A 72089-nucleotide genomic window follows, 5' to 3' on the forward strand; every position below is an offset into this window, starting at 1 on the left:
TGTACCTCCTCTTTTTCCCCCTTAGATTTTTCTTTGCATGCGCTAGAAGGGGTGATTTGCCTTCGAGTTTGACTCTGGTAGGCATGCTAGTTTTTAATTGTTAACGACTCTTCTTCTTCGACTCGGGGTGAGCGAGTCGGAGCCGTTGCTTGGCGATAGCGGCACTTAGCCTTAGTCCCAGTTCGGGCGCGGTCGAACTGTCGGCCGTGATGATAGAAAACGCGGCCTTGTAGTTTGACCGGGACCGGACTTTACGTGTCCCCAATCATAGTTTGAGTTGGGAGTACTTACTTGAAGGGCGAGGGTGCCTAACCTGCGCCTCGATTCGTTGGGGGTTGGATTTTGCTGAGTTCAACGATGAAGGCGCTTGGTTCGAGTCCCGATTCGACTGTGGTTGAACTAGTTAGATTTGAGGACGAGGGCGTCTAGTCTTATGGTTCGAGCGAGGTCGAACTCGTTGGATTTGATGGCGAAAGCGCGTAGCCTGAATCTTGGTTCAACCGTAGTTGCACTTACTGGTGAAGGCGCATAGCCTTGATTTAATGGCGAAGGCGCATAGCCTGAGTCTTGGTTCAACCATAGTTGAACTCTGTTAATTTTGATGGCGAAGGCGCATAGCCTGAGTCCCAGTCCAACTGTTGTTGAACTTTATCAACTTTGATGGCGAAGGCGCATAGCCTGAGTCTTGGTTCAACCGTAGTTGAACTTTGTTAATTTTGATGGCAAAGGAGCATAGCCTGAGTCCCAGTTCAACTGTTGTTGAACTGTCAATTTTGATGGCGAAGGCGCATAGCCTGAGTCTTGGGTCAACCTTAGTTGAACTTACTGGCGAAGGCGCATAGCCTGAGTCCCAGTTCAACCGTTGTTGAACTGTCAATTTTGATGGCGAAGGCGCATAGCCCGAGTGCCTGAGTCCCAGTTCAACCGCTGTTGAACTGTCAATTTTGATGGCGAAGGCGCATAGCCCGAGTCCCAGTTCAACTGTTGTTGAACTTTGTCAATTTTGATGGTGAAGGCACATAGCCTGAGTCTTGGTTCAACCATAGTTGAACTTACTAGCGAAGGCGCATAGCCTGAGTCCCAGTTCAACCGTTGTTGAACTGTCAATTTTGATGGCGAAGGCACATAGCCTGAGTCCCAGTTCAACTGTTGTTGAACTTTGTCAATTTTGATGGCGAAGGCGCATAGCCTGAGTCTTGGTTCAACCGTAGTTGAACTTTGTTAATTTTGAAGGCGAAGGCGCATAGCCTGAGTCCCAATTCAACTGTTGCTGAACTGTCAATTTTGATGGTGAAGGCGCATAGCTTGAGTCTTGGGTCAACCATAGTTGACCTTACTGGCGAAGGCGCATAGCCTGAGTCCCAGTTCAACCGTTGTTGAACTTTGTCAATTTTAATGGCAAAGGCGCATAGCCTGGTCTTAGTTGTGGGTATTGAGTGCCGAAGCTCGGTTTTGTTTCGAGACCTTGAGCAGCTTATGCGTTGTCTTCCCAATCGGAGTATATAGGCTGTCTTGAGGAGACTCTTGGCTCGAGATATCTCCGTGCCGGTTTCTGGCCGGAGCTCGTATCAGGGATGCGGTAGATGCCTTACAGAGATTCTCCCTTAGGAGGGGCTTCTTCTTCTTTTTTACATTATCCAGGATCAGAGAGAGAGAGGACTTGGATCTTGATTTGAGATCTTCGAGTTCCCCTTGTCCGACATGCCGCTTTGGCTTGTTTGAGCTGGGTTGCTTTTGTTTTCCTTTTCTGGCGTTTCTTCCTTTTTGGTCCAGGGAAGAACTACGCGATTTTGCTAGAAAATCCCCACAGACGGTGCCAAATTGTTTGCTCAAAAGTCATCTTATACCTTATGAGTATAAAACAATATAAATAAATCACGGAAAAATCATAGCAAACCGTAATAATCCATTGGACCAAAGGAAAGAAACAAAAATAAGTACTCAGAGTTAGGAGGAGAAACATTAAGATTCTTTATTGATAATGTTGATTTGGCCTGCCTCTCCATGAAGAGGTTCAGAGCCTTACAATGGTGTTTTTCTCTCTCATAATATGGGTATCATTGTGTTTTTTCTCTTTCTCCCGGATAGTGACCGAGAAGAAGCCCCCTTTCTAGGGTTTCCTCTCTTGGTATTTATAGCTGTGAGCTTCGTGAGCTGGCAAAAAAATCTAACCAAACCAAACCAAACCAAACCAACAAATAAACTTATTTATCATATCATAGCATCATACTATATTATAAGTATGAAGCCCCAAAGTGAAAATTAAATTATTATATTACCCATTAAACATTGAGTGACACTTTTACCTTTCTCTTAAATACTATTTCTATAATATTTTTGTATGAAAAAGTAAACTTACATTACATTAAACAATAAATTTGTTCTACCTATTAAACATCCATATAATGTGGTTAGACGAAAAGTAACCAGTAATGAGAATTTGAGGAGCTGCAATTAATGGTACAAAACCATGTTGTGTGCCTTTTCGTTTCCCTCAAATTTATATCTCATCTTTCACTTATTGTTATTTCTTTCTTTGATGGAAAGACTATCTATCTCAAAAAATTTAGTAGAAAAAATTACCATATTGTAATATGAATGCCCCAAAATTCAGTGACAATATGTTGGACTGAAAAATGGTGTTTCCGGTGAAGATCGACATTTACAGAGGAACCCTAAAGGTGGCTGGCTAAGTTTGGTCGGGGCTAAGTTTAAGGTTGAGGTTTGGTCTGAAGAACCAAACTCTTTTATTCAATGTGTGGATAAATCTCATACTCGGTCCATTTGTTTGAATGGCCTAATTCACTTATGGGTCTCTATAATTGGGCCTTGTTATCTCTATACAATTGGACCCTATTCAACATTGAAGAGTGAAGTTTCTAGAAGAACATATTGTATAACTGTTATATTTATTTTTTATTTTTTGTATTTATATTCCTACGTTAGTTACAAATATACAAATAGAATAGTGACACATGTATAGGTGGTTATTTCTTAGATTCCTTTTAGCAACACATGCACTGTACACAGCAAATACACATCAATACAGAAAATTTTCTCAAGTCTTTTCTTTCAATTTCTACATGGTATCAGAGCAGGTTTAATCTGCTCAATACAATCGTTTTTCTTCTTCAAATCACCCAACCATGGGCACTCCTGTTGATCCTACTGAGGTCCTTCCTTCAGCTTCTACCACTTCTAATGCTACTACAGTTGCAACGTCTGTTGGAGCTGCAAAGTAGATTCAGCACACCATTACTATCTTCATCCCTCTGATTAACCAAGGATGAATCTCGTTTCCTCAGCCTTTGATGGAAGAGCTTATGGAGGATGGAGAAGGGCAGTGGTGATTGCTGTCTCAGCAAAGAACAAGTTGGGCTTCATTGATGGATCTTTGGCTATTCTTGAGGCAGATTCTAGACTCCAAAGAGCATGGGCTAGATGTAATGACATGGTTCTTTCTTGGTTGCTCAACTCCCTCTAAAAGGAAATAGCTGAAAGTGTCCTGTATTCCCAAAGTGCAAAGGACCTGTGGAGTGACCTAGAAGACAGATTTGGTCAGACAAATGGTGCCAAGCTATTTCAATTACAGAAAGAATTAAGTGATGTAACTCAAGGTAATTCCAGTATATCAAGTTATTTCACTAAGATAAAAAGTCTATGGGATGAGCTTGATACTCTCAACACTTTCTCTGCTTGTATCGGTGACTGTGATTGTGGTGCTAAGGCTAAGAGTTTGAAGGCTCATCAAGATGAGAGATTGTTGCAATTCTTAATGGGACTAAATGACACCTTCTTTGGGGTTAGAAGCAACATTTTGCTGTGTCACACCTCCTTTTTTACACACCTACCCCGAAGGATAACGTATAAGGGAGTTTTTCCATTTAAAGTGACATTATTCGAAATGGGATCATTTATTTATTTTTAGAGTCGCCACTTGGGAAAGGATTGGCTTTTGGTGTCCCAAGTCACCGGTTTAACTTAGATCCCAAATCGAGGAAAATTGTCGACTTCCCAATTGGAGTCTGCGAACCAGAAATTCTGAATAAGGAATTCTGTTGACCCGAGGGAAGGTGTTAGGCACCCCCGGATCCCGTGGTTCTAGCACGGTCGCTTAAATTATTATAAATGGATAAAATCTGATTTTTATACATGTTCAAACCTATAGTGTAATTTTAGAATCATGTTACCGCTTTTAGTTAAAAAAATTTAAAGAAAGTGAACGTCGTTTAAAAATGTATTTTTGGATCACGTCACATGAAATGCACCCGTATCCTCGATACATTCTTATTCGACATTTTGGGATTTGGATTTGGGTTGCATAAAATGCACACCCGTATTTAAGAAGGTAAAATTATTAAAGGCGCGCCTAAAGCGACTAACGAGTTATTATCTTTGCGGAGGGCCGTGAAATTCGCTAAACGGCACGCCCCGAATTCTAAGTATTTTAATAGAAACATTTAAAGAGGGCCCCGCAAGTTATGTGTTTCGTTTGGCGAGGCTCATCTCATTTTATTTAAAGGCCAACCTAAAGCAACTACGATTTTTCTATTTATTTTTTGTCTCTAAAAGGGCCTAATTAATTTACATTTATAAATTTGGGCCTCGAGCTCAAGTCCGAATTCAAACAAAAGGAGGGACCCTCTTAATTTGAACCCGCTACCTAACTTGAAAACCTAAATTCATATTGCAAATTAATTCCCATATCCCTAGTATAATTTTTAAAAGGGGTTTTAACTTCTAACAATTTTGGGCCTTCAAACTTGGCCCTATGTAGGTTTAATGCATGAACACTGCCCAGACGTGGACCTGATACCTCGAAAATTGGGCCATGACACTGTAGGCCCAATTCCATTTGGACTAAGGAATAACGGTTGAACAATTCCCAGCAACTCTCAAGTCCTCAATTAACATAGGAAGATTTAAGTATCTTGAAATTTTATATTTTAGCATACAAACTAGCTACTTGACTGTATTAAATGACAAAAGTGACTGAACAATATGGATGCCTACACATTATTCACATTCAGGAGCATGCTGATTTTTAATTGCGATCATCCAATTCCGGTTTATTTCTATAATTCTAAACTTGGACAGTTAAAACTGAAACAAATATTTAGATATCTCCTAGATCATCAATTGACATAAAGTTGTAAATTAAATGCTGAATTTACTTGTTTTGGAACTATTTTAATACAGGCATGGTGTATAAGCAAAAGCTCACTGATTAGGCGAACTACAGAGGCCTATAACTTGATTTCGCCCTATATCAATCCAAAGCTTAATCCTCAAACTAATTTAACAACCAAACTCATAATTCAAATCCCTATCATGCTAGACAGTACATAGTTCAATTACAAACCAATTTACAGTTCTACTATGTATTAATAATCGAATAATAGGAGAATAGAATACACATAAACATTTCTACATATCATTAGACCAAAATACAGCAACGTTTATATGATTCAAGCTTCCGCACAAGTTGATCACTCATTTGAGGCTAGACATGTACCTGGAATTGCAAAGGAGATAGAAAGGAAAAGGATCAGCAGCAGTACTGATTAAATGAGCAAGCAACAACCCAGAAATGAGTTCCAAAAGCCCAGGAAACAATATCAAAATCAATCTATGGAGGAATGACTCCAACAATCAACCAAGCAGACTTTGAACAGCCCAAATCTACTCAAAATTTCACCCAGGAATACTCAGATGATTTCAGCAACTAAATATTGAGCTAGACGATGTGAATCAGCAATTAACAATCAAAAATTAACCTAAGGTTTTCAATGGAACAGTAATTTTGGGATTTTTGAAAGTTTTTCTATTTTTTTTTGGTTGTTATGCAGAATTTAAGATCTAAAACAAGGTTTGTAGCACTATCCGACTTCAAATTTGAACCTCTTGGGATTTTAAAATTCAAATTTGGGATTTAGAGGTGCAGAAATGGATTTTGAGGGGGAAGATTAGAAGCTAGAAATTGTTGGGAATTTTCAGAGAGGTGCCAAACTTATCTTGCAAGGCAAGGGGTTGTTCTTTTATAGGCCAAGTTAAGGGAAGTTTCAGAAATTTCACTTTGCACCCTTACCCCCTCTTTTATTTTCAGTTTTAGCTTAGTTAGTCCCTGAAAGACTGACTTCTTACCCAAGCTAGATCACTAAATTCCTAAAATTCTAATTGGAACCCCATCTAGAATGTTCTAGGGGTTTCCAATTCAGTTATTTGCAGGATTCCCTATTTTGAATTACCCCAATTACCTTTTTCAATTCTGAAAATTACTAAACTCAACCAACCCCCTTTTACCTTGGTCCACTAACCCTAGTTAACTATCTAGGAGCTGGAATCAAACAGCTAATACCAAACAAATCCTAAGAATTGAACTAACATGGAAATTAATTCTAAAAATCAGTAATTAGCCATTAACGACAAGCAAACAAGATTGAAAACTAAAGCTACATTAACAGCACCAAGCATGGATTATTTAATTGAAACCAAACACAAAATCAAAAACAAAAAAGAAAGAACAGAACAAAATTAAACAAAAATAAAAATCAGAACAAGACAGAATCAACAAAACTACTCAAAACCCCGAAAATTCTAAATCATTTAATCATGACGGCGATTAATTAAGGAGGGAATAGCATATGTAAAGTAGAAAAAAAATCAAGAGAAAAAGAAAACTTACTGATGACAGGTTGAACAAAACAGGACTCCGATTTGAGGCCCAGAATGATGTGAACGTTTGTTTTTCACCAAGAACAAACGAGCACATTATTTCGTGCCTCGAATCAATCTCTGGGCTAAGGAATTTGCGAAGAACTCGAGCAAATCAGGATTCTAGGGTTCTGCCACTTCTACGATTTGAAATTCGAGGAGTTCTGGGGATGTTTAAAGGATTATGAATGGGGATTTGGAATGAGGGGAAGACGAGGGTTCAAGTATGTTAGTTTGGTGGCGGCGCTGCCGTGGGCGGCGGCGGCTAGGGATTCAAATATTCGAGGTGTTTGGGTGATGTTTGAAAGAAATAAATCGTGGATTCGAGATAAGGAGGTAGAGGGGTGTCACGACCCCAGTTCACCCTCCATGAACATGTCGTGATGGCACCTAGTTCCTACAACTAGGTAAGCCTATCAATGCGGAAATAACAACTTAACTTGCGAAATGGTTAAATAAGGCTAAACATATTAAAATAGTAAATGCATATAAGGCCGCTCGGCCTATACAACCCAAAAGAAATGCGGAAGTCTACAATTCAATCCCAAAACCCGAAAACTCACGGGAACCACGGGCTAACAGAAACATAGTACGTTGCTCTAACTCCAGAATATCTAAACAACTGAGAGAAAAGGAATAAACTAAATACTAAAGCTGGAACAGAATAGAGACTCCTGGTCTGCGGACGCGGCAGATATACCTCGAAGTCTCCGTGTATCTCCTCGCCTCAAGGATAGAGCGCCTGAGAAGAGGTACCTGGATCTGCACATGAAGAACATGCGCAGGAAGGGCATGAGTACACCACAGCGGTACTCAGTAAGTGCCAAGCCTAACCTCGGTCGGGTAGTGACGAGGAAGGTCAGGGCCCTACTGAGATAAAACATAATAAATAATAAGATAACGGAACAGTTTAAATAAAGTCTACAACGAGAATCTAAACCAGATAAATAAGGAAGAACAGTAGTAGAAAGCAAAGGTAACAATACAAGGAATACCGCTCTCAACAAGGAATAATAGCCGGGGATCTCTTAGTACCCCGAGGATCTCTTGGTATCCTCATCATAAACACTGGGCATCTCTTGGTATCCTCAACATATACACTAGGGATCTCTTGGTATCCCGAGGATCTCTTCGTATCCTCAATAATATGCCAGGGATCTCTTGGCATCCTGCACCCTCAGTCCAGAATATCTCAAGTACAGAGGGATCTCCCGGGAAGCTGTCCCGTAGTCCCAAATTAAACACACAACAACAACGATTCCTAAATCTCGGAACAATGCTATAAATCAGGACACGAAGTAGTAAATTATAGCCTAACATGCTTCACAGAGTACAAATAGCACAGTTAAAGCAAATAAGCAGGTAAGCCAGCTATACATGAGTCTCTAAGCTAGCACAGGTACAAACTTACAGTTAAGATGAACAAGTAACAGTAAATTCTAGCCCTACATACTTCACAAAATACAAACGAAGCAAATTTTAAGCAAGTAGGCAGGTAGGTCAACTAAACATGCTTCTCTAACTAACACAGACTATAATTGCAAGTAAAATAAAGCAAATAAGAAAGAAACTCAGTCTAAGTATTTGAAGTAAAGCCAGATTTTCAACAATTAGCTCAAGTACGCGCTCGTCACCTCACGTACGAGGCTTTCAAATATCAAATATCATGTCCTAAGGGGAAGAGGTCCCCCACACAAGGTTAGACAAGCCACTTACCTCGAACCGGCTCAATATCAACTAGAAATCACGCTCTTGCCACGAGTATCCGACTCCAAATGGCTCAAATCTATTCAATTAATTTACATATTGTAAATAACATCGCAAACACCTGGTTTTGCTAATAAATTCAAAGCTACGGCGTAAAATTAGGTGAAATGACCAAAATGCCCTCCAGGCCAACGCCCCAGAATCGAATAATTTTCATATTTTCAGAATCCTTGTACTCTCACGAGTCTAACCATATAAAAATCTCCCAAATCGGAGGTCAAATGCCCCCTCAAAACCCAATAGTTTGGCCTATGAACTTTCACCCAATTTTCATTCAAAATCCGAAATTTAAAGGTGAAATCGTGATTAGATTAGTGGGTATTAAGCATAAGAGAGTAGAGAATCGTTACCCAACCGTTGCTCTTGAAAACCCCTCGAAATTTCTCCCAAATCCGAGCTCTCTGGCTTGAGTTTTGTTAAAAATGGCTAATCCTCATTTTTGAAATGTTAAATACTGTCCAGACACTCAATGCATTGCGAACGCGGAGATTAGATCGCGTTCGCGGAGAAGAAAGATGGAAGATGTCAAATATGCTCTTCGCGATCGCGAGGAGTAGGATGCGAACGCGAAGGCCTGGGATTTTTAAAGCTACGCGAACGCGTGGCCTGTAACGCGATCGCGATTAAGGAAAAATGCTGAGGTCTAGAAATTGTCCTACGCGAACGCGTGCAAGGGTTCGCGAACGCGAAGAACTGACTGGCATAGGTACGCGAACGCAGTGAAGTTTATGCGAACGCGATGAAGAAACTGGCCTCCCTCCAAGATTACACTATGCGAACGCGAGAGGGAGGCCGCGATCGCGAAGAGGAAAAGTCTGCAACATCTGAGTTCAGTTTTCTGCAATATTTTCCAACTCCAAAGTGCTCCGTTGAGCACCCGGAACACACCCGAGGCCCCCGGGACCTCAACCAAACCTACGGACATATCCCATAACATCATTCAAACTTGTACCAATCCTTAAACCACCTAAAACAACGCCGGAAACACGAATTAATCAAGGATTCAAGCCTAAGAACTTCAAATTCCAACCAAACATGCTTTCGATCAAAAACCTACCCGAACCTCGTCCGAATGACCTGAAACTTTGCACACACATCCCAAATGACATGACGGAACTACTGCAACTTCCGGAATTCCAATTCGACCCTCGGATCAAAAACTCACTATCGGACCGGAAACTTCAAAAATTCAAACTTCGGCATTTCAAGCCTAAATGAGCTACGAGCCTCCAAAATACATTCCGAATACGCTCCCAACCCCGAAATCACCTAACGGAGCTAACGGAACCATCAGATTTCCATTCCGAGGTCGTTTTCACACTGTTCTGATTACGGACCATTTTTCAACTCTTAAGCTCTCATTTAGGGACTAAGTGTCCCAAAACTCTCCAAAACTCAACACCGAACGTCCTGACAAACCAAAATAGCAGAAATGAACTTAGGGGAAACAATTAATGGGGGATCGGGGCGTAATTTCCAAAAACGACAGGCTGGGTCGTTACATCCTCCTACACTTAAGCATTCGTTCGTCCTCGAACGAGCATAGAGAACATACCTGAAGTAGTGAAGAGATGAGGGTACTGGCTGTGCATATCCTGCTCGGTCTCCCAAGTCGCCTCCTCGGATGACTGACCCCGCACTGAACCTTCACTGAAGCGATGTTCTTTGACCTCAACTTCCTGACCTGACTGTCCAAAATAGCCATTGGCTCCTCAACATAGGATAGATCCTTGTCCAGCTGGACTGAACTAAAATCCAACACATGCAACGGATCCCCGTGATATCTCCGGAGCATCGAAACATGAAATACCGGATGAACTCCGGCCAAACTGGGAGGTAAGGCAAGCTCATAGGCAACCTCCCCAACTCGCCTCAAGATCTCAAAAGGGCCAATAAACCTCGGACTCAACTTTCCTTTCTTCCCAAACCTCATGACGCCTTTCATAGGCGAGACCCGAAGCAGAACCCGCTCACCAACCATATATGAACATCACGAACCTTCCTGTCCGCGTAACTCTTCTGCCTGGACTGGGCTGTACGGAGTCTATCCTGAATCACCTTAACCTTCTCCAATGCATCCTGAACCATCTCTATGCCCAATAGCCTGGCCTCGCCCTGCTCAAACCAACCCATCGGAGATCTGCACCTCCTACCATATAAAGCCTCATACGGCGCCATCTGAATGCTGGACTGATAACTATCGTTGTAAGCAAACTCCGCCAGTGGCAAGAAATGATCCCAAGACCCTCCAGTTCCGTGATTCAATGTTTAACTCCTCATGCACCTTACCGTGCTACCACAACTCAGTTGAGCACACCAGCTCGATCAATTCTGAAGATATTCCTTTTTATTCAAGCAAATAAGCCTTAGAGCCCAATTCCAACATCCGGAATTCTATGCCCGACCTGTTTCCAACATATGATCACCATAACAATCACTACACGTTATACTCAAACATGGCTGCATAACTTTGCTGAAGTTCACACCTCGCATCACTTTACTCACCGGACCACAATAACATTCCTGATCGACTTAGTCAAAAATTCCACGAATCTGATGCTCTCATTGCACCCCATGACATACACAGGTCTCACTCTAACTCTTACATTGCCGTCACAACGGAGAGATGTGCGAAAATTCATAATCGACTGCCGAGTCAACCAATCGTTGAGTCTATACTCCTGACAAGAGACATTACCTCATTCTGAACCAATTAATGATCTTTGCCTCTTAATATATATCACGTAATTAGATTGCACTGATCCTAAATCCAACAATCTCGTCTCACCCAGTACGAATACTCAAACAATAAGCCACCCCAACATAACCAAAAGTCTCATATGACGTCACAATGCGCCAATAGGCTACCAATTAGAATGCGATACAAAAAGAAAAAATGAACTCTGAAAAGAAATTTCAATTACCCCGCTCGCGAATCATACATGCGACGCGGGCGCACAGCTAATATGAGCTTCCTCCAGAAAATAGGAAACAGAACACAATAAACAGATATGGGAAACTGTACTGAACATCACACTGTTGCGGCGTGCAACCCGATCCGAGCAATCATAACCATGGCGGCGTGCCACCCGATCCAAATAACATACCCGTGGCGGCGTGCCACCCAATTCAAATAACATAGAGCTCATATAAGGAGATGTACATCGAGCTAAATTGCTCCTTACAACAAGATACTAAACATCAGTCATAAACATGCTAAGTGTATAACACCATTCCCTGGGGAGACATATAACGCTATAATCCACAAACTCGGACACAACTGGGGTGCGATACAAGATCTGAATCTCGAGAGCCATTCTGCTCATATAAAATCATCGCCACGCGGAACTTCAACACATAAAATTTACCAAGCCGTCTCATAACTCATACGGCGCAATACATCATTTCCTGGAATAGCTGATGACAAAATAACACCCCGACTGTTCCTCCATAAGGAACGCTCGCTGAAACGAACACAACTGGCCTAATATATAGCCCTGTTCACATATAAATCAATCCACTGATCTCAAACCGATTTCTGATTGCACCAACTTGGCTAATAACCTTTCAAAGGTCCATAGTAATTCCATTTTCCTCATAACACATAAGAACAACCATTATAACCGGAGCAACCTCCTCAGTTCACAACCCAACAAACAAAGTGCCCTCCCGGCATAAATTCTCAAATTAATGATATTACCACAATCCTCATACTTGGTTTAAATCTTTAGTCAATCAAGTGACTACATGTCGCACTTATACAATCTCCCCGTGGGACATGCTCCCACAATCTTCCGAAATGAATAACGGGTCCGCACATCTAAACCATCAGCCACACTAACGCTGAAAAGCGATCAAGAACCCTTAACCAGGATGCAAAGCCTCTTTCACAACACATCGATCTCAGGTGACGCTGAAGACAATACTAATTTGCTTTAAACGTTCCACCCCTTGTTCTTGCTCATCCGAGCTCGTGACATCTTTGTCCACACCGAGCTGTTATCTTGATCTTTACTTCGAATTCCATACCACTCACTGCACCTAACATGCCACGTTTTCCATCATAGCTTCGGAACCGCTAATAGGCTAACACCTCATCACTTAAAAGCTTTTCACTTAACTCACTTCAGAAGAACCATAGCAACACTTAGGTGAATTCTCATAACCGTAGAATATGCAAACCTCCAAGTAGTGGCCTGAGCCACCATGGCCATTCCAGGATCCGCCTACACACATATCAGAAGAGTGCTTTGGAACAACATTAATTTCGGCGACCGACAAGCCTCACACGTACCGCCACAAATCACACGCATGACTTGATCATGCTGAAGGAATTGACCTCTACCACCAATACGCCAACTCAACTATGTTTAACCAATAAATCTTCCTTCGATTTACCCCGATTGCCTTAGTAATAACAATAACTCCTTCCAACACATAACACACTCCATCCGCACTCACCCCGGGTGACCCGGAACCGCGGGACCATGCTGTCTCAAATCTCATGAACCATTTCATACCTTCCTTGGGCGTACATTTGCACCCTCAACTGACATGCCCATTCCGCTAAACCTTCTACGAATCCGAAGTCCTTTCTCATCCTTCTCTCAAGTCTGAACATGAGCCTATGAGGCCAACTATGGCACCCTTTAACAATTCCTTTGCTCCAATTACCATTTATGTTCTTTTCCCGTTATATCAATTCTCCCGCCGTATAATAGCTCATACTTCTAATTAAATCCGTAGACCCCAAATCACCAATCACCAATATTCTCAGATCACTCCAAACTCTCCTTAATCTACTACTTGGCCCTTGGCTACTTATACTCGGACTCCTAGAAATTTTAGCCACCGCCTAACACTTCCCACGTGTCTTTCCTCATCCTTTGCTGCTCAGCCGCTGCCTTAAATAGAGTTTATCTTCGTGGCACTTGAACCTACAATTGCTGCTGACTTTAAACCTTTTCGAAGGTCATCTTCCTCGAGTAGCACGCGTTCTCACCATCCGTGAGAGAATAGAAGGCAAAAGTTTAGGATTGTGATGTCAAAAATCTCGCACGACAAGGAATCAAATGAAGTGAAATTTTTCCTAACGGTTACATAGCCTCTCGTAGATAAGTACAGACGTCTCCGTACCGATCAACGAGACTCTAAATAACCGGCCTGTGTTCCGTGACTCCTATGAACCTAGAGCTCTGATACCAACTTGTCACGACCCCAATACACCCTCCATGAACATGTCGTGATGGCACCTAGTTCCTACAACTAGGTAAGCCTATCAATGCGGAAATAACAACTTAACTTGCGAAATGGTTAAATAAGGCTAAACATATTAAAATATTAACTGCATATAAGGCCGCTTGGCCTATACAACCCAAAAGAAATGCGGAAGTCTACAATTCAATCCCAAAACTCGGAAACTCACGGGAACCATGGGCTAACAGAAATATAGTACGCTGCTCTAACTCCAGAATATCTAAACAACTGAGAGAAAAGGAATAAACTAAATACTAAAGCTGGAACAGAATAGAGACTCCTGGTCTGCGGACGCGGCAGATATACCTCGAAGTCTCCGTGTATCTCCTCGCCTCAAGGATAGTGCGCATGAGAAGAGGTACCTGGATCTGCACATGAAGAACATGCGCAGGAAGGGCATGAGTACACCACAGCGGTACTCAGTAAGTGCCAAGCCTAACCTCGGTCGGGTAGTGACGAGGAAGGTCAGGGCCCTACTGAGATAAAACATAATAAATAATAAGATAACGGAACAATTTAAATAAAGTCTACAACGAGAATCTAAACCAGATAAATAAGGAAAAACAGTAGTAGAAAGCAAAGGTAACAATACAAGGAATACCGCTCTCAACAAGGAATAATAGCCGGGGATCTCTTAGTACCCCGAGGATCTCTTGGTATCCTCATCACATGCACCAGGGATCTCTTGATATCCCGAGGATCTCTTGGTATCCTCATCATAAACACTGGGCATCTCTTGGTATCCTCAACATATACACTAGGGATCTCTTGGTATCCCGAGGATCTCTTCGTATCCTCAATAATATGCCAGGGATCTCTTGGCATCCTGCTTGAGTTTTGTTAAAAATGGCTAACCCTCGTTTTTGAAATGTTAAATACTGTCCAGACACTCAATGCATCGCGAACGCGGAGATTAGATCGCGTTCGCGGAGAAGAAAGATGGAAGATGTCAAATATGCTCTTCGCGATAGCGAGGAGTAGGATGCGAACGCAAAGGCCTGGGATTTTTAAAGCTACGCGAACGCGTGGCCTGTAACGCGATCGCGATTAAGGAAAAATGCTGAGGTCCAGAAATTGTCCTACGCGAACGCGTGCAAGGGTTCGCGAACGCGAAGAACTGACTGGCATAGGTACGCGAACGCGGTGAAGTTTATGCGAACGCGATGAAGAAACTGGTCTCCCTCCAAGATTACACTATGCGAACGCGAGAGGGAGGCCGCGATCGCGAAGAGAAAAAGTCTGCAACAGCTGAGTTCAGTTTCCTACAATATTTTCCAACTCCAAAGTGCTCCGTTGAGCACCCGGAACACACCCGAGGCCCCCGGGACCTCAACCAAACCTACGGACATATCCCATAACATCATTCAAACTTGTACCAATCCTTAAACCACCTAAAACAACGCCGGAAACACGAATTAATCAAGGATTCAAGCCTAAGAACTTCAAATTCCAACCAAACACGCTTTCGATCAAAAACCTACCCGAACCTCGTCCGAATGACCTGAAATTTTGCACACACATCCCAAATGACATGACGGAACTACTGCAAATTCCAGAATTCCAATTCGACTCTCGGATCAAAAACTCACTATCGGACCGGAAACTTCAAAAATTCAGACTTCGGCATTTCAAGCCTAAATGAGCTACGAGCCTCCAAATACATTCCGAACACGCTCCCAACCCCGAAATCACCTAACGGAGCTAACGGAACCATCGGATTTCCATTCCGAGGTCGTCTTCACACTATTCTGATTACGGACCATTTTTCAACTCTTAAGCTCTCATTTAGGGACTAAGTGTCCCAAAACTCTCCAAAACTCAACACCGAACGTCCCGGCAAACCAAAATAGCAGAAATGAACTTAGTGGAAATAGTTAATGGGGGATCGGGGCGTAATTTCCAAAAACGGCCGGCCGGGTCGTTACAAGGGGAGTATTTTGGTATAATTTGGTAGTCATTGGAGACCGGCCGCCGGCGTAGGCGATTTCCGGCGGCGGCGGGCGGCGGAGGGACGGTGGGGTTCTGTCTCTAGGGTTAGAATGAGAGAGACGATAGGTAGGGGGTCTGGGGGGGTGGTAGTTTTTAGGACACTTATATATTAATGCATGGGGGTTTCCCGTCCGTTGGATCAAGTAACATCGACGGCTTAGATCTTATGGAATTAAAACGACGTCGTTTTATTGCAAGGGGGGTCTGGACCTGGCATGGGTGCGGATTGGGCTAGACGGGTGTGGGTTGGCACATTATTTCAATTGGACTAGCCGAATATTGTGAATAATGGCCCCAAAAAAATGACTGCCCGTTTTCTCATTTATTCCTTTTTTGTGTATTTTACTTATATATATGTTATTTATTATTTTTTCAAATTTTCTGATTTTATTGTGTAAAATAAAAGACCCAAATTAAATCCACTAATTAACTAATTCCTAATTTAAGAGAAAACTAAATCAAATAAAAAAAAAGTAAAATGTAAAATTTAAGATTGTAAAAAGACCATTTTTGTTATTTTTCTCTTATTTTAAATGATGTTTAATTAATATAAAAATCTAGAATTAGGTCCTAAATACGAGTGTGCTATTTTTTGTAATTTTTATTTTTTATGACACCTAAAAATGCACACAAAATGCAAACAAAATACAAAATCATGCAATTAATTCCTAAAAATTCAAATACTAAAAGAAAAATTCTAATTCTAAGGAATTTTATAGGAGTAATTTAAGCGAGGCAAAAATCACATGCTCACATGCTGTCATCTCCCTTATCCTCTATTGGACATGCTTATTCTCTTGTTATTCGGGATGAAAAACAGAGAGAGATACATGCCACACCTGCTTATCCAAGAGAGACAACCTCTCTCATTGCTGCTAATCAGGGAACAAGGGGAAGGAGAATCAACGATTATAAAGCACAGAAGGTAGGTTTTGATGCAAGGAAAAACACCAGTATTTGTGCCTATTGTAAGAAACCTGGGCATAACATTGATAAATGCTACAGGATTCATGGTTTTCCAATAGATTTTAAGTTTACTAAACAGAGGAGGAATCAGGTAATTCCACAGGCAAACAATGCCTTCACCATGGCAGAAGAGGGTGGAAAAGGAGCAGACAGTGTTTCAGACATAAAGGCACTTACTCAGGAGAATGTCACACAGCTGCTTCAGTTACTGCAGCAAGTAAACCTCAATCAGCAAGTGCAGGGACATCTGATGCCTCGGCTAGTGTGAATTGTCCTGGTATCTCTAAATTCTTCAACTCATATGCCTGTTTCATGAATATAAGTAATGGGTCAGGGATAATAGACAGTGGAGCTACTGAGCATATGACTTTCAATAAAAGTTTCTTTTCAGATTTTAAAATCTTGCCCAAACCATTAATGGTTAATCTCCCTAATTCTTGTAGAGTTAGAGTCACTCATTTTGGTTCAGTTATTCTTCTACCTAATTTGGTGTTGCAGAATGTATTATATATATACCTTCTTTCAGGTTTAATCTTCTGTCTGTACATAAGTAAACAGCTTCAGAAGTACATCCTTTTCACTCATTTTTCTTGTTTTATGCTGCAGGGCCCTTCACTGAAGAGCCATCTGGAGATTGGTAAGGAGAATGGAGGCCTCTACTTCCTTCACTCAAGGCAGCCTGCAGAAGTTTCCAAGAGTTTTTCTAAGTCTACTAGTAGTTTAGTTTCTAGCAAGAAATCAAAGCCTAGTGCTATTTCCGAATCCTGTTTTACTTTTTCTGATCCTAATATAAAAGAAAAGCTATGGCATTATAGATTAGGCCATATGCCTTTAAGTCATATGAAGAATATTCCATGTTCAACTGTTCCTTCATGTTCTAAGTTTTCTACTCCTTGTGTTATTTGTCCTATGGCAGATAGTCTAAACTTTCTTTCCCCTCAAGTTCCATTTCTACTAAACATGTGTATGAATTGATTCATGTGGACACTTGGGGTCCCTATAAAAATTGTACTTATGATGGTTTCAAATATTTTCTTACCATTGTTGATGACTTTAGTAGAAGTACATGGACTTATTTATTAAGTACCAACTCCAATGCCTTCACTGTTTTAAAATCCTTTCTAGCCATGGTAGAAAGACAGTTTCACACCAAGGTAAAAATAATTAGATCAGACAATGCTTTTGAACTTGGGAGTGAGAAATTACAGGCTGACTTCTTACTTACTGAAGGAATCATACATCAAATCACTTGTGTCTCTACTCCACAACAAAATGGAATTGTGGAGAGAAAGTATAAACACCTTTTGGAAACCTCAAGAGCCTTATTGTTTCAATCTCACTTACCTATCTCATATTGGGGGGGATTGCCTTTTAACAACTACTCATTTGATTAACAGATTTCCTTCTAGAATTTTAAATTTAAAGACCCCTTATGAGATTCTGTTCAACTCCAAACCAAACTATTCCTATCTTAAATGTTTGGGGTGCTTATGTTTTGTCTCTACTCTCTCAAATCATAGAGCCAAATTTGAATCTAGAGCAGTTTCTTGTGTGTTTCTTGGTTATCCACATGGCAAGAAGGGGTATAAGGTCCTTAATCTTAAGACTCTTAAACCTTTTGTTTCAAGGGATGTGGTGTTTCATGAAGAGTACTTTCCCTTTGCCTCTATCAATTCTCCTATTTCTGATACTTCCTTTCTACCCTTTTCTATCCAACCTAAGGAGCACCTATTTGTCCCAGACCAACCAGTTAGACAGCCTTCTTCAATATACAACACTTCTGTCTCCACACCACAAGCACCTGAACCAAGGACTCCTACACCATCTAGACTCTCTCCCTATACTCAATCTGCAAGTCCCTCTAGCAGATCTTCAGGCTCCCTTTCCCAACCAAACAGCCCTATAGGGGGATCTCCTCACCATCAACAGAACCTATGATAGTTGATTTCCTTAGGAGGTCAACTATAACTTACAAAACACCTTCCTACTTAAAGGACTACATTTGTAATGCTCTACAACTCACTGATGTGAGTTCTGCTTGTTTTCTCACTCCAGTTACCCCTAATTTCCTTTCTTTCAGTGGTTTGTCCACTTCTAATCAGCATATGCTCAACTCCTTGTCTAATATTTGTAAACCTAGCAGCTATGTACAGACAGCTCATCATCCAGGTTGGCAAGAGGCCATGGCCAAAGAAATTGAGGCACTTGAGCTTAATAAGACTTGGGAGGTGGTTGATTTACCTCCAGGAAAGAAGGCATTACCCAGTAAATGGGTTTATAAAGTTAAACAACACTCAGATGGGAGTGTTGAAAGATTGAAGGCCAAACTAGTCATCTATGGGGACATTCAAAAGGAAGGTATTGATTTTAATGAAACATTTTCACCTGTGGTCAAGACGACCACAATTAGGTGTATTTTGGCTTCAGCAGTTAAAAAGGATGGGGAATCTTTCAATTAGATGTGAATAATGCATTTTTGCATGGTGATTTAAACGAGGAGATTTATATGAAATTTTCTCCCGGAGTTACTCCTCCCTCACCTACACAGGTTTATCTACTGAAAAAGTCCCTTTATGGACTTCGTCAAGCATCTCGACAGTGGTATGCTAAGCTCACTACTGCTCTCAACTTCAAGGGTTTCTCTCACTCTTTAAATGATTACTCTCTTTTTTTCAAAAAATCGGATTCCTCTATCTCTATTGTGGCAGTCTATGTAGATGACATAATATTAACAGGAAATGATGCTGACGAGTTGAATGCATTAAAAGACTTTCTGAACTAAGAATTTCGAATAAAAGATCTTGGAAGCTTACATTTTTTTATTAGGGATGGAGGTTGTTCATGAACCACAGGGGCTAATTCTTTCTCAAGGAAAGTTCACCTTGGATCTATTGAGTGAATTTGACTCACTGCATCTCACTCCTGTTGCTTCACCTCTAGATCCAACTGTCAAATTGCATGCAAAGACTGGTGCCCCTCTTTCTGATCCAACCCTTTACAGGAACCTTCTCGGCAAGCTCAATTATCTAACAAATACACGGCCGGACCTTTCCTTCATTGTGCAGCACCTGGGCCAGTATATGCAGGATCCCAGAAATCCCCATCTTGATGCTGCTCTTCATGTTCTTCATTATTTGTTGAAAGATCCTGGGCTAGGGTTGTTCATGAGTGCTTCTTCCTCTTTGAACTATTGGTTTTCTGTGATTCCGACTGGGGATCCTGTGCTGATTCTCGTCGTTCAGTCAGTGGTTACTATATCTCACTTGGTTCTTCTCCAATATCTTGGAAGTCAAAGAAGCGGACTTTGATTTCTCTCAGTTCTGCCGAGGCAGAATATAGGTCAATGAGACGGGTAGTTGCCGAGCTTACTTGGTTAGTTCGTCTATTTGAAGATCTATCCATTCCAATTTCACTTCCAGTCCCCCGTCACTCCGACAGTCAAGCAGCTATCCATATCGCCAAAAACCCAGTGTTTCATGAACGAACGAAATAGGTGGAGCTTGACTATCATTTTGTGCAGCAACAATTCCTCGCCAGCCTGATTTCTCTTTCTTTTCTTCGATCTTCCTCTCAACTAGCAGATCTCTTCACAAAATCTCTCAATGGGCCTCATCATCAAAATTTGTTGGGCAAGTTGGGTGTTCTTTCATCCCCCTCCAACTTGGGGGGGGGGGTGTTGGACTGAAAAATGGTGTTTCCGGTGAAGATCGACATTTACAAAGGAACCCTAAAGGTGGCTAAGTTTGGTCGGCTAAGTTTAAGGTTGAGGTTTGGTACGAAGAATCAAACTCTTTTATTCAATGTGTGGATAAATACTCATACCCGGTCCAATTGTTTGAATGGCTTAATTCACTTATGGGTCTCTATATTTGGGCCTTGTTATCTCTATACAATTGAGCCCTATTCAACACGGAAAAGTGAAGTTTCTAGAAGAACATATTGTACAACTGTTATATTTATTTTTTATTCTTTGTATTTATATTCCTATGTTAGTTACAGATATACAAATAAAATAGTGACACATGTATAGGTGGTTATTTCTTAGATTCCTTTTAGCTTGTATATAAACACATGCACTGTACACAGCAAATACACATCAATACAGAAAATTTTCTCTGTCTTTTCTTTCAATTTCTACACAATAGTAGGATCAAAAAGATTAATGTTCTACTACTCAGATAGCTAACAAAATTTTCAATTTCCTTACTTTCATGAACAAGTAATATCAAGGAAATATGATTCAATATATTTGGTGATATTGCATACATTTCAGCTACAAATCTGATCATTGCTGGTATCAAGAGATTATGAGAAAGCAGAGATCTATTTGTCGAAGACGTCAATGAATGTTAATTTTTTTATTTTCTCGACCAAATTCAATTCAATCATTCAAAATTCTTTGCTTTTTATTAATTTAAATTGATCATCATTGTTGTCCCTTCAAAGGCGGATGTATTTGGTAAATTTCCATGATTATTAAACTTTTTTTTATTAGTATCACATTGTTTGTTTTCAACTGATTCAAAACAATACAAATATATAAGTATTATGTAAAAAGTGAGCAAGAAATTCACTATGTTCTCCTCTGCGGCGTGAATGAACTCTTTAACATTGGTTGAGTGCCTTAAATCTTTTCTAGCTACTTTGTGAGGATTTGTTTGAGTTAAATTGTTGCTTTTGGGTGATTTTTGTTTTTGCTTCTTGCTTCTTACTTATCGTATAAATTATTTTGTTTAATTATTGTTTAAGAGTTTGTTCTCGCACATAAGTTGATAAAGTTTTGCTTCAACAAGTTTATGATTATGACATTTTTATTTTGGTGGAAAAAATCAATTCATGTGATGGTTTTGTAGACAATTGGATATACCTCTCTACCAGCCTTACCGTGACGTACATCAATATAAATGGGATAGGCGTCTTTCTAAGTCGAATGTATTTTCTTAGGCTCAGGTTTTGAAATTCTTTTTCTAGGATAATTTCTTATTTGATTATGTAGTTTGGCATTGCCAAAAAAGGCCTCCACATATACATCTATCTTATGGTTAATTTGATACCATATGGGATATATTTTAAATTCAAAACTCTTGTCATTATAACCCTCTCATATATGAACTTTCTAATTGAAGTTTATGGAATATATGCACGTGGAGATTTTCTATAAGTTAATGTATATAGCACAAAGGCAGAATTTTTTTCAGTATTAAAGGCCTAAAAATGCCACTCAACTTTCAGAAATGGTTTATCCATGTCATCCGTTAAAAAATTGTTATTTCTATGTCACTGCCGTTAAAGAAATGGCCCGTCCATGCCATTATTGACTAACGGCTCATCCATGCCATTATTGACTAACGACTCAATTTTTATTTGGCCCATCCATGTCACTGCGTCAATAATGGCATGGATGGGCCATTTCTTTAACGGCAGTGGCATGAAATGAGCATTTTTTTAACGGATGGCATGAATAGACCATTTCTGAAAATTGAGTGGCATTTTTAGGCCTTTTCCGTACTTAGAATTGTATGTTTAGTTTGCCAATGACTTACTGAATTTTTTTTTTTTTCACTTTAGTTTTCTTACTTCCGAAATAATAACATAACCTTATATCAACTTTCTTCCCCTAACTACACCCACAAAAGAAATTGAGAAGATCTTGAAAACCAAGTGACGTATTTCACCTCATAAATTAAAGATAATGTGATTACTCAATCATTTTGAATTTGAGATTTGGTCACTTAACGTATGTAGTTTTACAAAAATAACATGGAATACACGTGCATCACACGTGTTCAGAAACTAATCATACTAAAAATGGAAAGCTCCTACCTTCTAAGTTGGATTACAATTTTGCCCCTGTAATTAATTAATTTTAAGTGAAGGTAATCACATTAAACATTTTATATAATAAATATGAAATAGTAATATTATAATTACATGAAGGTTAATCATGTTCAGGAGCATTTTCTTTTAAATTGTTTTTATAGAAATATATAATGAATTTGTACGGAGATGGTGATATATATATAGAGAAAATGCATAAAGTACCCATTAAACTTGTTAGGAAAAATCATTTACACACCTAAACTTTACGGGTGACCTTTTACCTCCTTATTCTAATCTTAAGTTAATTTAATACCCCATTGAGTGATGACCTGGCATGAAAAGTGCAGTTCATTTCCAAGATGCGCGTGAGGCACAAAAAACAACTTACAACTAATTTAATTGTCTAGGTGTCACTTCCTATTGGATACTCTAACTAATTAAACTTAATACTAATTTTTTCTCTTTTCTTATTCATTTTTCTTTTCTTTTTCGTTTCTTTTTCTCTTTCTTCATTTTAACAAAACCATGGTTCTCCACTGGCCCGTCATTATCATCTAGTGCCATCCTCTTCCTCCCCATGCTTTGAAACTAGTCATGTTTTATTTTTTGCTTCTTTGTTTTTATTTTTGAATCTCTATTCACATTCCTCTTTTTCGCCCGCCATATTCACCTACCTTTACAAACTTCATTTCATTGCTCATTAATCTCCTCAATTTGATAGAAACATAAGTTCTCTTAAGCAATTGGGTCATGAATTTAGGTTGGAATAATTATAATACTTGATTGGAGAGCTTGATGTTCGCCAATACCATTTTTCATACAAGGAATTTTCTCTCCAACTCTTCCATCTGGGTGTGTGAGATTGATGTGAAGGAAAAAATGGTCAAATTAGAGGTGTTAAAGTGGAGTGGTAGGGGGAGGTGGTTTTGATTTTTCAGAGATATAGTTTATGCGTTTAAGGGAGGTTATGGTTGTGACTGCCTTCCATGGTGGCGGGCTGCAAGAATAATGATGAAAGATGGTGGAGAAGATGAAATGAAAAAAAGAGTGGAAAAAGTAAAAAAATAAATAAATTAAAATAGTGCAGTATTTAATACATGGCGCGTGTTAAACACAGCCCACCATAAGACTGGTTCAGTATTTTGAAGGAGGTATTAAATTTAGTCTAGATAAGAATAGTGGGGGTGTTAGACTGTTAGGACACCCGTAAAGTTAAGGTGTGTAAATAATTTTTTCGAACAAGTTTAATGGGATCTTTATGCATTTTCTCTATGTATATGTATGAAACTTTTGAGAAATATATACATATAGACTTAAGATGCAATACATACTTATAAGTTCTTTGAGAAATCGTTTGGATACTTTTTGTAGATATTTACATCTATTATTTTTAAACAACTTTCACATATTTGAACAGTTTATATCAAATTCTTGTTAGCGCGAGATAGTATCCAATCATTTTAACCTCAACAAACACGTTACTGTATGACGACATCATTACATTAACAGAAACTTGTATTTTATTTTTTTTCATGCGTAATGATTTATTTAAAGTTTTGTTTTAATAACATTGATAATTTTACAATACCGTACACTACAAGTTTTGACATACACGTGCAACGCGCGTGTCAAAAAATTAGTATGATTTTAGTGTGTCTTTATTATTTCCTACTTATGAAAAATTCTATATGGGATGAACACCTCCAATACATCAACTATTCAAGTTGTTTGCTATTTGTCCTCAAATTTCATTATCTAGCAAGGCGATTGCACAAATCTAGGATTTTAAGTCGGTGAGTGTGATTGTCACCGCAGTCACTGTTACTTTGCGTTTAAACAATTCAACTCATATTCTTCTATCAAAATAAGACAAATGTTCCTAATCGAATCAAACAATGGATACTTGTACATGCAATTTATTATTTTTATAGATCGATTAAATTTTCTAATATCAGTAATATGATTATTAAATATCTCTATCATTGCTACTATTTTTTTCCAAAGTGAACACCATGAAACTGATAATGATATACTAGACACCTTAAAGAAGATGTATGTTTGGTCAAATTTTTGTACAACTTTTATAAAATACTAGGTATGTGATCGTAAAAAGGAGGCTACAATTTCTTAAAGACTAGATGCAAAATTTAAGACATGAAGCATTTATAAACATAGATGACGTTACTCATATTCACATCTATACTATGTGTTGTTGAAATATCAAAAAAAAAAATGTCACACCGAATTTTTGATATATTAGAATTGCATAAGAAAAAGGTTCTACCAATTCAATTGATCGTGTGTAACTACATACTATTGTACTTTCCTTTCAAATTTCAATTACTCTGTACTTACATATGTTTTGATATTATCTATATATTTTAAAAGTTTATACTAATTCATATGGGATACACGTGCAACAGACTAGTAATTATAAATACATACACATGATAGATAAGTTTAGATTTTTCTCTATTTCTTCATAATTTTTTGGATTCTGCTCTAAAATTTGGGACATTTCCTTCACTGTTAATGGCGTTCCCCTGAAATGGATGCATGCCAGTGCTCGTTTATTTTTCTTGTTAGAACACCTGAGAAATGAATCATGCAAAAAAAGACTTGGAATGAAATGTGATGAAACTGGGTGTCTTGTTTGCTACAAAGAATTTCATACAAAAGCCTAAAGCACTATATATTCTGTTACAAAGGAATTTCATATTTATGGTTTACGGTTGCTGCAAATGCAGGATGCATTTTACTTCTATATAACAACTCTGGTCCACTCTAGGTTCATCATCAAAAGCTGATTTATGTAATAAACTGCAGTATTTTTTTTTGTAATAACAATTCATACAAAGAAAGAAACAATTAATTTTCTGCGTGGTTGTTGATACCTTGGGCATCTTACAATCACAAATCACTTAATCATGGCCATGTTATAGTCTTATTGTATTTCTATTCAATTCTAGGATAATAAATTTTGCAAGGACGAACCAGTTTTCAGTTGACACCACAAATGCTGGTGTTAGAAACCTTCACCATTGACCAAGTAAGATCAAATGATTTATCTTTGCGCCATGTACCATCGAAGTAAAAACAGCACTATATCAGTCTTTTGACTGGACTACCTGTCTCGAGAGGAAAACTGCAATATAGAAGCGCATGGAGTTGAAACTTTCTTCCATACTGATACATCAACTATCATGTAAGGTAGTATCAATTTCATTCATCATCAACTACGTATCTACAAACCAAAAATAACCGAACCAAACCGCTAAAATGGACAAAACCGAATCCGATAAAATCTATACTATACTGGTTTGGCTAGGTTTAATTATTCAGAGAACTGACTAATTTGGTTTCATTTTAAGCAAAAACCAAGTTAAATCAAACCATGAACACCCTAATTACAGATACTGTTATACTCATTTACGGTGTACTCTTGTTACCTACTATTATGATTCACCAAACTGTGACAGGTTTCACATATTGGTTACAAGGAAATTGATTCTCTCCTTCAATTAGTAGCGTAGATTAATGGCACCGTTGGTACTGCAAATAAAGAGATATAACGCTTTCTCAACAAAGCTGGGCACCAATTCAGATGTCAATTACCAACCAGCATGGTAAAACAATAATGCAGCAGCAATTTCCATAAACGCTGCATTTTGGTGATAGAGTTAACATGGTTCCTTCATTAGCTTTTTGGGAAAATACACATTTGATCTCTGTGATGTCTGTCAAATGCTATATTAATTATGCGAGCATAGCAGGGTGAGTAGAGGGACCCATCATGCAAGATGATTCATTAACCAATGAACAAATTATGTCCCACTCCTTTTATCCACCTGACCCAGGAGAGATCAGCAACCAGAAAGTCCATCGCCTGACCCAGGAGAGATCAGCGACCAGAGTCCAGAGAGTCCATCAATCAGCAAGTTTCCTTTTCTAATAGTAGGAAAGTTGAGCTCCTAGGTGTTCTGCTAGGTGTGGGCATGCATTGATCAACCGATCCAAGGCTAAGCGGTTATTTTCTTTGTTTATCTTCTTCTAATAGCAACTGGATTATAGATCTGAGAACTTCATTATCATTCACCCTGGAAACCTGAGATATGAAGTGTCAGAAGAATTCATCAATCCAAAACAAGGTTTAAAGGGTTGAAAGTTTGAAGAAAAAACAAAATATGAACACAAACCGTAAAAGCATTTTGTAGCAGCTATTCCCTCCGTTCACTTTTAGTTGTCAACTATTCTAAAAATAAATTTTCATATTACTTGTCACTTTTCGCATATCAAGAAAAAAATAATTTATTTTTCCTATTTTGCCCTCAGCATTAATAACTCATTCAAAATCATTTTCAAATCCATTAAGACTGTACACCAATTAATTGGGTATTATGGTAAATTATGCACTTTATTTATTACTCCCTCAGTTTCAAATTAGATGACACACTTTCCTTATTAGTATGTTCCAAAAGAATAACACATTTCTACAATTGAAAATAATTCAACTTTAAACTTTTTATTTTACCTTAATGAGAAGCTTTTATAACCACACAAATGTCATGGACCCACAAAGCTTTTACCCCTTTTGCTTTTAAGACCACAAGTTTCAAAAGGTCTTTTTTTTCTTTTCTTAAACTCCTTGCCGAGTCAAACTACTTCATCTAAATTGAAACGGAGGGAGTATTTCTTAAGGGGTGTGCAAAGTCAATAGTGGACAAGTAAAAGTAAAAGTGTGCAATGTCTACCTAAAGAATCGACATTTTTCTTAGCACAAAAGAAAATGATATGCAAACAAATGCCAATAGTCTAAACAATGAAAAGACTCCCTGTGCCTCTACAAGTTGTTTACAATTTTGAGCCCAACTATTATCCATAGTGGTGAGAAAGATCTTGCCTCTAATACAAGGGGAAGACTTTCGAGGTCAAGGAGGAAGGTTGTGCAGAACTTTCCCATTGTTGGAAGGAAAAAGAAGCATGTGCTTGAAATTTTACCTTCAAGAAGGAATAACCAAAGAAAGTGGAGTCCTAGCAAATGTCAGTGACACAGCAATTTAAGAGAGGACATTGGATAGGAACATCTAAGGCTTTCTTTTTACTTTACGAATAGCCAAAACACATGGAGTGTCCTAGCAAACGTCAATGATTGAGAACACTCTGGAGAGAAATATGGATAGAGGAATGGCCAAAAGGAGCAGATCAAGTGCCAAAAGGCAAGCACACCATTCACTCAACAGGGTAGTGATCTGGAATTTAAAAAAAAAAATGGGGGGGTGGGGTGGGGGTGGGAGGGGGGGGAGGTTGTGGAGAGAGAGGAAGATCATCAAGAAATCTCTCTTTGAGGTTCCATGTCTGCTGGCAGTGAGATAAATTTGAAAAGTATTCCATGTCTCATTCTATGTTTGCTCAGACTCTTCAAAAATGCCACCGGGTGGGTTCAGATCTGTGAGAATGCCCGGGAGAAAAATTTATTTTTTAACAATGATACACTAAGCCCTGTGTATAATACATAATCTACTCCTACTAGACATGAGACTAGGACATATTCTACTTATACTACATATGGGACTAGGACTATTTACACATAACTATCTTACACTCCCCCTCAAGCCGGTGCATACAAATCATATGTACCGAGCTTGTTACATATGTAATTATTACGTGGACCAGTGAGGGACTTGGTGAAAATATCTGCAAGCTGATCATTCGACATACAAGGCCACTAGACTCCCCCTGAGCAACAAAACCAGGTGGTTGCTGATAAACAGAAGTTGGCCGAAAAGTCGCCGGAAAATTTTGAAAATAGTGAGACTAAGCTGAATTCCACACAACAAAATAGGTTCTAAAACACCACCAGAAAACAAAAACTTTTCTGGATATCACTGTTCACACCGGAAAATCCCTGGACGAGTAAGTTGTCCTGAAGAAATTTTGTCAAAAAGAGGCTGGAATGGCTCACACACACCGGAAAAGTTATTGTAGCTCGCTGGAACCCTAGTTGTGGCGGCCCGTGAGGGACTTTCTGCCGGAGCGATTGACTGGGTTTTGTCGCCTGACTTCTCCGAATAAGATGGTAGTGTTGGTTTTCGCACAAACACTTACCGATGAGGAGATAACGCAAATCAATCTTGATTCTTGAGTCACGATGACTGACTTTTCTGTTTCGGTGGGACTAAGGTTTCGGGATTTTGGTCGCACAAGGGTTTCAGATCTGATGGTGGTACTAGTATATGCACAGTACCACTGTAGCAATGATGAACCTTGGAAACAAGACGAAGTTGCCGGAAAATTGCACGGCGATGAAATCTTTCTTCCCGGATGTCGCTGGAATGACGCACAATGATGATTTTCTCACTGAAGCTCTAATAGCATGTGAGAATGCACGGGAGAAAAGTCTATTTTTTAACAATGATACAATGAGCCCTATATACAATACAAATTCTACTCCTACTACACATGAGACTAGGACATATTCCACTCCTACTACATATGGGACTAGACATATTCTACTCTTACTACATATGGGACTAGGACTATTTACACATAACTATCTAGTGCGGCAGCATTATTGTAAAGTACGAACACCATAGGTCTAAAGTTATGGTGGAAAGACGCGATGTACATCAACTATATCTCTTCGGATTTGCTAAAATAGTCTGAGTTGGTGATAAATCAGAACTAATGCAATAAAGTATCTGTTTCTCATACTTTTATAAAGGCAATGCCCACAAGTATGAAGGTATTAGGTTGTGTTCCTGACTTATTCATCAATAATTAGGTGAATGCTACCAGAAAGTAACAGTAAATGCTCTGAAACAGAACTATCCGTTTGAACGAGATAAAAATCTACCTGAGGATTTCGAATAAGCTCCTTGAGAATATCATGAAGAGTTAGCCGGAGTTCCTTAAATAGAACAGCTGTTTGTGCTGGTGCTGCAACTTCTAACCATCCATCTATGGTAACTCTTCCAGTCTGGAAAGAACAATTACACACAATTAGTGAGGAAAAAGATGAAATCAGGAGGGGGCAGATAGAGTTCCTTAAGCCAGGGTTCATAAAGAGAACCATATAATTTATTTCTCCAACTGCAAACTAGTCCACAATTCCCTATCCTTGAGTGATGAGTATACATGTTCTTTTAGGAAAATGAAATGCTGCTAGAAGGACAAAATCCTACAGAAACAGGGGGGAGACAGGACTAGGACCCAACAGGAAAATATTCCTCAAAAAGCACAAATTGTTACAAGTTTATTGCAATTAAATAATGTAGAAACATATGAAAATTGGTCTAACTTTTTTTTTTCCTGCATATAACTGCAATAAATTAAGAACTGAATTGGTAAGATCTTGCTAACATCTGGGTCCACCGAACCCTGGGTAAAAGCTGATTTAGTTTTCTACAGAATCATTGCCTTCAAAATTGGAAAGGCCAAAAGGAAAGCTCTTCAGAGAAAGTAGGCCACTTTCCCATTTTTATCGATGTCCCCCAAAGGACTCAGAGAAAGCACGCTACTTACTAAAATTAGCACTTGATACCAGTTTCCACAATAGGAAACTGTTCCAATTCTCTTAAACAAATACAAAAAACATATCTTGGTTACTTTGAGAGTGATTGTGCCTGCGTACTTTTCTCCAATGTCCACTTTATTTTCCTCCTTTTAGGGGGAATAAGGGTTAAAATAGGCATTACCCTACTTCTGCATTGAAAATCATGGAGAGCAAACCAACGTAAAGGAGGGTGTACAGAAGAGTACAATATAGCATTTTTGTTTTTAGCATTTCACAGCACAATGCTCAATCTTCCATGCTAAATAGTAACAAGCAAATCATAGTTTCACTCAACGTTTCTCCCTTCTTGTTCCGTTTCTTTTCAATTTTCAGACTTTCGCAGGTAAGTCTCTTGTCCCTCTAGTCACTAGACAGCACAAGATAGAAAATGCTCATGTGTACAATGTCAAAGTTCAAGCAACAAAGTTTTGACAAAAATTGAAAAATGAAATTGACACCTACTGTTCCTTGAGAAGTAAAGAGCTTATCAAGTTATGGAAAAGAAAAAGCAGGGTAAACATGACCATAAACAGAAGATACCTGGTGCTGAATGTTTATTGGGCCACCAAAAAGAAGTATAGTATAAGGAGAGATAACAGTGGTGTCTCGCAAAAATACCTTGTTAGTCTCTACCTGAAATTGCAGCACAAGTAAGAATTATATCTTAGAACGCTTCAACAAAATATATGAAGAGACAACAATTAATTGTATAAAAAAATCAATCGATAATTTTGAAAGTCGAAAAGGAGCCTTGGAGCAACGGTAAAGATCTTTCAGTGTGACCTATAGGTCACGGGTTCGAGTGGAAGCAGCCACTAACGCTTGCATTAGGTAGGCTGCCTACATCACATCCTTTGGGGTGTAACCCTTCCCCGGACCCTGCGTGAACGCGATTATGCTGTTGATGTGTGTGACCATCTCATCTAAAAGCTTAAGCTATTAGAGAGAGCACACTTCTATTTACTTAATTATGTCTTCAACATGCCCCTCACGTGCGGGCTTGATTCTTTTGGGTGAGCCAAGCATGTGAAAATTGATTTTGATATTGGGTGGTGGTAAGATTTGAACCCAGGATCTCTGCCCGCTCTGATACCATGTTGAAGTGTGTCACCATCTCATCTAAACGTTTAAGCCGTTAGAGAGAGCACACTTCTATTTACTTAATTATGTCTTCAACATATGCTTTATGCACTGGGCTGCCCTTGTTCTTTTTAACACATTATGAAACTCAAAAATGAGTCAAAATAGTTAAGATGAACAGTTTGAATATGTTTGCTATGGATTCACAAAGAGAAAAAACACACATTTTTACCCAAGTTGAACTCTTAGATATTCTTCCACCATGAATACAAAAAGGTTTCAGCCCACGATCTAAATAAAACAATATTTTACGTAAACGGATGAACATAGAAAATACAGCTCCATTCTTAGAATTCTAGAGTCCTTAAAGTAGTGTTTGTTCGTCAAAGTGTATTTCCATGGGAACTTAAGAGATCTTTTCCAATGCAACCTTTAATTATTGCTCAACTATGTTAGAATGACAAGGTTGGTCCTTTTTGAGTTATTCATCATACTATATCTTAGGCTACACCGCCCATTATGTTAATGTATTGGAAAAGATGCTTAGATTCTTTCACATGGTATAGGAGCCAACCTCTGGTAAACTGATTCCTCATACTCATAAATAGTCATTAAAATCTGTGTGTGAACCCCAAAAGTCGGGTTACTGGTGCAAGAGAGTGTTGAGTTATGTAGTTTCATGGATAGATTGTGTTAGGACTTCAAAAAGGGATTATACAGGTCTGGGACACTCAACCCATTGGCTTGAAAGTTTTTATAGGATGCTCAAATTCTCTCACAAGCCAGAACTAACTCAGACATATATAAGTTATGCTAACAACAAAACCTTGTTCTTCTAAATCATAGCAATTAGATCCTGAAAGAATTCTTCTTCTCGGTCATGATGCAGTGTCGAAAGGTAAATACAAACATAACGCATTATTTGAGTTATCTTATAGAAATGTAGCCCAAAATTGGCTTCCACTTTTAAGAGGCGTTAGCAAAATTCTCAAAATGATTCTTCTAGCATCTTCAAGTAGATAATTTCCCATGACTATTCTAAAGCTTCACCACACTCTCCGGTCATCATTAACTTCACTGGAGTCCATACTAATACTTAGTGATGAATTGTTGAATTGCTTAACTAGCAGAGTTGCTATAATAGAATGTCCATTACTTAAAGAGAATATGATTATCCAATGTATCATCTAATAAATACTAAAGAGAATAGTTTATTCAAATTCTGCGAATGATCTACTCCATCTTTGCGCCTCTTTAAATCTCTCTTTTTCAGTTTTGGGAGCATATTTTGTTGAAAAAAATTCTTTTCCACCCTGCAAAGTTGTAATCTTACATTTCATATACAATGCTCCAATTCAATCTCTCTATAGTTCAAAAAGGCATCATCTCTTGAATCTACAATTTTATCATCTTACTAATAGAGATATTGAAGTAACAGCATAACTGTTAAAGATTCCATCATCTATAACAGCTTTCTGATGTCTTGATAGAATTTGGCATTACGATCTTTCAGGATTCACTTATAAATTATATAAGGATTCCATGAAAACAACGAACTTCATAAAGAAAACAGTGTTATCAAAGGCGAAAAGCGCAAAATAGCTCTAAGGTCCGTTGGGGCTTTAAGCGCAAAGCGCAAATAAAGCGTGGGCTTTAATGAAAAAAAACGCAACTGGAGAAAAAATAAAAATATGTATCTGTAGTCCAAGACTAATAATTATAAGTATGAATAACAAGTATATGGACAAAGAAATTGAAAAAAAAATTACAAATATAGTGAAATTCAATTGTTCAATGTAGCTTTTTTAGGATTACACTCATTAGCAAGGCAAAGTATGCCTTAGAGCCTTGATGCGACACTAAAGCGCCCACAAAGCGAGGCGAAGCGCTCAACATGTTTTGAGCGCGCCTTTGACAACACTAAAAGAAAAGGCACCTAAAATTTCCTTTCCCCACCCATCCCTAGCCTAAAGTGATGGAAAGAAGCAAAAGTTGTTGTAAGCATGGAGGGCATTCAAAGATAAGGTCAGAGAGATAAAATCTTGAATGTTAGCTTTTCAGAGTAAAAGATTAAGAAAATGCAAACCTTTTCAAGAAAGACGATAAATGGGTACTGAAAATCTTTTAAGTTAGAGTTGATTGAGGAAGGGTGAATGTGAACTTCGCGTCTTCCATCATACCATGCAGGGTTACTCTTTGCTGAAAGACCTGCACTCTGTTTTAGGTTCCCAAGAGCAGTTGTAGCAATGCCTTCTTCTCTGGCAGATACATTGGGATAAAGACCTGCACACAATATGGCCTAGGCACATTTATAGAGGTGAGCATCCAAACAAGTCAAACAGGCAAGTCGACAGAAAGAATAACCAGACTGAAATAATATCCTTCAATCCATTATATCTGGCATTTTGAACAAGTGCATTTAGCTTGCAGTATGCCCTTAGAGGAATTATTATTGTCATTGTAGGCTTTATGGCGACCTGCCTTTGCAACAGCTAGGATATTAACAAGCAGAAAATCTTTCTGGAAAAGTAAAAAGCTGATTATAATGGCCGAAAGGTCAATTTTGATTAGAGCTAGTGCCTTCTACTCGAACAGAGGAATGTCAAAATCAGTAGATGCAGGGCTTGGAATATCTCACAACACGTGTGCTAAAAGCTTGATCTTGAAACTATAAACTCTGGTTTGGATCTCTCTCTTCAGATAAGTGATAGTGGTCACTTAAACAGAATCCAGAGGGTGTAAGAACTTTCATTATAACTCTATGAAAGTAGAATTACCTCAGTGTTGTTTTTCGAATACAAGTGGGTGTAAAAAGTTTCCGGAATGGAAATTTACATAGAAGTTGAGATACTTTGCATCGATGTTTGGTTTCATTGATTGCAGTTGATCTGAACTAAACTCATAGCCCTTTGGGGCTAATTGTGCTATTATCTCATTGCTTTTATTAATGTTGATTTGTGTGATTATTATCATTTTTTATCGGCGTGATACTTACGATTATCTTCGAGTGGTTTTGGTTCATGGTAGCTACCAATGCAGCAAATCAACAAACAATTTGGTATGGTGTAACAAATTCTTCTACGGCGGCAATGTTGTGTATATATGTGTGTGTGTGTGTGTGTAGAAAGTTCTCAACTTTCTGTTTCATGCTTTACACGAAAATTAATACATGGTGCTCTTACCAAGGAATTTTTTTCAGTCCAAGTTAAGGGAGATCCTTATATTTTAATTAATGATTTCTTTATGTCTCTCGGAAATAAGAGTACAACCCCCATATCTTTAAGAGACTAGCATCAGGAATGGGACGATTTGAGTTCTAACTGAAGCCCACTAATAGATTCAAGGGCAAATCACAGACATCCTGCTGGCATGAAGGAAACCAACAGGCGAGACCTATACCGAGCCATATCCTTTCAAGTTTGACACTCTGAAGTGAAAAGGAACAGATAATCTTTAATATACCTTAAGAATTGAGGAATGATTTGAATTTGTATTAAAAGGTTGTGATATATCTGAAAGCCAACTGTCAAGCTTCTCTTTCTTTTTCCAATCAATCTGCATCCAACAATTTTTTCAAAGTTAAAACACCATAATATTGGGTAAAATGACTTACAACAGGGATAGATGAGAGAAACTAAATCGTCTAAATACTTGGTAAATTTTACAGGTTTAACTATTATGAAAACATGTATATACATTGAAGCTGAAGGAATAAATTGGAGTCCACAAGTTTAACCAGATAGTTGGCACGTAAGTAGGAGAGAAGTGATAACCAGCCAAACCACCCTTAAATCAGGAAACTGAAATCAAGCAATTCCCTGCTGTGCCATATTTTTGCAGACTAAACTCCAGAAGAAATCCTTGCCCCTCGCAGCCCCCCCCCCCCCAAACCCCCAACAAGAAAAGGAATGAACCAAAAAGAAGATGTTTATAAATTTGACAGAAAAGGGGGTCTATCAAAGCTAATGCTAATTACACAAAGAAATGATCATACGCAGTCACATGCAACATAATTAGAGGTTGCAATCATGAACCCAAAATGCAAGTTGTTAGAAAGTTCTGCAGCTTGTCTATGCGATGAGTCTGCTAGGAATGCGCATATAACTGTAGTTCCTAAGATCCCTAACCTTTTCTGAAGTCAATATGGTCTAACATTGTCCTCGAGATACCTCCTGACGTGTTTTTATTGTTCCCTTCATTTTATATATCTAGAAAAAGTAGGTAATTCATAGTTCAGTTTTATACATTAGATTCACTAAATTATTACCATCCAATTTAGAAAATGAAAATGCAACTCATAATATTAACACTGCAAACTTGATAAATAGGCATCTTAAAAAAAATACCTCAGACTTTTTTGGGATATTGATGAGTCCAATGTCGGCTAACAATGTTCCAAATTGTATTCTCATGTCTCTGGCACAATAAGACATGTATTAGCAGTTGAAAGCGATTCAAGGTCTAAAAAGAGAGTTAACCGGAAAAAGGAGCATAATTCTCGCAGCTCACTGTCTTATATGGAAGTGCTAAACTTTGCAAACCACAAGTACATATCCTGTTTTTAGAGTTTGTTGCATATTGTCTTCCACGGACTTTTTCAAGGGTCATTATAAGTTTAACATGCTGATTGGTGCCGATGATTATTATGATAAATGGTGATGGTGAAAGTAGTTGTGGCCAGCTACATAAAAAATAATACCGGTAGGTAGTGTATGCTGATGGTGGTAAAGACTATTCCGATTTAATAAGTGCTCTTTGCTGGGGAGGAGGTTTTGCTTTCCCCCTCTTATCCTATGCATTCTCTCATAACGTGTTAAGTGTTAACCTCATCTTATATATGCACTTTATTATAACCATTTCTCATTTCAGAAAATTAACGAATGGAATCAGGATCAGGTACTGGCTTCCTTTCAAGTATAAAAAATGAGGAAAATGACAACCATAATTCCATTAGTTGATCCTTTCTAGAGCCCCAAGACACAAAACACCGCCATCACTTTTGAATTACAAGAAAACTGAGCTACATGATACTTCTTTCCAAATAAGTCAGGCATTCCATAGTAGGAAATAGTACCCCAAGGGCTACAGGACATTCTTTCCTTGTTAGAGAATCTTTAGAAAATGTTGTTATCTGTTAAGATTCACTGCATCAAGAGGAATGGATTAATAACGAGGGATGTCCTTAGTATGGCATAAAAATCATACCTTATCATATACATGACAGAACTGCTTAAGAAATATGAGCTGCAAAACTGCTTTGCTGCTTTGACTCCATTCTGCCAGAATGAAAATGAACTGCATCAGTAGCATGGCTCAAAGAATGACAATGCATAAATTAAATGTCCAGAAATAACTTTTTACGAGTAATAAGTGTTGAAATACATTTAAGCATTCTATCAGTAGACTGAATGTTCTCTCATGGAATGCTTGCCTATCTAATCCACTAGGTCTCTACTAATTCTTATTCGACTAACAATCAACAATGCCATCCAACTGGGCTGTTAATATGTGATACACAATCAGTTATTTCATAAGCAATTGCAAGTTAGTAGATCACTAACCTCCCGCAAAATTTTCTCCCACTTTTTATACGCTACCATCATTAGGAGATGGTCAGATTGCCAGTTACCACTGCCAGAGTCAGTTTCACCACCAAGCTTATCACTCAAAAGTGCCAACTTTGCTCTTTCAACATTTTGCCTCTGTGATATGCATATCATTACAAAATTAAATTCCATATAGACATCAAAAAAACTTTTAAGAGTTGAGGATACAAACCTCATCTTTTGGATAAACAAATGGAGATTTGTAACTCAGGAAGGCTGAAATAGATAGAATTGGTGACAAACAGCCAAATACTCCACCATATAACAGCATCTACAATTCCACATTTGCAAAACTATTTAAAAAGATAGTAATGGTCAACAAAGCTCAAATAGCCAGACAATTGATGCACCCATGGAATTTTAGTTTATATTGAAGATTGAGTGTCACTTGTAGAGAATCATATTTTGGGCAAATTCTCTACTTTTTAGTATACTGCTTCTATACAGGAGATTTCTCCATCATTAACTTTTCTTTAAAAGAAATCATCAATAAAATTATTGACCTTTCAAAAAAAAAGTTTGTGAATTAGAGTTGTAATGGGAAATATATAAGATGTTGAAGAATGGGGATAATTACATAACTACCTTTCCAACCAACACATCAACAGGAAGTCTCGCCAAATGATACCCGAGAGGAGTTAACTCTTCATCCCCTTCGACGGCACCAACCTGGACATAAATTAAACTATGAGATCATCACCACATAGCACAGAACTGTGCAGTTCAACTGGCATTCATGCACAAACAATATGGCGAATTTAGCAAATTTACATGGAAACACAGGAAAGTATCTTTTAAATGCATAAGAAGAAAGAACGTGGGTGAAAGATTATTTAGGAAACAAATTTTGAATGTAAGTGCAGTACAAGTAACAAACCAAGCTATGCAAGACAGCGTACAATCTTGCATGAACATTATAAATGACATCATAGAATATGGAACCACCCAAAGACATGACAAATGTAGCTTCAATACAAATGAAGCATAGTAGAAACCTATATAAAAGTACATTTTCACATAGATGAAACAAAAGCAGATGTCTCAAATTACACAAGACTTGGTAGAGCGTATGGATCCTGCTTACTTATACTCCATCCCGTTTCATATGACGATGGTTGATCAGATAAAGCGTTAACATGCTAATATGAGCATATACATTATACTGGTGATAGTAGGAAAAAAAATTAAATACTAGTTACAAAGTTAGTTTGATTTAGAAAACATTACACTGCAGTTTCAAAAGTGAGTAGTTTCATGAATTTGAATCTTGAAAGTTGAGAATGTTGTATAAAAATGGGGTAGTTGTCAAACATTTAGGACGTTCCAACAATAGAAAAAGTGTCATATGAACTGAGACAGAGGATAAATATATAAGGTAACTAGATGCTCTCAATGAAAGAGACCGAAGAGAAAGCTCCAGGAAGCCTATGAATGCTGGTCTCTTTGGAAAGTTGACAAGTCCATCAGGAAAATCTGGCAGATGGTTCCTGCCTGCATCTTTTGGTGTGTCTGCTCAGAAAGGAATCGCAGGTGTTTTGACGGGATATCAACTCCTCCTATGGTGCTTAAGGCTAGATGTCTTCTATGGTTTATAGTTGGCACAATTTAGCTCCTAATGACTGTCATATGAAGTTTTTTGATTGTCAGCTCTTTAGCTCTTGCTTAGCTCTTTTTTGTTCATAGCTGACTGTCTTTATGTGCTCTCTTTTGTACTTCTTGCATCTTCTGGATGCCATATATAAAATTCCACTTACTTCATCAGAAAAAAAGAAAGCTCCAGGAAGAGTGTAAAACCACAACACTGGAAAAGAAATATTTTATGTAAATAGATCTCCCATGTGCAAACTTCATTGTTTTAAATAAGTATCTTCCGAGTGAAGGATTAAATGTCTTCTTAGGCTCTCTTATTAAAAAAATTATATTTGATAAACATTGTTTATTTCTTCCTGGGAGAGTCGATCAACTTCCATATCCTGCCATTCACTTATGATGTCATTATTACAGCACCTATGTTGATGCTAAGAAACCAAAAGACAGATTAATCTACATGGGGTATACCTCATACAATAAAGAAATTGCTGACGCAATAGCTTCATCCTTTGGAGGTTCAAGAGCCTAACAAGACGAAGTTTGGGAAGAAAAAATGAGTTAGAAAATCCATAGAACAAAATGCATAAAATTGCATCTGAATAAAATTTAAAAAAATAATAAAATCACCATAGACAAAAATAGCTTTATGCTTCCAAGTGATAGCAGTTTGATTTGTAAGCACAATTCTACCAAAGGCATTCGCAGCATCTCCGGGATCTAGCAAGGCCAAATTAAACATCAGCGCAATGTAAGAGAGAAGATTATCTAAACGAAGAACAGCAATACTAGATAAAGTAACGAGGAAAAACCACTAATACCCCATACCTGGTAAGGTCGCATGAGCTTCTCATATCGGTAAGAAGTATAGAGACAAAAGCAGATTCCTGGCTTTACACGTCCAGCTCTGCCTCGACGTTGCCTTGCATTTGCTTGAGATATCCAATCTTCAACCATGCTTGACAATTTCTAAAATCAAGAAGTTTAAACAATAGCAAATGTGATTACTGGTGCACCAGATTCTGGAGACAAAAGGCAAAGGGAATTGACATTTCTTTAGACGAAACACGCAAAAGCAGAGGTCCCGACAAGTAAATCATGTCATTTAAAAATTCAGCAATAAAAGCTCATGACTGAATCTAGAAAAGCCTAATAGGCTGGTATCCTTATCGCATGCTAAAGGAGTAAAGAACTAAGGCCTTTCACTTTATTCAAAGATTAAAAGCCCAATCTAGAAAACCAGATGATATACAAGAGTCATCATGCCTTAACCTCATCACCAAGCAAAAATATAATTTGTCCTCTCTCTGGTTTTGATGTTGTCGAAACCACTTCATTAGCTAAACCAGTTTGCCACAGAAATACATCTAATGAGCTTTTATTTACCTAACAGAGATGACAATATATGTGTGAGTTGAAACTTTTCTTCTGCTGATACTTCTGGACCTAGTCATAGGCTCATAACCATCTATAGAAAAATATTTCTCTATCCAAACCGCAATGCTGAACATGTCTTGCAGCCAATTTCAAATTCACACACCAAAATCTAAAAATGACAGAGAAAACTTATGATCGAAAATGCCTCCATAGATACATGCAAACATTTTTTATAGAGTACCGCTAGGCACCAACCATTATCTAGATGGAGTTGTCGTAACACTTGTATTGCGGGGCCAGAACTTGAAAAGTCTAAAAAGGTTGATGAAATAAAATATTTCAAATGTTAGATATAATTCATGTAGAAGCATGAAGCCATATGGGGGGCCCTTATATTAATTATTGTAGTACAGAACAGCAAACATGCAAATAAGCTGCCGTATGTTGAGACAACAATCTTCTGAAATAATCAGCCTTGGCATTAGCTACGAAAGAGAGCAGAAAACCTACCTTCTTTGGATTATAGCGATTTTCTTTGTGCTTTCCACAGTCTACCACATAAACTACATCATCTATGGTTATGCTAGTCTCTGCAATATTTGTGGCTATTATAACCTGAAAGAGGTAATTCCCAAGTCAAATACAGAACAATAAGCAAATTAATCACTTAAGAATAAACAAAATGGTGATGACAAAGAAGAGGTCTTTCTCCGTACAACTATCAATTGAAGGAAGTACGGTCCAACAAGGACTCATGGAGTAAATGATGAGCATGCATATCTAGACAGGTAGAATGATGTTCAGCATTATCTGCAATAAGACAAAATAAACATAGCTCGTTCCATGTTGGACCTTTCCATTCTTCATATCATGCACCACATGGTTGTAAATGTGTTCTTGCTGAATGACTCTTGAGAAGAAACTCACCCAAGCAGCTTCAACATTCAAACTGAATTCTAACTTTCAATTTTTAAGAGACTTTGCACACCATTTTGAACCCTTCCTGACACGGTTCTTCATTATAAACGACATCAAGAAAGGTTGCCCTTTCTCGGCTCTCTATGAAGATAGTACCAGTAACAATAAAAGGATGTCATACTGGCACTACTTAATAATTAGGGGTGTGAAACGGAGTAATTGAAGTCTATTATATCATGTACCAGTCACACAACCAGATGGATAAATGTGCCAATCATATCATTTGAAATCAAACATGAATTATGTCAGCAGACAAGGGTTTTGATGCAAATTGAAAGGTAGTCGCCAAAGAAAGCTGAAAAGTAGAAGTTGGATGAGGCCTCTGTAGGAGCGGAGCAGCAAGTACTTGAATAATGACATAGCAGTAAGAACATGGGAGAGCTAGGATGAAGACAGTAAGCTTGTTGGCTTCATCACATAGGTTTTAATCAAAGAATGTGAATCTCGGGTATTAACAATCAGTACAAGATCTAAGGTGCCAGATTGCAAGAGCAATTAGAGCATTGTGTGGTCAATGAGAGGATATGCAAAGAAGGGAAGTTTCTTCTCAGCTAAAAGTCTATAAGACTTCATATCCCTTCTACTTGGTGTAATAGCAAAAGGAGATCCAATTGCTAGTTCTGGTAGAAGGTAATTTGCAAGCCCAAGTATCTGTTCCATTCAATCATTTTCTAAGGGAAAATCATTAGAAATAAATCATCAAATGAATTACTGCACTACAGACAGGGAAACAGCAATTTACCATCTTCCAGTATTAGTTGATTTAATTGTGTTCAGACAATGATGCAGATTAACAACACAAGAAAGACACTGTATAACCAACACACGAAAGAGAACAGAAAAGCGCAGAGGGGAAAAGAACCCGAACTGAAGAAGATAAGATGCATACAGTGGAATTAGATAGCATAAATGTCTACAACGAAAGAACCTAAGCTTAAATAGAAAACATTACCTTACGGATGTTTACTGGAGGTCTCATAAACACTTTTTTCTGATCCTCGGATGCTACAGAAGAATGCAAAGGGAGAATCCATTCAGAAGACTGTCCACTAAACTGGAAGGAGACAGACAGTCTATCAAGTAAGGTATGTATTTCTCCTACCCCCTGCAGCAGAACATATTTCACAAGTCATACTTCCTTGTTATGCAGGCATAAAACTCTGAAAGAGAAAATCAAAACCTAATTTAAGTGTTAATTGATGGACTTACCGGTAAGAAAACCAGTATAGCACCCTCCGGGTATGTTTCATCAATGTAGCATACCAGGTCTTCGAGAAGATCATAATCAATAATTTCTTCATTCAATTTCCTCTGACAAATGGTTCGTAACGGTATTCTTTCAGTAAAGTGTTTTAGGATTTTAATTTGCATCAATGAACAGAAACTTTTAAGAAACAATTACCAAACTTTTTTGAGTTTGTTCGCTGTAGTTTTGATAATTACTGGGATCATAATAGGGATTAATGTATTCTTCAGAGAGCAACGATTCATCACCCCATCCAGATAGGACAAGGTTCTTCTTCCCCCTGTGATTGCCAATAGGAGCATTCTGCAGTCATCCAATTGGAAGATATAAGAAGCTCCCAAGCTACATAAACAAAAAGCTAACACATTGAACTTCAAGTCAATAACAATAAGATCTACTTCAACTGTAAGTCAGTACCAGAGCAACACTCATGATGGTTTGTCAGATCCATTCGCTACTAATAATGGATTTTGATCAGAGATTAGTTAGAAGCTAAAAGCATAGATTGGTATAAGAGATGACCTCAAAACAGTTCCAAAGCAGAAGCCAGAAAATTGCCAATGAGAGCATTATTTGGCAAAGAAAGAAAATTTCAAATTCCAGTCCATCTAAAATGTCAATTAAGGCAGGTGAACTGAAATACCTTTTCCCTAGTAGATGTCCCGTAGCTCAAAGAAGCAGGAGAATCGGATGCAAGGCGGTAGTTGGTACTCTCATAAATATCCTCGAGAAAATAAGTTGAAACAGGATGTGTTCGGCCTTGAGCAGTAATTACAGGGCAGTGACCGAAGTAATGAGAAAACAAATGTGAATCTACTGTTGCAGACCTAAATAATGTAAAATAAAGAATAAATTCCACCATGAACAGTCATAAATATGAAAAAGGACACAGAACAAGAGACTGGGTACGAGATATTTATAAATGAAACCAAACCATACATGAGTATAACTTTCAGTTTTGCAGTACCAAGGGCAGATTGCTTCTGGATGAGACTCTTCAAGACAATGAGCAGAAAATCACCCTGTTGTGCAAAGAGGTTAGTGTTTCTTCCAACTGGTTTCCAAATTTATTTATCCATTAATATACAACAAAAAAAGAGGATGAATCTGAGATTGCTAGTATATAATGTAGACCACAGCAAAAAGTGTTCTTTCACTCTTCAGATTGATGGTCCTAGTAATCTAGTGAATATGCAGCGAGCAAACGCTCCTTTCTTCTAAATTCTCCTAACGCCCAACGATGAAGTCATTTAATTTCTTCTTTACAGTATGCATACCCTTGTGTACTTCTTCCAAATTTGTCAAATTAATAATTCTTAATACGCTTTTTTTACAAGGTAAATATTTTTATTAATGTTGGGGAAATTCCCATATACAAGAAGTATACCAAAACGTAGTGAGACCAAGATCAAAATATGTTTCACTACAAAAGCCATCCAGTCATCTATACATACTAGAACCATTTTTTATGGCTTAAAATCATATTACCACAAGCTCTTAGCCAATATGGAGTCAGGGTTCCAGCACTTGTCTATTTGGATTCACGGAGCGCCAAGAAAGGCATGCATTTTTAGTCGGTTGGCAGCAAGAAAGAAAATTACATATGTCACTGTGCGTTATATATGCAAAAAATAAAAAACAAGAAAAGACTTGAACATCTCCTCTTGCATTGTCAGGATGCAACTCGCCTGTGGTGAGAGATCCTGAGATGGTTCGAGATACAATGGAGGATGATTGAGCCCAGTGAAGGAGGCACCATCCAATTAGACCTTTAGAAGAAGAAGAGAAGACAAAGGACGTTGGATATTGCCCCACTAGCACTCATGTGGGTCTTATGAAAAGAAAGGAATACGAGAACTTCTACAAAGAGAATAGCCTCTCATTTCTCGTCTCTAATATTCCTCTCATTTTTCATCTCTTTCGATGCACCTATGAGGTTTCGATTTGTATTAAAAATATTGGGTATCTTTTTGGGAGGGCATATTCTTTAGTAGGTTCTCTACCTTTTGGTATATGTATACGAGATATTTTCCCATCATAACAATATTATCTACCTTATCAGAAAACAAAAAGGATAATGAATTAGTATGGACGTAACCAATTATCACAATGGATACTAGTTTAGACACTACGTCATGCATTTCCCTGGTTTATCTTCTCCTCTTTCCTCAAACTTTCAACATGTATAACCAACCGGACAACAATGGTCTATATCTAGTCGGCCACCATTAGTAGGTACCTAATGTCATTGGAATCAGCATAAGAAAAGATCTAAACAACATGCTTTCATATTCATGAGGTCAATTTTTTGATAGCCTGATCTATATTATAAGCCCGTAGTGGCAATTAACTAACAATAAAATATAGTTGGTCGCCACAATTCATCAACAATGTCATCTAGTGCACAAAAAACTCACCAGAAGTGACCTCTCATGCACTTCATCAACAATGATATGACTAACACCAGCCAAGTTTTTATTTCCCTGTAAAATAATACATTTAATATATAGCACCAAAAGTTATTGGTTAATATTTTAACATTCCGCTAATTTATTTATATTTTAAAAAAGTAAAGTGGGCAAAGCATGTTATTACGACGAACAAATTCAAAACACAGAACTTGCAGTCAGTAAGCATGCAATAATTAGTAGGCGACTTACTGAAAACATTCTCAAAAGAATGCCAGTTGTACAAAAGAGGAGCTTTGTTCTCTCATTCCTAAAAGAGAATGAAGAATTAATAGATGATGTTTTGACATAATAATCACAAGAAAATAACAGAATCATTATGATACATCAGTATTAATTATATTAATAGTTTTTAAAGCATGAGTATAAAAAGATACTTATAGCCTGTTTGGCCAAGCTTCTCAAGAGGCCAAAAGCGCTTTTTTTCCCAAAAGCACTTTTTTTCCGTAACTTGAGGTGTTTGGCCAAGCTTTTTTGAGGAAAAAAAGTGCTTTTGGGAAGAAGCAGAAGCAGTTTCTGAGAAGCAGAAAAAAGTAGCTTCTTCCCAAAAGCAGAAGCAGAAGCAGTTTTGACTTTTCTTCTTACCAAAAATGCCCTTAACAAAATATAGCATATACCAAAATAACCGTTAAACCTAATACTTAGGATGTTAATTTATAAATATTTCTTCTTATTTTTAGGATAGCTTTCTATATATAGTGACTTTAGCGGTGAATGCTTTTATATTTATTGAATGCTTTTTAATATATTTAACTTATATTAAAAGAATTAAGTACTTTTTAATTTTATTTTCATATTTTACTTAATAAAATGAAAAGACTTAATTATTGCATGTAATAACAAATTTTTGAGATTATTTATTTACTTATAATATTAACTATAAAGTAAATCTATTCATGTCCTTATTCGTAATTTGATACTTAAAAGCACTTTCTGAAAAGCTTGGCCAAACACAAATTATTGCTCAAAGGTGCTTTTCAGAGTAATTAGCCAAACACAAACTGCTTCTCTACAAAAGTACTTTTTTCAAAAGCACTTTTAAAAAAAGCACTTCTCAAAATAAGCTGATTTCTCCAACTTGGCCAAACAGACTATTATTCTAGGTAGACCACTGATGGGAAATTCCTATGTCTTTATATGATGACAACCAGACCCATAAAAAGTTAAGCAAAAACAGGTTTGGAATGCTTAAGGAAAGCTACACTCAGCAGGAAAAGTAGCAGAGCATTTATGCACAAAATTGGCTATCCATGTGAACCCGAGTATCCTAAAATTTGAGACCTAAATCCTTATATTTCTCGATCCAATCAGCAACGTCTTATTTATATTCCTACTCCTCCCACGAGCCATGTGTGGTAGACCGGATTAAAACATATTTAATGTGATCGACTGAGATGATCATGCACAAACCAAGTGAAATGATAATGCAAATCCATACATGCAGCCACCTAGAGATAAATGACTGATGTTATTAACCAATGGTAGCTTCATCTACCTAAGCAAGTAATATAAATCAATTTCCAAACATGAGCAAATTTTGAGTCAACATGACATCCAATTTCATGATTCTGTATCCTTTTTTTGTTGGGAAAAAGTGCTTTTGTATCCATTTATAAATGAAGACTTTGGGAAGCATTACCTTGCACTATCGAGGCGAACTTGGTAACCAACCAAGGAGTCACTCGAACCTGGTGAAGATTCACAACGCTCATCAGCAACTCTTTCAGCCACTGAAATAGCCTAGTAAAGAGAATGATAATCAGCAATCTTGTTAAGCGAGAGAAAACCAGATATGTAGGTGTAAAGAGCAAGATGAAAGCATATCCCAATGACAAATAAAAATGAAGAGGAAGAGAATCACATCTTACCAAAACCAATAGAGAAAATCTCAAGTAGTGGTTGAAAAGTATCTACCCACCCCCCCACCCCCCAAAAAAAAAATTAAAAGAAGAAAAAATTATCTACCCTAATTTCTGAGCTCCATGCATGTGTGCTTCTAATATGATCGATTTCTTGTGTATGTGGTTAGGAGATCCAATATACAAGAGCTCAAATTAGCATTGTCCTTGATGTGATAGACTTCTTCTAAATTGGAGTGCTTCACGAAGTCCAACTAATATTCTGTACCGACAATTCAACTAACTACAACATTAATCCTTTTTTCAACAAGGTAAGATTTTATTAATAAAAGGTACCAACTACCAAGATGGTAGTAGTTAAAAAGACCAGCATCTACCGTTAACATGGCAACTACACATCTCCTGTATCCTCTAAAAAATCCATGTATTGCTCCATATTTTCCCTAGTACTTCTTTTACACCAGATTCAAATTTAATAAGCATCTATTCTTAATCCTGGATATATGTGGCCTTTTCCCTTCAAAAGAGACCCTGTTTCTTTCCAGCCATATTTTCCATAAAACACATTAGAGGGATTGTTCTCCATATTGATTGTTGCCTCTTTGCCATTCTTTGAGTTGCCATGTCTCCAACAAGCTCTTTATGCTGGGGGGCATTGCCCACTTGACACCGTACATATTTCGGAAGAGCTCCCAACACGCATAGCATCTGTTACTTAGATTAATTCCTCTCTTTTGCAGGTACTCCTGAGTTGGGCGAGCTTCCTTTGCTGCAACCCATCCAGAACAAGCAACTTTAACCGGTGCCTTTGTCTTCCATATTGCTCTCCATGGCCATTCTGATTCATATAACCCTTGTTTCTGTAATAGACTATAACATCTGCTGACTGTGAAATTTCCATCATTGCTTGCAGCTCAGATCAATGAATCTCTCCTGTTGTCCTCCAAACTGACAGTGTCCAGTTATTGCATCAACTGAGCAAATTCATCTACTTCCCAATCATTAAGACCCCTCTTGCAGATCAGCTGCCAACCATTGCTTGAATAAAAATCTCGCTACTCTCCCCTTTTGATTTGTGGAACAGCTGTATAAAACTAGAAATATAGCTCTTAAGCTTTCATTCCAAGCCATACATCAGACCACAATTGAGTATTATTACCATTCCGCAGTTTCAACTGTACAAACTGGCTGTATTCACCCCGAAGATTGCTGATAGTGCTCTAAACTCCGCCCTTTGAAGAAGACTAGACTGAGAAGGGAGAAAGTCCCTCCTTCACAATTTGGCATCTAGCAATAGTCGATGGCCACCATGACTCTTTCCAAAAGCCGTTGTGACGACGCTTTCCTATTCTGCCCACTATCTGATTATTCTTCTGAGAGTTCAACAATTCTCTTATCACTGTGCCAGCAACTTTTCCACTTACTCTTCGACCGAAAATTCAAGCTATGTCAATGATGTCAAGAAGATTTGCATCACCATATCTCCTTTCAGTAACTGAGAATAAATTTGCTTCCGGTGTGTTGCAAAGAGCAATTTCTTTCAATGTGCAAGTTAGCGATTCTCCAAAAAAAGAATCCAGCTCTTCTTTTTAGTGATTCTTCACAATTATCAGGACACTATTCCAGTGACTGCTTATTATCTCGCTGGCTTTTAAGTATTACTTGTTTAGAAATAAACAAACTCAAGTTGTTTCACCACTTTGAGTTTTAGGGAGTGTGTTAAGTATCATAGAATAGTTTATTATGAGGAATATTCTTAATAATTATGCTAAAAGTCAAGAAAATCATTAAGAATATAATTGTCGTATATTCATAATGACTATCCCATAATTATGAAAGTTACCTTATTTCATGAATCATGACACTCAAGAATTCTACATAAGGGGCCACGTTTTTTAATTATGAGAATAAGGAGCCATGTTGTTGTCCACCAATTTCAATAAAAGTTTTTTTTTGTTCTTCCTTTTTTGAAGTTCCACCATAACAAAAACTTCGAATTCATTTTTCACTCTCACAATCAGCGAAAAACTGCAAAAGCATAAATAGTCACTTCCTCTGAGTCCAGTTTTCACTCTCACAACCAGCTAAAAGCTGCAAAAGTATTGGCATCTCCGTGAAAGATATCCAAAGTGACAAGTGTTATCATAGAAGTTGAGAATGTCAGCAGAACAGGCGCGTAGGAAAATTACATTTTATTTTGAGTCAAATAAGCAGAAAGTTAAAAAAAAGTTACTTCCAGAGCCACTGTTTCAGCCAGTGCAAGCATATATATGATTACTGAAGGATAGCACTGACCGCGATTCTCCTTGGTTGTGTGCATATAATGTTACAATGTCCCCCACTTCCTGATTCAATCATGTCATCCAGTATAAATTGAGGGACCTACAGAAATCAAAATGTAAGATTCAGTGTTTCCAGAAACGAATGAAAATTTACAGGATACCCTCCATTGCACATAAAAACCATCTTAGTTGACTTCTTAGGTCAATTAGCTTTATTTGGAATAGTATTCCTGCTGACTTATTTCTCTAGCAACTGTTTAGCTATGTCTTCTCCGCAGCTCACCATCTGAGTTTTTAAATTTTATTATTAGCTCATTATCTGAGAATTAAAAGCACTAATATGCTATTCCGCTAATTTGACAACACATGTCAAGCTAGGATCATTGCTTAAAACTAGGGAAAGAAAGTTATCCGACGAGTGGGAAAAAAAATGACCAAAGCACATAATTAGTAGCACCGAAACAAGTGAAAGCTGCAGCGCGACGCAGTATTGAAGTAATTTGGAAAATATAAAGGCAAAATTTATGAATTCAACACCTGAGTTGTTTTCCCGCAACCTGTTTCCCCACAAATGACCAAAACATCATTCTCCTCCAGTGAATGCAGAATCTTGCCTTTTAAGTCAGCAATAGGAAGGGCAGCCCGTGATTTCAACATTTCCTGCACGAAAGACATAATAGAATATCTTCACAAATTAAAGCAGACAAGAAGGTAAATGACATCAATGGTAAAATATTTCAAACTTATGAAGAGAAAAGAGGGAAATAAGGAAAGCCACTACGTAATGACTCCTACAGAAGTGCATGATATAAGGCTGGATACACTTGGACCCCCGCTTCAGTGAATGCGGATAACCTGAAACCTCAGAATCCCAGCGAACAAAACTGCCCCCGGTCAATTGTTAGTCATAAAAGCTCTACCCAAATAACGAAATAACATGAAAAAGTGAGAAACCAACCTAGGTTTAGCAAGCTGCAGACAAGCTCTATAACAAAGCAAAAAATATCAATTGTGTTAAACAGTCTGCTGCTTTGGATCAACGGCGGAAGTTAAGCCCAGACCCCACCTGTTGGGATCATACTGGGTTTGTTGTTGTTGTTGTTGTGTTAAACAGTCTCTCTACCTTCAAAAGGTAGGGGTAAGGCTGCGTACACACTACCCTTCTCACACCCCAATTTGCGGGACTACACTGAATTGTTGTTGTTGTTGTAATCAACTGTGTTAAAACTAAAAATGTAAAGAATCATATATTAACCCTAACTTGCAACAAACTCCAAATTCCCTCACCCCCACCCCCCACCCCCCAACCCAAAAAAAGAAAATGAAAGACTAGATATATCACAGCCCTCAGTGCAAGTAAAATGGAGCTCCAACTGCAACCGCTAGAGCCCTGTGGTTCTTTTTCTTCTGTCTTCAGGATCTTTTCTACCTTTTATTCATTGTCATCTTTCAACTTCTTCCATCATTCAAATCTGAGCTATTCATTTGTGATGTCTATATAGCTATTTAAAAGTGTAACAAGCAGCCCAACACGAATGATAACATAATTTTAATAGTATAGAACTAGGAAGACTCTAACCTGGTACTTCTTTAACTTCTTTCTACCCTCTTGCTCCTTTTTCAGAGAGAAACTTTCTGCTTCTTTACTTGGGTTTCTGTCTGCAGAAAAACAAAGAGGTTAGTCAGCAAAACCACCTTTTACATTATGAAAGAGCAGTGAACTCCCAAATGCCTCCAAACCAACAAGAACTAACTGGTATACAAGATCCTGTTACGGTCAATAACTGAAACTCACCCTTTACCGTCCCTAAGGGCAATGCTGAACCTATACCCAAACAGAAAGCATTATCTATTTGAGGTACTTTCATTTTCCCCAACACGAGACAATTAGTTTGCTTATTTTGCTTTTCTTGCCAATGAGTTATATCTTCCCCAAAAGAAGGAAATAATGAAAATCAATCTACTTAAAAGGGCACAAATTGAACTGCAATAGACATCAGAATAAATCTATTATTGCCAGCTAATGAACAGCAAAGCGAACGCAAAAGAAAAAATGTTCAGCCTTACTTGATCTAGATCCATGGTTGGCACAAAATCAATAAATCAAAGTAAAAAAAGATTTTCAAAAACTAGCAGTGCCTAGCTGCATAAAAGTTATCAAATGTTTGGCACTGTTCAAGCAAATAGGTCACATATTGAAGTTATTTCCTGATGCAAACCAGAAAAGAAATCCATAAGCATACTTCACCTGTAAAATCAGCAATTGCTGTTTTATCTTCAGTGGCGTGAGGCTCTAAAAACTTTTCTTCACTAGCATTATTGGAGACATCACAATGAGTTATGTTTTCAGAACCGCTGGTATCTAGTAATGAATCCACGAAATAGGCCCTTCGTTCCACTTGATCATCCACTATATCTATCACGGAATCACCTGTCCCCAAAAACACCACCATGCACATGAAAGAGGAGGAAATATCAGATCAGACCTTGAGAATGTAACTGTTACAGAATCGGCCTCTGCAGGTTGTGAATGAGAGCGTGCAATCACTGAGAGATCCGCGGAAAGAAAAACTAACAGAAGAGAAAGAAGACGAGCAACAAGCTAAAATATGAACATTGATGTCTGCACCTTTAGTGCTGACTACATGTTTGAAAAATGCTGATAGTGATCGTGATAAGTTAGCACTGCTCAGCGAAACCGTTTTTGAGGGTTGAAATAGATTTTGGAGGGATTATTCTTTTTTCATGGGATTTGTTTAAATAAACTCCTTTTATCTTTGTTCTTGTTTTGAAAGAAGTTGTAGTATTAGTTTTGCCTATGGACCAAGTTTATTGGGTGTGTTACCTCTATGAAAGTTTCACCAATCAAAAAAGAGCAATGTTTATCATGCAAGGTTTGCAGTAAAAAGATAAGATAAACAATCTTGGGCTCTATGGCTACAAGAGACCACAGTTTGATCAGGGTAAAATATAAAATTGAGGCACCAAAATGCTTAATATAATATCACTATTAAACATGTGAGTTGTGACTGCACGTGAAGTAAGAAAATCACCTTCCTCCCACTGCAAAATAAGTGATGCATATGGCTCGGTAATTGGCATGTGAACTGGGAGATCTGGAAACAAGCGATGGAGAGCATAGGCTGCAACTCTGTTTTGTGCATCCTGAGCAAATCAGAGTTCATAAAAGAAGAGAATCATGTTCAGATTCACATTTCAAAACAAAACATAGCAAATTAACAAAAAAGTTGACAAGTACTTTTACAACAAATCTCTGCAACTACCAAATTATTTTATATGCTTAACCAAGACAATTGCTTAGTTAATTGACACAATTTCTGCTTTCAGAAACCTACATAATGAATTTGTGATAAGGGCTTTTCTTAATCAGATTGGTGAAATGGCTTAAGAGATGTGATAGAAGCAGAGTGGAGAAAATAGAGCATGGGTGTGACCCTCAAACAATAATGTGGAGTATCCGAAAGGAAGAAATCATAAGGCTTTTGAGGGGACGAAACGACCATTATTTCAATTACGGAGTGTTAATTTTAGATATTTTAGGTGCACAAATGATTCTCCAAACAGGTATAGATGACTAGACTGACTTGCGGGAAGCAATACCCAGTGTTGTGAAAAGCGCTCGCTTCAGCACTTAAAGCACGAAGCGAAGCGAAGCAAGACCTCGGCCGCTTCTGTGATGTGAAGCGTAGCAGGTTGAATAAAGCGAGCGCTTCTGCAAAAAAAGCGAGAAGCGTAAAAGCGACAGTAGCGACAAAAGCGAGCGCTTCTACATATTAAGGGCTGCCAACGTCAAAAATTAAAAAAAGTTCATCAACTTCAAGCCCGGGTATGTGATTAGTTCCTCCTCCTCCTCCTCAGTGATAAATTGCAGCGAAATGCTGCCCAATTTTTTTCGTTTCAGTTACTGCCATTTTTTTCGTATACTTACTGCCATTTTTTTTATTTCATTTAATGCTCATTTTGTGCTTTAATTGATGCTGCTCTTTAGTTTTTACATTGAAGTATTGAACATTTGCTTAAAATTACATGTGTTGTCTATGCAGTATTTATTTTAATTTTTTTTTTTAAATTACGCTTCACTTCAAAAAAGCGAGCGCTTCCCTTCTCGCTTCTCGCTTTAAGCGAAAAGGGGCTTGTCGCTTTTCCTCGCTTCACGCTCTTCACAACACTGGCAATACCTCATTGTCGGCTTCCTTTGAAATATACCTCTTGTAGAGGGAATGTTTCCCTTTCAGTCAATCTCTTCTTTCCGAAAAAAAGGTTCAATGTGCAGCTTCAGCCCAGAAGTTACCATTTTCCCTTTATGCTCTACTAAAACTTGACCACTGATCATTCCAAACTACAACATAGATTGTATGTTCATCAAAGTTCCAATTATGTCATTCCTTCTGATTAAGTAATACCTATGGAAAAAATTATCATATGTTTTTCTATAAGAGAATGCATCACAGTTATGGCAGAGTCCTGTCAACCGTGGGAAAAGCAAATACAACAACAACGACCCAGTGTATTCCCACAAGTGGGGTCTGGCGTGGGAAAAGCAAATTGAGAAGAGAAATTAAGAGCTCTATGAACTGCCTCTTATCAACATTGTATGAACTATCAGTTAAACACTCAGATTAAGAAGCACCAGGGATCCGCAAAGGGGTTAAGAGCTCCTATAACAGTATTTCTTTTCTTGCTTTGCCAGGATAATGCACTTCAATGACATCATTATTCGAAAAATAAGTGGGGTTTTGTCACTTTACCCTTCATGTTTCAATAATTTCACATTTTCCTTTTCTTTCTTGCAACCATGTTAAGAATTGAAGTGTGGTTTTGGGCAGTGACAGTGCAAACTGGACAAGCTTAAACGGCAAACTGAAAAAACTCTAGAGTAATTGACCAAGAGCTTAAGTAAAAAACAAGGTTAAAAAGGTCAAATAAGAACACCAAAGATTTTCAATATCATACAGTAGTGCAGTTCTAGGGGGCCTCACATATCACAGCCTGACCAAGAATTCAGTCTGCTAAACTAGAGGGACAAACAATGTGTCAAGACATAATTAAAAAATAAAAGTATCCTCTCTCTAATAGCTTAAGTTTTTAGATGGGATGGTCACACACTTCAACATGGTCACAGAGTAGGCAGAGGTCCTAAGTTCGAGTCTCATCGCCACCTATTACCAGAAAAAGAATCTCCACGTACTTTGCCCATAAAAAAAAAAAGAATCAGGCTTGCACGTTAGGGGACGTGTTGATGACATAATTAAATAATAAAAGTATGCTCTCTCTAACAGCCTAATCTTTTTAGATGAGATGGTCACACACTTCAACCCAATGTAGATATAGCTAAACATATTCCCTGCTATCTCATAAGAAACAAAGGGATAAATAACAGACTCCTATTTTCATGTGAGTACAACACTTCTACCCATTATGGTATATTTTACACCCATAATCTGAAACGTGTGCATAGCAGCCAAATAGCACTAGTGCAATAATCATTGACTTCTCTTTCCTTTCTTTTTATGGGCATACAATTGCATAGACAGTATCAATAAAGCATTAGACGTTACCTCAGTAGTAGAAGAAGTATGATCCTGACTAGGAAGCTCGATTGTAACTAGCCCTCCAGCTTTTCTGCTCTTACCCCTCCCACTGGCTTTTCGCATTATACTAACAGTGTAATGTGAATTATTTCCTTTTCCAGGTATTTTCGCATATTTTGGTGCCTCCCACCCTGATCTTTGACAAAGTTGGTGAAGAAAAGCTTTTGGAATCTTTTGTGGATCTCCCTGCAATTATGACAACAGTTATAAAACTTTCTAGGAAGGAACAAAAACTTAAGAACAATAGCTAGAAGACCTCAAGTAGAAAAGGGAAGACACAAGTCTACCGCAGTTCACATTTTTGCTAGTGGAGGGGGCAGTTTAATTTCAGGCTGCAGGCCAGGTCCACATAGGTTCATCCTAGATTAACCTTCGTATCAACATCAGTTTACCTTTATAACACTACCAGTTTTTCTTTTTCTTTTTGTTTTGTTTTTTTTTTCGGGATAACGGTGGTGTTCGGACTAGCTTGGGCGCACCTCGACTATTCCACCATGTACCTCCTACGTCCCACCAACACAGGATACTGGGTAACTCAACCCACCAAGGCTTAGGCAAATTGGAAGATATCACCTAGTGTTTTTGGTGTTGGCTAGAATTCGAACCCTAGTCTCCAAGGTGAAAATCCACCTCATTGACAGCCAGGCCACACCCTCGGGTGCAATAACATTATCAGTTCTTTCAAAAGCTAAGAACTTAGGGGCAATTACACCTTCTTCTGCCAAAGTAATTACATAGAAAAGGAAAACAATGAAAACATACTTCCTTCCAGTGTTATCAAAGGCGCGCTTAAGCCCTAAAGCGAGGCTCAAAACATGTTGAGCGCTTTGCCTCGCTTAGCGGGCGCTTCATTGTTGTCATCAAGCCTCTAAGGCATACTTTTCCTTGCCAATGAGCGTAATCCTGAGGAGGCGACACTAAGCAATTGATATTTTACTTCATCGTAGATTTTCTTCAATTTCTTTGTCCTTAAATTTTGTATTCATGCTTATTGATATTAGTCTTGGACTACACATACATATTTGTAGTTTTTCTCCATTTGCGTCTTTCTTTCATTAAAGCCCACGCTTTATTTGCACTTAAAGCCCTAATAGACCTTAGAGCTTTTTTGCGTTTTTCGCCTTTGATAACACTGCTTCCTTCCACCGAGAAGAGGTCACCCAATTTAGATTACAACTATTAGATTACACTATTGACTAGGCATCTTTATCCTGTTGTATCCTCCTTTATATCAAACGAGGAGCTCTAAATCTTCTTCATCTTTAGGTTTTACTAAAGAGGGCTAGACTACAGTCTAGAGTGAAAAGTTTACAACTAACTCATAAGATCAGGTACCAAACTTTACCTTCTTCCATATACCTTCTAACTTCTCTAAGTTTTTCTGGCTACATAATTCTCTCATCTTTTCTTTCTTCTGCAGTTCTAGTATCGTAGATGACACATCAGCAGAGGAAACTTCTTCAAATAAGAAATCACCAAGATCTAAGTCTTCTGCTTCTCCTCCTGGAGCCACCTTATCATCTCTAGGACCACTTGATGGATTGTTTTCAGTGAACTCATTGGAGCTGCTATTGACAGCCACCTTATCAATTCCGATCTCCTGTTCATGAGTATTTGACGTTCTGAAATTGTGTGAAGGAACATTATCAACATCAAGCTTCTCTGAAGATGTGTCCAACACTGCATGGTCGGAAGCACTTTCATGTGCAGATTCCAGGATATCATCCGGTAGTCCTATAGTAAATTTCGTAAGTCAACCTTGCTAATGTAATGGAATGAAAGCCCAATATAGAAATTTTTCCAACCTAGAGCAGATATCTCCTGCTTGATCTTCCGAATGGTTCGGCTAGCTTGTTCATGGCTCTTTTTGTCACCACGCTCTTTTGCATGAATAGCTTCCAACCTTGCATTATGAAATTCTTGGACAATAGACTCAATACTACGCCTTTTTCGCGAGACCTGTTGACCAACAAAACATGAATCAAGGACAATAGCATGCCTTTCAGATTTTTCAATTAAGTGTCCTTGAGGGATCTAGACCTTATATCTACTCTGCATCACTAGAATAGACAAAACTCAGTTTGCTACAACACGAAAAAAGGATAAATGCTTGAAGGAAATACCTGTTACTATATCTAGATTCAACTTTAAAATTAACAGGTCATTCCCGCAAGAGAAATAGCAGTACGAGCCTTTGGAGAATGTAGGCCATATATCTACTCCACCCACCAGCCCAATCTAAAGCCTAAACATAATAACAATGAACTGGACAATGGAAAGGAAACCTTACATCATCACATAGTCATGACTAAAGAGGCTGTAACACATATCATGTGAACTATTGCTCTATTAGGGTTAAAACATGAAAAAAGTTGCCATGAGATTTACCTGCTCTAGGGAACCATCGTCAAACAAACCAGATTCCCAACTTTCAGCTTCATCCTGCAAATTCATAGTAAAAGAAGATTGTATGGACTCAGAGTTAAATACTTCGAATTTCAGTGGTTTTTAGATTTATAATATTGGGCACTTTAAGATTAAAAGATTGAGTAATTTATTTCTGATGACTTATCCAGATGGGATTAAGAGAATTGGACAGCGTCCAGCCGCCATATCCTACACTACACGGTGCATTGATTGGAAAAAGGTGACTTAAGCCAGACACAATTGCTTGTATCAACTGTAAAAAGTCTCTGTCTTTTTGTAGAAAGATAATGTCAATGCACCTTATGTAGGAGGGTTCTCTGCAGACACAATTACATCCTTAGTTAAGTTTTTCTAAGACAACAGCTAGCTGTCGAACCAAACAAATAAGTAGAAGTGTAAGGCATGCAGTAGTTAACTAGGCATACGCACTCCCCTGCAGAACCTCTCTCAGTTACCTTTTAGTTTCCTATAATCAGATAAATTCACAAAACCTGAAATCAGATAAACTGCAGTAGTTTCACTGCATAACCTACATACCTCTTTGTTGAACTATAAGTTTCAAGTAGAAATACCTCTTCCTGTTGTTCCATATACTGACGGATCCAATCTGCTTGTGCACGTTCGACTGTACGTAGAGATTCACTATCACTTCGACCCTTTGGCACAACTGAAACTTCAGGTTTTCTCTCATCTTTAACTTCTGCCACAGATGAATCTGCTGAAGGAACCCAATCTTCTCGAGCAGTTGATATGATACCAACAGAACCTGTCAAAATGCATGTACGATCATGTCTTAACTTTCTATATCCTAACACTTTTCCTCACTTGCCAATTCTGGAAATTAAACATAAAATTTCTCATCAATACTACCTTCATTCAATTGAGAAGTACCACTGGAAAACTTCAGAGGAAGCTCATTCCCTCGCAAATTCAAGCATAACCAATCTAAAGCAGCTTCAAACGTAGCTCTCTCCTTCGTAATCATATACAAACAATTATTAATTCAAAACTTGAAATCAATATTTTGCCAAATAGAGTTTACATTTTTTTTTTCATTGAGAAATTGACAGGTTAAAAAGGAGAATTTAAGTACTCAGTGAATGGAGACATTTTTTTTTATTAGTACCTTGAGAGAGGATAAAGCGCGTTCGATTTGATCGTCGGAAAAGCCCTCGCAAGAGAGCTTTTCGTAAATAGAACGAAGTTTCTTGGCCTTCTGTGCTTTAGAGAGAGCATCCTCTGCTGGAGTTGGAGCTGGAGATTGTGTAGACCGGCCGGAATTAAGTAGCAGCCGTCGGAGCCGGTTCTCGTTTTCGGCAGATATTTGCAATTTGGGACCAGTGGAAGAAGAAGAAGCTTTGCCTTTGGATGACGATGATTGAGGTTTCTTCTTCTTCGGTGCCATATCTGAAACTTATAGTTGAGATGTTGTGAAGAAAATGGGCAGTGAAATGAAAGAAGTAACAATGGCGATGGAAGGACGATTTATCAATGAGCGGGGTACAGTACACTACAGACTAGAGAGAGTTGACAGGAGCATTGGCGAATGCCTACTTATAAATCCCATTTAACAATACCACTTATACATCGCAGTAGCTAGTTATGAATGAAATCGGAATCAAATGCGACTCGCAAATCGCTGTTACGAGATACGACTCACAAATTGTGCGATTCGCATGAATGCAACTTATAAATTCCATTGGGCGCGACTCACCGCTTCTAAGAGTAGTTATTACAATTTTCATCCACAAGGTTTTGTAGCTTTCAGTTTCCTCCTCCATGTTCTGAAAACTTTTAGATGGTCCCAAATATATCAAATATCATTCTTATCCTGTCCCCACCAATAATTCCAAATTAACTAACCACATCCATACAGTTCGTAACTCACGTTACTTCTACGTGCCAAAAGCTAATACTATAACAATCAACCGCTAATACTGTATCGATCAACTGCTATTTTTTTTTACGTAAATTAGCCCTCCAGTTTTTTGTAAATTGTTTTTTTTCATTATTAACTATAACCATGTATTGTGTTAGACAAGAAGATTTATGACTTTATAACAGACATAAAATAGCTGCATTATGTAGGTAGGATGCATTTAGTTAATATAATTTGAAAACAATCAAACCAAGAATGAAATAAACCCTTGCCAACTAAGAAATGGAGTAAGCTTGAATGTCAGTAGTTGATCAGCAAGATTACAACTACTTACAAGTATCATATGTTGGAAGGCTGCAGGTACTCAATGTTGTCCTGTTTTCTATACATAACTTTTGGGGCTCAGTCTTCATCCTGCCACAGAGCATCTTAAAAGAAGTTGATAAGAAGTGTAGGGAGTACCTATGGGGTAAAACAGGGGAACAAAAGAAAGCATCCTTAGTCTCTTGGGATAAGGTCTGCTTGCCTAAGAGTAGAGGAGGTATAAATGTCAAGGATTGCAGAACTTGGAACATTGCTTCAGTGGGTAAGCTATTGTGGCAATTGATAGAAAGGAAGGACTCACTATGGGTGAGATGGGTACATCGTGTGTATATAAAAGCAGACTCGGATATATGGAGCCATAATGCACCTCAAGATAGTAGTTGGTACTGGAGAAAGATCAATTCCCTCAAGAACCAGATGCAAAGTTGGTATGAACAGGCAAGGACATTCTCACAGTTGGGGAGGATATTCGATCACTAAAAGCTACTTGCAGTTGAAGGGAGAGCACAGCAAAATGGAAGTGGCAGATCTCATTTGGAACTCAGTAGCTCTACCTAGATATAGATTTCACATGTGGCTAGTAGTCTATGGTAGGCTATTGACAAAAGAAAGATTGCTTAGATTGCACATACCAGTCCCAATTGCTACTTATATGACCATCAGGTTATGGAGACAAGTACACATTTATTTGTGGACTGTAATTGGATCACAACTTTGAGAGTTGAACTTACTCGATGGACTAATGTTCAGCTCCCCGCTGGAGAGCTGAAACAGGTGTTGGAATGTATCAAGAGGAAGCACTGAAAAGCCTTTCAAAAGGAGGTGATAGCAGCTATTTGGGGAGCCATGACACACCAGACCTGGCGAACTCGGAATTATAAAGTGTTTAAAGGTGCTATACTACAACCATCAGAAGTAGCAACACAGATAAAGAGAGAAATTGTACAAAGAATAGAAGTACTTAGATCGTCCAAAAAAAATACATAGTAGTAGAGAGTTTTTACATAGAATACTTAGTTGAATTATAGTTCTTTTGCATATTTGAAATTAGCTACTGTCGGAGGCTTATTGTTCAGAGTACTCTTCCTAGAAGGTGGCTATGGAAATAAGTGCACTATAGGTGTATTAGCTGGTTTGTTAATGGTAATATTCACATTGTTACCAAAAAAAGTAATGAAATAGAACTTAAACAAAAGTTTATTTTTTGTATGAAATAATATAACAAGTTTGACCGTATATCACGGACAAACTAAGATGGTTTGTGGGATGTGATTATAGAAAATAATTAGATATATGACAAGGATAACTCATTGATCAAGTTGTATGTTACTCATTATCATTATGATCGCATAAACACACAGTATTAAGGTAAAAAGTATCTCAAAGGAAGAAATTTTGTTCACTTAAATGTTCATGTTCGTGTAATTACCATCACTTAACCATTATAATCACACAATTATGATCACTAGTCTTCACCTCACAATCACCATCACCAACCTCAAACGCTAACAATCATCGCCGATTAGTCTACCACCAGTAACCACTACCAACAATGTCCACTACAATTACTACTATATGACATCCACGTCGATCAATGGTCACCACCAGTAACCACTACCAACGATGTCCACTACCAATTACCACTATATAACCTCCACCATCTTCACCACCAATCGCCACACCATGCATCTACCTTTACCACCAACTGCCAACATCATTTACCATCATTACCAACGAGTTCAGCCCAACCCACTAATGATATTGTCCTTTTTAGGCCTAGGCCCGTATCTTGACAGAGCACTGAGGTGTCCCTCGCCTAACCGAGATTTGCTAAACTCGATTGAACTCTGACCCACTATCGGCAAGGCTGGCACAAGAGTGGCTCTGACACCATATGTAATGGACCAACCCATTAGTGATATTGTCTGCTTTGGATCTAGGCCCGCACTACTTTAAAATGCGCTGCTAGGGTCTAAGATTCGTTAACTTATATATTCTAGCATCACTCTTATGTTTTGTCGATGTGAGATTTTGTCTAAAGTCTGAGGTGTTACATTAATGACCACCACCAACCATCTTAATTGCCAGCATATATGTTTAACTACTTATACCACCAAGCACTACATTCAATCGTGAACACCACTAGCCTCCATCATCAACCATCAATAATAACTGGAGGTGTATGCACCTTATACCGTGTAGTGTCGGGGTACACCGCTTGGTGGGAATTTTTTACTAGATATTTATAAGAAAAATAAAAATATTTAGGATACGTTTATAGAAAATGACACCGCTTATTATTTTAGCGATTATTCATTTGTCCGTTTCTTCAAATTTTGACACTGCTTATAAAAAAATCATGTACTGATAATAACCACTCTTACCACCAATCATCTTGATCTGATACGTCATATTTTTTCCAATTTCCAGGAAGCCCAAACAAGTGAAATAATTCTAATAATGAAGAATAATTATAAATGAACTAATGGGATATCAAGTCTTACTAAGGGAAATCAACAAAGTCTCAGACCTTCTGAAAAGAAAAAGCCCACCGAAAATGGAAGGAACAACCTACGGTCCCCTTCGCACAGTCTCTCTATTACTGGACTCGGTCGGGGTAATAGAGTTCAGTGTAGAGACCAACGAAGTACTGGTGTTGCTGTGTCCAAGAACAATGACCAAATATGGATTGAGCCTAGTATCTCATCACACGCAGGCAGTGACCAAGTCGCTCCTCAACCTGACACCAGTTCTCAGCATGAGAAAAAAACCAAACGATTCTAAAGAGGACTCCACAAGGAATGGAAAAACCTCATAAAAGCCAGCCCCACACCATCAACCACCACTGATGAACTACATCACATGGAATGTTAGGGGTGGCAACAATGCTGAGTTCAAGAGGCACTGTATGGATATGATTCATCTCCACAAGCCAGCCCTGCTGGTCCTTCTAAAGACTAAGATGGATGACCACAAAAAGCTGGCAAAGGAGCTGTATTTCGACATGTTAATCCAATCTCCGGCTATTGGCTTATCTGGGAGGATTGTGCTGATGTGGAAAGAGGACAGTGTCACTGTGGATGAAGTTTCCACCACCCCTCATGGCATCCATGCCATGGTAAAGGTACTATCTGACCACACCCCTTGGTTATTTTCTGCTATTTATGCTAGTAACATTTTAGCTAATAGGAAATTACTCTAGGAAAGCCTAGTTACTATCTCCAAAAGCTACACAAACGACTGGTTTGTGGATGGAGACTTCGATGAAGTCCTAAAAGCTAGGGATAAATTTGGGGGCAACCCAATTAACCCAAGTCGTAGTATCTTGTTCTGGAATTGTCTCAATGAATGCTAGTTATTAGACTTAGGTTACAAAGGATGTAAATTCACCTGGACTAACAAAAGATACAAGAATAGGACTAGTCTGATCCTTGAGATGATAGATAGGTGTTTTGCTAATGAGAGCTGGAATTCCCAGTACCCTGAGGCTACTGTGATACACCTTCCTAGGACCCACTCTGATCACTGCTCCATTCAAGTTGTGCTAAAAGGGGACTCCCTCAATTACTCCAATAGACCCTTTAGGTTTGAATCCATGTGGACTAGCCACCCACCATTTCCTAATATCATCAATGAAGCCTTCACCCTTAACCCCCCTAATCCAATCTACTATAACTTTTAAGAGCATTGTCACTCAATGGAATAGGCATACTTTTGGCAATATATTCTATAAAAAAATATATATATCTTAGCCAGAATTGCTAGAATCCAAAAATTCCCTACCTACCAATTCAGTAGCTACCTATTAAACCTAGAAAGCAACCTGACCGATGAGCTTGATTCCATCCTAAAAAATGAGGAAGATTTCTGGAAGCTCAAATCTAGGATTAACTGGCCAAATGAAGGGGATGCCAATACTAGGTTCTTCCACATATCCACTCTCAACGGGAGAAAAAGAAATATGATCCTCTCCCTCAAAGAAGAGATTGGAAACTGGCTCTATGACCAAGGGGACATTAAGACATCCATTTTGTCCTTCTTCAAGAATATCTACACCTCCTCACACACACAAGCTCCCATATCCACTACCAACCATATGGACATGACCCATATCCTATCGGGCTTTCAAAGGAACAGATTGGATAGGCCTCTTGAGATCATTGAAATAAAAATGGCCATCTTCTCCTTCAAGCCTTTCAAGGCCCCTGGGCCTGATGGTCTCCATCCTTTCTTCTATCAGAAGTACTGGAGCATTGTAGGAAACTCAGTAATTGATTTCTGCAAGCAATGCTTCAATACTAACTTCATGAATGAGACCATGAATCAAACTTTGCTATGTCTCATTCCCAAGTGCCCCCGAGCTTCCATGCTCAAAAACTTCAGACCAATTAGACTTTGTAACACCATCTACAAGTCCATCACTAAGACTATTGTCAACAGAGTCAAGCCAATGCTATCTGACATAATTGGCCCTAGCCAGACTAGTTTTCTTTCAAATAGGAGGGCTTACGATAATGCTATGATTGTGCAAGAGTATATTACTCATTTTAGGAAAATGAAGGGGATACAGGCTCATATGATCCTCAAAATAGATCTAGATAAAGCTTTTGACAGGGTAGAGTAGTCTTTCATTAGAGACACACTCTATGCCTTCAACTTCCCTCCTGGGCTGACTAAGCTAACCTTGTATTGCATTAGCTCATCCAGCATCTCAATCTTAGTGAATGGAGGCAAAACTGAACTATTCAAGCCCTCCAGAGGTATCAGACAAGGGGACCCCATCTCCCCTTACCTGTTCATTCTGTGTATGGAAAGACTCTCCATGTCAATTGATCAAGTTGTACTGGACAGTCAATGGCAACCTATCAGTACCAGCAGGTCCGGCCCGAGAATCTTCCACCTATACTTTGCTGATGACCTTACCTTATTTGCCAAGGCCAACAATAGGAACTGCACCACCATATATTCTATCCTGCAGGCTTTCAATGAGAACTCCAGCCAAAAATCTAACCTCACTAAGTCAAGAGTCATCTTCTCCTCTAACACTAGCCAAGATACCATGGAATGTCTCACAAATGCACTGTCAATCCAAGCTACTGCTTCCTTTGGAAAATACCTTGGATACCCTATGTTCCATAAGAGACCCACTAGTTCTGATTTCCAGTTCATAATAGACAATATGCAATCCAAATTGACTGGCTGGAAAACAAATTATCTCAATATGACTGGAAGGACCATTCTGGCCAAGAAATCCCTCAGTAGTATCCCTAGCCACGTCATGTAATATATCAATTTTCCAACCAAAACCACCAATCAAATTGATAGAATCCAGAGAAATTTATCTCGGCACTACCCCTAATAAAAAAATGCACCTGATTAGTTCGGATAAAGTCGCTAGGAAGAAGGCCAATGGTGGGCTAGGCTTAAAAAAACTGAGCTTAAAAATAAAGTTGTTCACGCTAGTCTGGCTTGGAGGATCTACCGTAACACTTCCAGTTTATGGGCTAGAGTGTTGATCTCTAAGCACTGTAATTGGAACCATACCCCCAGGAAACCTAAATCTCCTATCTGACAGTGTATCCTCAAGGGATGTGATACATGTAGGAAGGCTAGTAGATGGGTGGTCCACAAGGGAAACAAGGTGAGCTTCATGAATGATGCTTGGATCCGTAACCAACCAGCCATTAGAGAACTGATCGCAGGCCCCCTAACCCCAAATAACATAGTTATCAAAGTAGACTCTGTCTACAATTCTGGGAACTAGGACCTCTCTTCCATCTCTATGGACATGCCTCGAAATATCTCCAACATGATCAATTCTGTTTTTCATCCTTCCCAACACTACCAAGGAGGATAGGCTAATATGGGGGTTGACCCCAAGTGGGTCCTTTACCAACAAATTAGCCTATATCTTCCTTAGCAATAACAAAGCGCATTTGGGAAATTGTCTTGACCCAAATCCTCCCTCCGTGAAATGTCATGATGGTACCTAGTCTCTACGACTAGGTAAGCCTAACATTTCTGAAATGACCAACAATGAAGCAAAAACCTTAACGACTAACAGTAACAACTAATTTAAATAAACGATAGAGATGCCGCTCGGCATATATAATAATCAACTCTCGAAATATATACACAAATCTCCCAAAGACCCGGAAAACTGTAAGTATCAAGTTTTTAAGATTTATCTAACTGTTCTATACATCAGTATCTAGAAGAAGTAAAAAAGGAACAACATAAGAAGGGATAGAAGGGGACTACAAGGTCTGCGGACGCGGGCAAATGTACCTTGAAGTCTCCGGAACAGCAACAACTGTGCAACTAAAAGCGAGGCTGGTAGGAGGTACCTAGATATGCACACGAAAAACATATGCAAAAGAGTAGCATGTGTACACCACAACAGTACCCAGTAAGTGCCAAGCCAAACCTCGGTCGAGTAGTGATGAGGTCAGGTCAGGGACCTATTGTTATATATATATAAAATAAGACGAAACAAAGATATCGCAGTAAAATAAAAGACTGAAATTTAACCACAAGGAAATCACAGAATAACAGTACAGTACATAGAAATAACAACAGGTGATCTCCCGAGATACCGTCTCGTAGTCCCAAACGTAAATATGCAGGGGGATCTCCCGGGATACCATCCCATAGTCCCAAAGTAAATATACAGGGGAATCTCCCGCGATACCATCCCGTATTCCCAAAGTAAATATGCAGGGGGATACCCCGAAATACCGTTTTGTAGTCCTAAAGTAAATACACAGCTCAAACAATGGAAATAACAGCTACAACACGAAATCCTACTGTTTAGACTAAGTACAGGTCAAGGAAGAAGCAGGGAAATCCACTAAGCATGCTGCACAGAGTTCAGATAAGCAACTAAGACACGTAGACATGCTATTCTAGGCTAAACAGGATAATTACACATGCTAGTATAACTCAATTAAAGTGAAGCAGATTATTACTCAGTGAAAAATAGGGTTTTACAACAAATAGCCCGTGTACGCAACGCGTCACTTCACGTACACGGTGCTCATATATCACAACAGTACCAAATCCTAAGAGGAGTCCCCCCCCACAAGGTTAGGCAAGCCACTTACCTCGAACCTAGCTCAATCTATCGGTAACAATGCCTTTTCCACGAATATCCGACTCCGAATGGCCCAAATCTAGCCAAAAGCAATTACATACCGTAAATATAGCTATAAAAAACTAATATAATTAATAAAATCAAGGCTTAAGCAAGAAATTAGAAATATCTCCCCCAAAAAGTCGATCCGAGCCCACGTCTCGGAATCTGGTAAAAGTCACAAAATATGAACACCCATTCACTCACGAGTTCACTCGTACCAAAATTATCCAAATCCGATATCAAAATCTCAATCAAAACCCAAAATCTTAGTTGAAGAACTTCTTCCAAATTTTCCCAAATTTTCAACCCATATCCGAAATTAAAAGATGGAATTAATGATAGATTAGTGGGATATAACCAAAAAGTGTAGAATCATTATCCAATCGATGTCTCTGAAAATCCCTCAAAATCTCGTCCAAATCCGAACTCCCAAACTCAAGTTTTGATAAAAATGGCCAAACCCTCATTTTTGAAAAATATTCTGCCCAAGTGAATCCTTCTTCGCGAACGCAGAAGGACCGTCGTGTTCGTGAAGCACAAGTTTTGCTTCAGCCTAAAATACTCATAGCAAACGCGATGACCTTGTCGCGAACGCGAAGCTCACTCGACTCAACCCTACGCGAGCGCAGGACCAACATCACGAACATGTAGGCAAAAGGGTCTGGGAACCTAGCTGGCCAGTTCCTGTACGCGAACGCGGGACCTCAATCGCGAACGCGTAGGCCAACTATCTCAGTGCTTAGCAAACGCAGGACCTCCTTCGCGAACGTGAAGCACAAAATCTCATCTGCCACCAGTTCCTCTTCGCGAATGCGGGACTCCCCTTGCGAACGCGAAAAAGGAAACCAAAACTGAAGAACACCAGAAATCTAAAATTTTCCCAAGTCCAAAAATGATCCATTAACCACTTGAAACCAATCCGAGGCCCCCGGGACCTCAACCCTACATACCTACCAGTCCTAAAATACCATACGAACTTAGTCGAGCCTTCAAAAAACCACGTCCGATTGACCTCAAATTTTGCACACAAGTCATATTCAACATTACAAACCTATTCCAACTTCCGAATCGGATTCCAACCCCGATATCAAAAAGTCCACTACCGGTCAAAATCTCCAAAAATTTGACTTTCACCATTTCAAGCCTAAATCAGCTACAGACCTCCAAAATACAATTTGGACACGCCCCTAAGTCCAAAATCACCCAACGGGGCTAATGGAACCAACGGAACTCCGTTCTGGAGTCGTCTTCATACAGTTTTGACTATAGTCAAAATCCTAAGGCTTAAGCTTCTGTTTAGGGACTAAGTGTCCCAAAATACTTCGAAACCAAAAACAAAACCTCTCGGCAAGTCACACAAGCATAAATAGATACGGGGAAAGCAGATAATAGGGGATCAAGGCTATTACTCTCAATAAACCGGCCGGGTCATTACATCCTCCCCCTCTTAAAACAATCGTTCGTCATCGAACGAGCATAGAGACATACCTAAAGTGGTGAAAAGATGAGGATAACGGTTGTGCATATCATGCTTGGTCTCCCAAGTTGCCTCCTCGACCGGCTGACCCCTCCACTGAACCTTCACTAAAGCAACGTTCTTTGATCTCAGCTTTCAAACCTGCTTGTCCAAAATAGCCACTGGTTCCTCAACATAAGATAGATCTTTGTCCAACTGGACTGAGCTGAAATCCAACACATGAGACAGATCACCGTGATACTTCCGGAGCATAGAAACATGGAATACTGGATGAACTCCTGCTAGACTGGGAGGCAAGGCAAGCTCATAAGCAACCTCCCAACTCGTCGCAACACCTCGAATGGGCCAATAAACCTTGGGCTCAGCTTGCCCTTCTTTCCGAACCTCATAATGCCCTTCATAGGCGAAACCGGAGCAAGACCCGCTCTCCAACCATGAATGCAACATCGCGAACCTTCCAATCTGCATAACTCTTCTGTCTGGACTGGGCTGTGCGAAGTCTATCCTGAATCACCTTAACCTTCTCCAAAGCATCTTGAACCAAGTTTGTACCCAATTTTTCCCTATATATTTTAAATATGCACAAAAGCCTTCAAAATAGCATATATATGCATATATAAGCATGCACAAGGCTTTCATTATTTTCCCATAATTTTAACGATGTCAATTGATTTATTTTCCCCCCTTTTATCTATAAAATCCCCAATAATTATTTGCAAAATTATTATTTTGATAATTCATTTATTTGATTTCTACACTTATGCCAAAATATGGCTAGTGTAATTTTTATGTATTTTTACAATTACATTTAGTATTTTTTAAGCTAAATTGCACATAATTGCAATGTTAGCCCATTTTAAAATATAATTATATTTTATATGCATAAAATTGGCCCCTGTATTTTTAAAATGTAAATTATGTATTTTAAAATATTTTGGCACCTTAAATTATTTTCCAGATATCACTTATTATTTATTAAAATTAAAATAAGGAAAACTAGCTATTTAAATAATAGCCAAATTTGGCTTTCAATTATAGCCAAATCGGACCCCAATTCCCAGCCCAATTTAATATTTAATAACCCGACCTGTACCCTATTAACCCTTACCCAAACCCGGACCCACCTACCCATTTGAATCCTGACCGTTGATCTCTCAGATCAACGGTCCAAATAATTCCCTTCCTTTTTAATTCTAATCAACCCCCTAACCCTAATCATTTTTTCCAATCCGCCGCCTTCAGATGCTCTCTCATCTCCACTCTTCTCTCAAACCTAACCCTAGACTCCTCCACTCACCTCCTTGTCTGGTCATCTCCAGCGACTATCTCTCAGACCCCAAGCCTCCAATGGCCACTCCACCGCCTTGCTCATCATCTCTAAGGCCCTCAAGGGTCCTGGGCCATGTTGATTGGGACCTAGGGTTTTTGATTCTGTTGTTCGAGGCTTCTCTAGTGTGATTTTAGGCAAAATTACACCATATATGTTACGATTTGTGAAGTTACAACAGGTTCTTTCGATTTCTATTTGGGTTTCCTTTGAAACCCTAACTCTCTTCTGAATCTCTCAGATTCAAGTTATTTTCATGCATTAAGCTTGTTTCCTTCTATGATTTGCTTATTCTCGAGCTTTCCTCTGAAAGATCCTTACCCTAAACTATTTTTACTTTCGTTAAAAACTAGGGTTTTTTCGGAGTTCTTTCTACACCTGTTTTAACCGATTTCCTTATGATTAAACCTTTTTCCCTTGTTTATTTTGAACGATTTTATGTTCCTACTACTTTTTAACTTGACTTTGTTAAAAGCCCTAATTTTTAAATATTTTCATTACTTCGTTTCTATGTGTGCTAGCGTGATTTTCTCTACTTCTTTTCTATGTGTTAGCATGATTTTCTTTAATTCGTTTCTATGTGTTAGCCTGTTTACCTGATACGTGTTAATCTCTCGTGGTCTCCCATGCTTCGAATATGTTCTGCTGAATCTTTAGCCTACTTATATCATCCCTATATGATTGTGTTTGCTCATCTCTTATTTCTTCCTGTCTATATAACTGACCTTGTTTGTTTGCTACTCCTATTCATTCGTCTCTATTTTTATGTTGAAATATACAAAATCATGACTCCCCATGATTGATTCTGATTTTTCTTAATTGATGGTGATTGAAATATCTTCTTTTAAAGCCCTAAAAGCTTTACCTCGTCTGTTCAAATTAACTCATTTCATTACCTTATTTACCATGGTACTTTATTTACTTAGTCTTTCCTTAATTGGGTTTTTTCTGAATTTGGTCCTAATTGACTACTCTATGCCTACTGAACCTCGACTCTTTCCTTATTTAATCATGCACTGATTCTTCTTCCTGCTTTATATGGTACTGAATCTTTCCGTTTGATCTTAATTCCCTTAACTTAAAGAAGTACTTCCTTGATTCTCCGATTGATTGATTCTGAGTTCTTAAATTAGTGTACTACTATGATTTTTTACCTTATTCCACTACCTACTTTCAACTATAAATACTCTAAGTCTTTCACAAACAAGGCACCGACACTTGGCTTTCAAAAGCTCCTCTCTTATAAAAATCTCTGTTTCTCCCTTCTTCCTTGTGTTATTTGCTACTATTAGCCAGCTGCAAACCAAGGCTAATCATCTGTGCCCTTTGGTTCTTTCATTCTGCTTGCTTCTATCTTCACTGGTATGTCCTAGTTTAACTTAAAGCCTCAACAACAACATGTTTCTCTTCTTGTTTCAATTTCTTTTATTTCTAGACTGCTTTTACTTGTGGTTCTGTTGTGAAGTTTGTAGTTAGGCTATATTATCAGCATGCTAGTATGACTCCCCTCCCTTTTAATTTATGTATTCCCTTGTGTGATTCTCTTTACTTGCTGTGTGTTTACCATTCTTATGAATCCCAAATCCCTATCCCCCTCTATGAGTCTATGTTTTTCTTGATTGGTTTGTGATTATGCCAGTTTCAACTATTTCTGAGCATGTCCAAAGCAGTCCAAATACCCTTGTTGGGGTTATGTGTTTGCAGTCAAATGCCTGTGTATTCCCAAACCCTTGACCCCTGTGTGACTACTGAGTTCAGTTGGACTCTGTGACTACTAAAGTACTTGACTTTGTGTATCACTCCAACTTCTTGCGAACAACCTCTATTACCTCATTAATTGCTTCCATAAACAGACTTTTAAGTCCAGTCTTTAATAAATTTCTTTCAACCTGTGTCCTGCACTTCCACTTCATTCTTAGTTAATAAGTTCTGCCCCCTCTAGTATGTGTACTGCCTTGGGATCCTCTTGAGAACCCTCTGAACTCTGCATACTCAGGCTGGCCTTTCCACACTGCACTGGTTCAATACTTGGCTACTAAGTCTATTACCTCTATTCTTTCAAACAACCTCTATTACCTCATTAGTTGCTTCCATAAACAGACTTTTAAGTCCAGTCTTTAATAAATTTCTTTCAACCTGTGTCCTGCACTTCCACTTCATTCTTAGTTAATAAGTTCTGCCCCCTCTAGTATGTGTACTGCCTTGGGATCCTCTTGAGAACCCTCTGAACTCTGGCATACTCAGGCTGACCTTTTCACACTGCACTGGTTCAATGCTTGGCTACTAAGTCTAGGTGTAAGCATTGCCCGGGGCCCTTGAGACCCTTAGGTAACTTTGATATGTTACTAAAACCTGTAACGCGCCTAGATACCATGCCTGTAGGGATTTCCATTCGCAATTACGTCCAGTAGTCTAATTAGCCTAATAAGTCAATTTCATTTTCGCCTAGTTTACTTCTTAAAACTGGCCATGTTAAGTGATGACATTCCCTGAAACTAGTTCTTTCAAATTTGACTTAACCTCATTAGATATCCTGTTTACATATGTCAAAAGGGTCTATTTTGAAAACTTGTTTATCTCTACATTAATATATAGACACAATACGGCACATAGGCAAGCCTTAGGGCATTTTTTCAAAACCTGCATTTCCCTGAAGTTGTTTCCATTGTTCAACATTTCTAATTCTAATAAGCTGTTAAAAAGGAGTCACTAGGCAACTATTAGGTTATAACTTCTGAATCTGAAAGTGGTCTATTTCTGCATAATCACTTAGAAATCCTGCTCTAGGACTTTGATTAATAAAGACCTTAGCTGTGTTTGAGTCGTGCTGCTTGTATGTTTTGTTTGAGGAGGAAATTGTGAGCCTTTTAATTGCTCCCATTATGTGCAAGCCCTAAATGTTTTGGACTGTCGACTTAGATTTTTGCCTTTAAAACCTTAGGGGTACATCTAGAACCATCCATAGGTAGAGGTCCTAACACCCTCCGGGACCGTTAAGAAGGGACGGGTAGCAGAACGCAATAGGTCGGTGACCAAACACTCGCTTTGCATGACCAATAAGGGGATGGGAAGGGTAGACATGGATATGATGATCGATGCGCTAACGCCACACGTAGCCCCTTTCCAAGGAGTGATTAACGGGCATTGTACTGATGTGATCATACAGGCTAACCAACCTAGGACCTCCCTCTCCCCCAAATCCTTTTTACTTGAAACTTTATTTTCCCCCTTTTTTACAACTTGTTTAAATTCTTATTTTATACAATGCCCAACATGCTCTACTTACAATCATTTGCTTCAATTGTTTGTTTATGGACTAATTTGTAAATATAAGTTCGGTCGGGACCCACAGTTGTGGACC

General features: G+C 38.4%; 2 protein-coding genes across 3 annotated transcripts; one reads left to right on the plus strand and one right to left on the minus strand.

The window, feature by feature from the left end:
- Positions 1–19520: 19520 nt before the first annotated feature.
- LOC109215646 (uncharacterized mitochondrial protein AtMg00240-like) lies at positions 19521–20000 on the plus strand. The gene has a single exon (XM_019379748.1). The coding sequence runs from the start codon at positions 19521–19523 to the stop codon at positions 19998–20000; it is 480 nt and encodes a 159-aa protein (XP_019235293.1).
- A 5711-nt stretch (positions 20001–25711) lies between these two features.
- Positions 25712–58218, minus strand: LOC109215648 (DExH-box ATP-dependent RNA helicase DExH7, chloroplastic-like). Of its 2 annotated transcripts, XM_019379749.1 has the most exons (34): positions 57713–58215; positions 57457–57559; positions 57159–57352; positions 56548–56601; positions 55965–56118; positions 55505–55893; positions 54127–54345; positions 51601–51712; positions 50796–50978; positions 50127–50206; positions 49085–49207; positions 48561–48647; positions 46046–46146; positions 44599–44656; positions 44356–44421; positions 42878–42960; positions 42582–42765; positions 42095–42241; positions 41902–42003; positions 41645–41797; positions 40225–40329; positions 39166–39306; positions 38968–39057; positions 38809–38865; positions 37336–37419; positions 36923–37021; positions 36706–36846; positions 36350–36420; positions 35491–35560; positions 34607–34699; positions 33231–33443; positions 30605–30697; positions 29366–29488; positions 25712–26617 (listed from the first exon to the last, which is right to left on the minus strand). In XM_019379749.1, the coding sequence occupies exons 1-34, from the start codon at positions 57989–57991 to the stop codon at positions 26540–26542; spliced, it is 4329 nt and encodes a 1442-aa protein (XP_019235294.1). In that variant the 5' UTR covers positions 57992–58215; the 3' UTR covers positions 25712–26539. The 2 variants fall into 2 exon arrangements, with proteins under 2 accessions (XP_019235294.1, XP_019235295.1); XM_019379750.1 differs by lacking the exons at positions 25712–26617; positions 29366–29488; positions 30605–30697; positions 33231–33443 and adding an exon at positions 35272–35352 and having other exon boundaries at positions 34613–34699; positions 57713–58218.
- Positions 58219–72089: the final 13871 nt, after the last annotated feature.

The sequence above is a fragment of the Nicotiana attenuata genome, unplaced genomic scaffold (genome assembly GCF_001879085.1).
Source record: "Nicotiana attenuata strain UT unplaced genomic scaffold, NIATTr2, whole genome shotgun sequence".
In the NCBI taxonomy this organism is placed as follows: domain Eukaryota; kingdom Viridiplantae; phylum Streptophyta; class Magnoliopsida; order Solanales; family Solanaceae; genus Nicotiana; species Nicotiana attenuata.

Excerpts from the sequence above, each read along its gene's own strand:
- LOC109215646 (XM_019379748.1), top strand. The coding sequence starts at position 19,521 with ATGGAGGTTGTTCATGAACCACAGGGGCTAATTCTTTCTCAAGGAAAG.
- LOC109215648 (XM_019379749.1), bottom strand. The coding sequence starts at position 57,991 with ATGGCACCGAAGAAGAAGAAACCTCAATCATCGTCATCCAAAGGCAAA. Across the intron at positions 49,208-50,126 it reads AGAAGTTAAAGAAGTACCAG|GAAATGTTGAAATCACGGGC; the intron begins GTTAGAGTCTTC and ends TCTTTCGTGCAG. Across the intron at positions 37,420-38,808 it reads CAATTTCTTTATTGTATGAG|GTTGGTGCCGTCGAAGGGGA; the intron begins GTATACCCCATG and ends ATTTATGTCCAG.